Genomic DNA, 72,089 nt, shown 5'->3' on the forward strand with positions numbered 1-72,089 from the left:
GGTAGAAAGATCACGGACTTCGGTATTGCATAGAATTGATTCAAATTCTGTCTTGCTACTTACTAGCTGTGTAACCTTTGGCAAAACCTGTAATCTCAGCATGCCTACATTTCCCCATTATTAAAAGGAGGAAAGCAACACTAATTGTTGTAACTACATATCACAGATTTTGTGACAATTAAAATAAGATCTCTCCTTCTCTCTTCCTCTCTGTCTCTTTAAACGTATACACACACATATACATAAATATCATATATCGTATATCGCAAGCCTGTTACTGGAGGTTTCCATAATAGTAGTTACTATTTGTTTTACTATTATTGCTGATGGTGTCACAGTCATTATTACTTCTATTACTACTACAACTGCTATCACTGGTATTTTTCAAGTACTATTATCTCTGTTAAACCTTCTTGGGTCATTAAATTTCACAAGAAATTCCCTCTGCCTAAAGATGTTATTGCTTAAACTATTCACTTAACATCAGTTACACATTATCATTTACATTGTTAGTTCCGTATCCTGTATAGGAATGTAAGCAACTCTTGTTTTCAGCTGGGCATCATGAATGTGACAACACTCTAATCTACAAGCTGATGTTAAACAACAAATGGTAGGTAGACTCGTTCACCCATCAGTCCATGGAAGCTCTTTAGTTAATTATTGGTAAGGCAAGAATCTCAAACCAGGCTTTCTCACTTAATTTCCCATGTGCGTCTGGACTTTGAGGAAGTTGATAGTCCGTGATGAGTTTCCATATCTTCATCTCTTATCGATCTAGTAACTAATGGCCCCTCATTCATCCCTCCCTCTCATTTGGGTTCTTGATTGGATGAGCTTTGGTACCAACATCTCAGAAGACCTTAGATTTAGTGTCACATCACCCTGGTGCTATGGCTACTCCTTGTTTCCTCCTTTCTTTTTCCGACTTAATCATTGTTCACTGTGATAAGAACTTGTCAGCTGGTACTATACTTCCATTGAGCATCTATGACCTCCATTCGTACTTCCATCCACGCATCCACAAATATTGAGTGAGGCTCTTTTATAGGCCAGGTCCTGTGCTATGCAGCAGAGATGCAGAAATAAAGGAACCAATACCATTCTTGCTCTTATGGACCTTACAGGGCTTACAGTATGTGGAAGACCCTTCACAACGTGGATCATAATTTCATGGGCTTCTTTTCCTGTTGAAAGATCAATGTGTCTTCTTAATGATTGAATGTCCAATGTCCCAGGCTGGCTTTTGGGTTCCTACCACTTCTGCTTTCCTTTCTTAGCGCTCTTCCAATGTAACTGCTTAAAGTTCATTTCCCTCAGACCATGTTCCAGACGTCAGAGAACTAGTGTGACTTGCCCACCGTTCTATGCCCAGCACCTTGCACACCACTAGGGATATAGTAGGTGCACGATAAATATTTGTTCAATGATTGCATAAGTCTGCCAGCATGGCATCCCCCTTTGTCCAAAAGGAGATCCCTTGACCCTTTAACAGTGTAGAGAACTTAGTGATCAACCTGGACTCAGACCCTAGGATGGATCAGGATGAATCCCACTTTCACCACTTGTGAGATAAATGACCTTGGGGAAGTTGCTTAACCTCCTTTAGGCTCTGTTTGATCATATACAAATGGATATAGCAACAGTACCAAGCTCATGGGGTGGTTGTTAGGATCAAATATATGACTGATAAAGAAAGCCTAGTAAGCACTTCGCATCGTGCCTCACTCACAGTAAACAATACGTGTTGCCTTATTATTATTGACCTTTTTCTTTGACATTTGGGCAGGGCTGGGATGACACACTTTCGTTTTAGGAAGAGAGAGCTGCTTGGCTCATCCTCTTCCTCCTCCTCCTCCTCCTGATGGCCTGGTGATGATTGAGGGAGGTGCTCACGTCTGCCATGTGGGCCACTGAGGTCTGCTTCCTCCCCATTTTTGGAGCGTTTCTTCCTCAGAGGAGGGAAACTGTGATGCATGTATGTCTTTCTTGGTGAGCCACTCATTCCATAGAGATGAATCATCGATGACTTCAAGTACCCCAGAATATCCTTCATGTGTAACATACAGCTGCCAGGGACCTCGTGTTGGGGAAAGCATACCAGGCACGCACAGATGGAAAACACAGGCTGACGCATTGCTCAGGACTGTGGGCAGAGACCCTGATGGTTTGCCAGAACTTTCTATGATATGGACTCTTTTCAGACTCCAGAGCAGTGGGTCTCAAATTCATTTGGGGTGACGGGGATCTATTATGAACTCCTTTGAAAACCTGTTATAAAATCTGAGATATCAACCATCTTCATAACTAACCAATCAGATCTGACTAATCAGAATGGACAGGAGCTCTAAACAACTGGTACAATGATATTAGTTCATGACAACTGAATACCAGTCCTGCACTTTGCAAACGATTTTATGGGATTCATGGAACCCTGCTTCTTACCTATTAATTTCAACGATGAGCATTGTTTCTTAAGTACATACTCTCTGTCTGGGCCCAGCAATGCCCTGGGGTAACAGCAGTGGATACTCTCCACTTGTTCCCTCAAGCTTACACTGTGGTTGAGGAAACAGACGTTAAACCAATAATCACATCAATTCCTACATAATTAGAATTGTGGTAAGTGCTATCCTGAGCAGCAGAAGAGGCTGCAAGCACAAAAACCAGAGGGGTCTTACCCAGTTTGGAGATTAGGAGTGAAGCTGGAGCACATTACGAAAAACTCACTTAAGGGAGCTACACTGAATTTCATCCCCGAAGGATGAGTAGGAGTCAGGCAGGTGAACATGGGGGAAGATATGCCTGAGACTGTAGGCAAGGAGACCTTGAAGATGTGGAGGAGCAAAGATTACGCTGGTGAGTCTGGAGCACAGAGAAAAAGGCAGCCAGTGGTGAGAAATGAGGCTGGAGAAGTAGGCAGAGGGTATCTGCCATAGCTGTGCAGGCTACACTGAGGAGTGTAGAGAACTTGCCAAAGATCAAGTCCAGTTAGCAACTAGAAAAGGTCTGGACTCATAATCAATTAATTGCCACTCTTCATCCTCTGGGACACATTTAGCTGCTGGATCTCACAACCAACCTACCAAAAGTGTTCTAGGTTGCTGAGGTCAGAGACCCACTTTCCCAGTCCCAGATGATTCATCCATCCATCATATTTATCCATCCATCCATCCATCCATGCATTCATTTATTCATACACACTCCAAGTATGTACTCAATTCTTTGGGAACAGCATTATGCTGGTTGCTGAGGTAACATGGTGAATAGGACACCACTGCTGCCTTGAAAATGCTTATGGTCAAATAAGAGAGACAAGAGCCAGCCCTGTTGGCCTAGCAGTTAAAGCTCAGTGCGATCCCCTTCAGCTGCCCAGGTTCAGTTCCTGGGCTCGGAACCACACCGCTCGTCTGGTAGCCATGCTGTGGTGGCAGCTCATTTAGAAGAACTAGAAGAACTTACATCTATACATAACTATGTACTGGGCCTATGGATGGGGAAGGAAGGAAGAAAAAGAAGGAAGATTGGCAACAGATGTTGGCTTAGGGTGAATCTTCCCCCACCAAAAAAAAAAAAAATATGAGAAAAAAATGAGAGACAATTAAATAGGAAAGGAACTCTGGGCTGGGATAGGGGTAAGCACTAAGTATCAAGAGAGCACAAAGGAATGGAGCACACCTTAGAGAAGGGTTTCCAGAAGAAGTGAAGTCTAAGCTGAGACATGAAGATTGAAGAGGGTGTGGGACAAAAATGTGACAGGAAGTACAAAGGCCTGAAGGTGCAGGAGCTGGAGATGTTTGAGAAGAAGTGACTCATTTCAGGGTGGCTGGATGAAAGGACGGGATGGGGTGAAACGGTGAGAGATGGGGTTGAAGAGGTAAGTAGGGGTCAGGTTGTGGACTTTCTACAAAGACCAATGGATAGCCATTAAGGATTTTACTTTATTTTGCTCTGATATTTTTGCTTGTTATTATTTTTGTTGGGGTGGTTTGTTGGTTGGCTGGTTGGTTTTTAGCAGAAATAGTGTGTGAGCAAGGAAGAATACAGTCTGATAAATTCTGCACTTGGGAACAGGCTATCTGACAGATACATAAAAACGTGTTTTCAGGAGACATATAGGTGATGGAATAAAATAAATAAACACTAACAGAGGGTCTACTGTGTGCCACGCACTTAACCTAAGTTGGCTCCTTTCAATTTCACTCCCCCTCTGAGAAGAGAAGGGGTTGCCGAGGTTCCAACCGGAAAACCAGGGTCCAAGGGCAAGAGGCTCTGTCGAGGCCACACAGCTCGTGAGGTGCAGAGCCGGGCGTAGCCACAGTGCTGTCTGATGATGCCTCCTTTCCATTACACGGTGCTACCACTCCATCTCTCCCCAAACTGATCATTTCCAATTGCGTGGACTGGTGATTTCCAAGGCTGAGTTGAGGACACCCTAAATTATCCAATTATCCCTGGGGAGGATATAAAGTTGCCAAACTTTCTGTCAAGGCAAGTTAGCCTTAAATAGTTTGAATTGGAAGAAAACAGTCAAACACGTCAAGTATCTAAAATGTAATGAGTGTTTACTGTTTACCAGGCCACGTGCTAAATGCTTGAGCTCCTTTGCTAGGTGGGTACCAGTATGGTCTCCATTTTGTGGAGGGAGAAATGGAGCCTTAGGAAAGGTAACTTGCCCGTGGGTGCTCAGCGAGTGGTGGAGCTGGGGTTTTAACCAGGGTAGTCTGACCCTAAAAGCTCCACTTTTAACCATGTGACTGCACCACACATACACACACTGCATCAGCACATCATACAAGGCTCACTTCCAACCAAAGGAACTCCTAGGAGGAAACTGGAGGTGGCTTGTAAAATTGAGCAATATGCATAGAATCTCAAAGTTGGGAGCCAGTTAAGCACATGCATGCTCAGTGGATCCCAGAAAATAGCAGTGGCAAAGAACCTCGAACTCCAGCAGGACCAGTGGTTGACCTTCAGGCTTCAGCTGCAGCTCCCTCGCTGTCTTTACTGAGGACGGAACTTTCCTTTCTGTTAAAATGATTTTCCTTTAATCTTTTCTGCAGAGGAAAACCCAGAACAAGCTTTATGGGGTTTGCTTCAATTTGTTGCGAATTTTCTCTGGGCATGAAGAGCTCCAGGGTCATGCCAAGTGACAGCTCTGCCGTCCTCTTCTCTTCTCCTTTTCTTTCTTTCTCTCTTTTTTCCCCCGTGTGCAGTTTATGTAGAACATCTGGTTTTAAAAGTGTCGCAATTTTTAAACATATTATAACGCTCATGGGATCAGAGTATCAGCAGCTGTCTATTGCGGTCAACCACACGTCTGGAAAACATTCCTTGAAACTGAGTTCTTAAATAAACATAAAGCATCTATAACACACGATGCCGAACAACATCCATTTGTAAACTGAATATTTAGACCAGATGAGGTGCAAATGATTCCTTTCTTGGTCTGACTGTCAAAGTGGGAAGGGAATCTTAATTTTTTTCATCCCGAGTTTCTCTAAAGAGCCTGGGCCTTTGAACAAAGTCAGGCATCAGGTGGTCTTCACTAAATACCTGCCTTCATCTTCTTCCTCTCCCATTCCTGCCAGGGTCTGCTGGTTTTGACTTTAGTACCGTACCATTTTCTTATCATTGGTCTGTAGCTCATGGAAGTGTGCTTTTTTCTTCCTCCTTTCTCTCTCTTCTCTCTGACTCCTTAGGTCTCAAGGAGCGAAGGAGAGAATTTTATATCTATGCATGTGCGTGTGTGTGTGTGCATGTGTGTATTTCCAATGTTTATTGAGCATTTATTTGTGCCAGGCACCATTCTAAGGTCTTTCCATGTGTTAAATAAATTAATCCTCCAAATAACTCATGGAGCAAGTACTGTTATTATTCCCAGTTTACAGATAGATGGGCAAACTAGAGCACAGAGAGCTTAAGTAGCTTGAACAAAATCACACAGCTTGTACATGGTGGTGGATTAAGTATCATATACAATTAAAGCTAGGAACCATTTTCCGGTGGTATGATCAGGCTTCTATTTGAGGCATTAGGAGAGGGAGAGTAACATGTTTTTGGTAAACCAAAAGGATATATAATTGTACAAGTATCTTTATGGGCTCAAGGGTACAGGATATTTGAAGAGCTCTTGACGAAGTTATTTACTTTTTCCATTGAATCATTTGGTCAATGTCCAGGTCACAAGTAGAAAACAACCTTGTAAGTTATCTAAAAGTGAGTATGGATGCTTAATTTTGCTCCCTCTTTAATGGCCTATCAATAAAACAAGGCAGAAGAGAGAAGGCCAAAGTCATGATTTTTTTAACCTGTAAAATGAACTTCTTAGATATCTATCACAGTTCAGCTAAAAAAAAAAAAAGTGTCTGTGGGGTTGGGAGTCTGATTTAAAGTACATTCTGTACTATGTATGATTAAACTTTTTTTTTTAAAGTGTATAGATTTTGATTCCATTTCTTCAGAGTAGACAAGCCTCCTGAACAATGAAAAGAGATGTGAACAGTTCTTAAATATGCCCTTTTAATTCCATTTATCATTAATTACAAAGTGTTGTGGGTGGAGCCCCCACTGCATCCAGTCAGTATGTATACCTTTAGCCTTTCAGTTCCCTGACCTAAAGTTGAGTGCTGTGGCCTCAATAAGTACATGGATCTGACTTGGGCACTGTCTTCCCCCGTGGGGTACAAGGCAGCTTGTAAATAAATGGCTCAGGGATATTTGCCCTGGACTCACATAGCCCTATTTAGGGAAACATGGCATCTCTTTCAAGCTCATATTTCCACCTTGATGTTAATTCTGCAGCAGAAAAGCTCTCGCACCTCCCTCCCCAGTGTCAAAGCAAAATCTGCATTTAAATGGAGACATTGCAGGCAGTTCCCGGAAAGCCAGTAAACAGGAACCCTGCTGCGATTTAACTGGAAATAAGCTCTGATAAGTTAAAAAAAAAAAAAAAAAGAAAGAAAAAAAGAAAAGAAAAAGGGAACAAGAGAAAGAAATAGCACGTGAAGTGGTCCATGAATTTCTGGTGGGGAAGATGGAAACCTAAATTGAACAAAAACAAAAGGACACTGATTTGGAAAAATCCCAATGAACAGAATGTTTTCTGCCAGACGGGTGTTTAACTGTAATAAGGCCATATTCAAGGGACAAAATACGATGGGCTTATCTTTGTATTAAAACAACAACAGAAAGAGAACAAGGGCAGATATGAGGGGGGTTTTTATACTCATATTTCCAAACCTCATAAAATATTAGTAGCTGCATCAGCTATAAAAATTAATGGCTCCAGATTCTATTGTGTTACTCTCTTCAATTTCATTTTATCACCATTCTTTTTTTTTCTTCCTCTCTTTCAGTTTTTGTCTTTCTATCTTCCTAAGCTGTTTGGGGTTCCAGTGTTTATGAGCTTTATAAGCTTGATAAGACTTGTAGGGCAGAATTTCCAACAAAAAGAATTGAACAAAGCCCCGCCTGATTCCTTACATTAGAGTTTCTATGGTACAGTTGGACTATGATAACAGATTGTGATAACATTATCAAAAAGGGAAGAGAAAGAAATTGTGGCCCTCATTATTGAGTTTGTTGCAAGCTCACTTTTTCTTTCTTTCATTCTTTTTTTTTTTTTTTTCCTTTTTTAATAGCAAAGACTAAAACTTCCAATTTCCTCAGGCCTAACCTGGCCTTTTAAAATGTTTTCAGGCCACTGTGAACACCAAACTCAATTCTGAATTTGCATTTACATAGTATAATTTTTACCATCAATTAATCGATCACATTTAAATTCCTAAAAGTATCCAGTGAGTAATAACTACCCCCCGGGTGCTATAAAAAGTTAATTTCCAAACACAAAGGCCACTCTGACTTTCAGAAAGCTGAGCTGAGTTTCCCTTTTGAGTCAAAACCAAAAAAAAACCCAAAACTCTACATTTTTTGATGACCATCCTGAAGATTATTCCAGAGAGTTATTTCTTTCAAACAATGAAGGAAAATATCAAGGTTTTCAGGCCAGGAAGGTGAATTGAGTGGACTGTCGAGAGCTGGCTCTGGAAGGTTCTATTTGTCCTACCTGGGTTCATCAAGGATGCTACTGTGGCAGGGCATTCCCTTCTTGAGTATAGAATGGCCACTCACACACAGTCACAAAATGACTGGCCAGCGACCCAGCCCCTGGATACTGGAATTGTGCAGTCCAATCGTATAGTGAAGCCAATGCTGGATGCGCAATAAAATTAAGGTAGCAGGATGAACCCAAGGGATGGTTTTGGAAATAGAAGACCTGGGTTAGAGACCCTGATCTACCACTAACTAGCACGTCACCTGCCTTCTCCCTAGATGATAATGCCTATCTTCAGAGGTTGTTGCCACGAGGCAATTCGATCACGGAAGTGCTTTGTGCGGCTGGGGCAGATGGAGGGGTTGTCATTGGGATAAATGCAGGTGCATTAGGGGCATGCTTTATGTCCCTTGTTGGCTTTGTTTGATGTGAGTGTATCAAGTAGACCAATGCCACCATTTCTATTCATCACCCTGAATTAGCCTGAGAGGCATCCAATGCGTTGTTTCAACCTTAGTTGTAGATACATAGTAAACAATAGTTCAGTTACTGACCCTCACGCAGTGCAACCTGGTATTTGTAATGACCAAAGTGACCGAGCAATTAGAAAATGAATTAATTTGGGATCTGGAATCGGCGTTGGCTTGGGTTGCCAAGTGTCCTGGCACTGTCGTGTTTATACGTCTGGATCCTTGAGAAAATTGAGAGCTCCTCGAGGACACAGACCAGGACACGGTCCTCCTTGGATATTCTCTTCCTTTTCTTCCCTCCAAGCACCTAGGACCGGGCCTGGTCGTAGTTGGTGCTCAATAAACGTTTGGTGAATGAATGGACAAACGATGGGAGAAACATAAAACCAATGAGGTGGAATCTAATTCCACAGCCTGCAAATCAAAATCAGACTGCAAATGGAGGTCATTTTCACCGGGATATATCTCAGCGTCATGTGCAGTTAATCAGAACACAGCAATTTTTTTTTTCCTAAGCACAAGATAGATTATATATTTTTTCTCATGGCCCCTAAATAGCATCCTCTTCAACTAATTTCAAAACCAAATGGGCTGCTTGAAACACCAAATCGAATGCTGATGTGGGTCGGCGTGCGGATAATTCACAAAGGCTGAATCTTCCCAGCCATGACAAAATCAGGCATATCCAGAAGAGTTAGTGGAATTGATCGGGTGTCCTTGTGGCGAGAAAACTGCACCAAATTTTCCAGCAAATTGCTCTAGCCAGGGTGCCTTGAACTGGACAGCCCTAAACACAATTCTTCTCCACAAGGACCCAACTGGAGACTACCTCTTGGGTGGCAGAATGCACATTCAAAGTTAGTCTCTTTACCAGTTTCATAACTCAACCAATTGAGTGCATTCTAATGTAGACCTCTGCATAACTTTGTCTTTCCTATAATTCTTTGGTCCTGATCAAATGCTGTAGTAGTATTCTTCATGCAACAGTTGTTTATTGGGTGGACGTAGCCTCTAAGATGTCCCATTTGGAGGTCTTTGGAGAGGCTCAGTCCCTCGGATATAGATCTCTGGCCCCAGGCTGCCTGGATGGAAATCTGATCCCTACCATCTACTAGCTGTGTGACCTTGAGCACGTGACTTAGCATCCCTGTGCCTCAGCATTGCATCTATAAAATAGAGATGATGTTAACAGCACCTATCTCAAAGGATTGCTCTAAGAATTGTATGAGCTGATGTAGAAGCAGCAGCTAGAACATTGTCTAGCACATAGTAAACACTCTATATGAATTTGTTCTCATATACTAAGACTACTTTGATGACTACATATTAAGATTTCGTGGAAAGGCACATTTGTATAAAACTATTGAACTTACATTTGCTTTTTGAAAAGGAAACACACAAAAAACACTCAATTGCTTTTAAATCTAGTATTCAGACCTAAATGCTCTTAAATATCTGCTGCAAATCTCCTTCCCAAAATGACAAATTCAGTTGTCTCCCAGAGGAGCGTGATGGTTTTTCAAAGGGCATACAAAGCCACACACGTAACACGTGTGTTTTTTTCAAAGAAACCAATTAAAAACTTACTGTGCTTCTTCTTGGAGCTAAAATTCTGCTTGACAATTCGAAGGAAAATAAAGGAACGAAAAACAGCAAACTGATTTTTATATTAAAACAAAAGTAGATAGGTTGTGGAAGGAAGTGAAAATTCCATGAATTTTCAGGTTAAACGAGCCCTTAAAGAAATCTCATATTTGGACTTCTGCTTGGGGCTCAGCCATCCACTGCCCCACACGTCGGCCCACAGATGGCCTGGGAGACTCGTGTCCAGAGGCTCCAGGACACGAACCTGGTGAAGATCCCCAGGGTCAGTGCTTCTCAGATGCTACGTGAAATTTTTTTTTTTTAATTTTATACTTATTTCAGACTAAGAATCTTATAAAGTGAATCTTACAAAAATGAATTCTTGGAAAAAAAAGAAAAGAATAAGACGTACAAAATGCAAGTCCTGTTTTTTAAGCTATTAGGTTAAGAAGACAAAATTACTGTGTCAAATTGCTATAAAATTTCCTAAATGCAGACCTCCCGCTCCGTACTGATCTGGTTGTAAACTGTAAGGAACTCTTTGATGCCTAGGCCACACTGGAGTCGCTGCCCCAGGCGACTCGAGGGCGGAATCTTGAGCTTTGCTGACCGAGACACGGAACTCTGCAGTGTGGTGGAGTCCGGGCTTCTCCCTCGTTAATTTCCTCCTTGTGCAGAACATCGGACCAGGTTAGAGCCCAGCAGTGAGCTTCTCTGACTTCCTGTTAGTAGCTCCGACAGGCTGGGGCCTGGACCACCCTCTCTGCAGGATGCATTGGGGTCCTTAGCATCCCCAAGGTCCTGGCCTCAGTTTCAAGAATTACTGGATCTGAGTGTTACTTATTTGCTAATCTGTGCCTGTGGGAGGTGAGAAGCCATCGGAAAAGCAGCAAGGAAGTGAGATGATTAATTTCATGATTGGAGGAGTTCATGTCAGTGCAATGATCTCGACCTCTCTGAGAATCCACTGGAAGCTGCAGCTTGTCCCACTAGAAAGTCCGGCGGCCCACATACGTGTGTATAAATATAAGGGTTCAGTGATTATCTGAAAGCCATCGAGATGGCTCAACATACAAACCCAAACTTCAGGGTGAGTGTAGACTGCTAACTAACTGGGCATCTATAAACAGCCCTGCCTAGACGTACGTCCAACTTCTCTTAACACTTTTGTCTCCATAGTCACTGCAATCCTGTCTTCCTTCTCACACCCTCCGGCCAGCCTGACTCTTAGTCCTGTCCGTGCAGCCCCAACAGGCAGGGGCTTTGGTCTGTGAGGCCCGGAAGGGGCATGATATGATTAGCTCAGTCTGCCTTCTCATTGATTCTGGAAGCACACCAGGCCTGCCCAGGACAAGCTCTCCCTAGTGGTGCAGCCCCTGATTGATGGGCAGACAGGTGGGTCCTGGCCCTCCCATTATGAGGTAGCGTCTCCTGGAACGGACAGCTCCGCCCGAACTCAGAAGCAGTTTAATGATGGGCTTCGGGTAGGGGTTACGGGAGAGACGGTATTACTAAGAGGAGGGCTCGGAGCTACAATTTCCAAATGCTTGGGGAGGTACTTTGAAAGCCAAGAACCATTTCAGAAATGCAGTGGTTTTTAGACCTTATCTGCCTGGCCAGGATGTCTCAACTCAAGATGCTGAGCTGAACACAGCTAAGGAGTCAGAACACCGAGCTGGGCTGAGGAGACAGCATAACGGACGTGGCTAGTTGCCTTCCTGATATCTGTTGCCCTATTTGTCTTTTCTAACTGTACCCCGATTTTGCTCAGATGCAACCCAATATGTAAGAGCTGACACTTGTGCTTGTCTGATGCCATGTCCTGTGCCCAGTGTTTATTAATTTATTCAATGCTCATAACAACCCCATGAAGTGAGTAGATTATTATCTCTATCATACATATCAGGAAACTGAGGCACAGAGAAATCAACAACATGCCTGAAGCCATATAGCTAGTAAGCGGCCCAGGCAGGAATTGAGTGCCAATATTCTGGCTCCCAAATCCAAGCCGTTAATCATTGGAGGTACTGTATTGCCTTCATGCCATCCCCAGCTCAAGAGGTAGGTCTTGATTAGTCTAAGCTGATCAGAGCAGGGTATTGTCCTGTTAACTGTCATGGGTCCCTGCCAGACACAGGACCTGAGATGGACCAATCAGATGGAAGCAGGGGCTATAGCACGCAGCTTGGAACAAGGAGGTATGGTGCTCCGTGTTGTTGCCCCCTGAAGTCACACATGCCAATGCTGGCGATAACAGAGGAGAAAAATGGGAAAAAATCTGCGTCCTTGTTGACATTGTTGAGCACTGAATTAACTCGCCCTGGAATCTGCCCTACTTCTGGGCAATATGTGTTATACAAAATAATGCATCTTCCTGTTGCTTCAGCTAGTTGGCCTCCGTGACTTGTTTCTAAAAGCATTCAAACTGAGGTAGATGCGTCTTAGAGGTCTGTGAGAGTGGGCATTGACTGAAGACCAGGATGCACACCATGGAATACCAGATTAGGTTGAGGATGTCCGATTAGAGTCTAACTCTCAAGTCTTTAGGGAGAGGTTATCTATCTGGCAGGTCCCCAAGCCCCTGGTCTCTCCTCTTGCTTCTTATTATTACCCAGTATGTGTCGATGTGCACACATGCATGCACATGATGGTGCTACTTACAAAGGATAGGGCAAAGGAAAGATAAGGGTTGGGGAATCTTCCTTCTGGATCCATTGGGCTTCTGTTAGTAGTTCTGACTAAGGTTGGGTAATTTATCCAGAATCCTACACCTAGTAAATGTCAGAGCCTGGATAACAAATGCAGGAATGTGGCTCCAGAGCCCATAGATTAGCCACTATACACCTTCTTAGATCAAGTTCCCCAGAAGCAGAGCCTGAGACAGGGTTGAGGTGCATGATTTATTGAAGGAGTGCTCTCAGGAGGAATGGATCCGGGGGGACAGGCCAGGGGAGAGAGCCAAGCAAGGCCTCAGCTGGAGTCCAGTTCTAGCCTGATCCCAGGAGAAGCTCTGGAGTAAGACTTACAACAAAGAGTTGGCCCAGCTGGAGATGGACCCTTACCCCAAGACACTCCTGTGTCAACCAGTCAGTCAGTGGGCTTCCCCCTGGGTGGGGAGGGGGGAAGGAAGATGGTATAACCTTCTTGGCAAGGAGGTTCCAGTTAGCTGAGAAGGGAACAGCTCTGAGCCCTTCGCAGTCAGCACAGCAGCTGGGGGACAGATGTAACGGCCTGGTAAAGAGGATCTGGATGGAGCACCAACAAAATCTACTGCAGCTTCTATCAGTACATGCTATTCCCTTTGTCTAGAAACCTCTTCCCCAAAATTTCAACCCACTTACAAAGGCACAGACATCTCTTCCTTGACTCTTTGTCTCCCAGTGTCCTGTGAGCTCCTCAAAGATATGGCCTATATCTTATTTCTCTTAACATCAACATCCCAGAATTGTACACACCCACATTTCCCTCCCCTGGCCCAGCACCCAGCAGATGCCTGGCACAGAGGAGAGGCTTCAATAAATATTTGTGGGATGCATGAATGGAGAAATGAATGGATTTCATGAATCCACATGCTGCTTATTTGGAATTTGTGATACTTTGGAGAGAGGATATTTATTGAGTAAAAGTTTGGAAAAAATACTCTAACTTCAGCTTTTACTGCTTATGTAGTTCATTACTAAGGAATGCAAGCCTCTACTCCTTCTCTCTCACCCCATTACTTTCCACATTCTATAATATGTAGAATAATTATAACTCAAGAAACTGCTTTTCTTATAAAGAAACAGTCAACCTCTGCTCTAATTAGACCTCTTGGTTAGTTTGGAAGAATTTTCTTCACCCCCCGGACTTCCCTCCCATCCCCTACTCCTTAATCCAAAAAATGTTTCACAAGACTTGGTGAATGAGAATTTCAGTCTTAGTTCAACTTATGTATAATTCTTGAGGATGAATTGTAGGACACAGATGCTTCCAAAGAAAGTTGGTTCTCTCAGTAAAACGCAAGAAGAAAAATGATGGTCATTGATTTAACTTGTCTTCCATTTGATGATGCAAGTGACTTTCACTGGATACCCAGAAATTTAAGGCTGGAATGCATTGCGCACAGTGAGGGTTCTTGCCCCTGCTCCCTCATGGAAAGGGTGCCAGAAACTTGGCCAAAGAAGAAGTACACTTAGTGCAATATTTCTCAAAAGTTGTCCCTAACAGCAGCAGCGACAGCACCTACCAACTTATTGGAAATGCACATTCATTCGCCAGCCCCACCCCAGACCTCCAGAATCAGGAATTCTGGAATGATGTCCAGTAACCTGTGTTTGAACAAGCCTTACAGGTCATTCTGATGCTGCTTAAGTTTGAGAACCACTGGCCTAATGGTTAGGCGGCGGGCAGACCTTGTTTAGATTCTCATCTGTCACTTTGTAGCTTATGAAGTATCTCCTGAACACTCACTCGCCCTATTTGTAAAATGTGGGTGAAATGGTGTGGCTCTGAGAATTAACAAGTCTATACATGTCAAACTCTCAACACAGTGCCGGGCACAGATTTCTTTCTCTGTTGTTCCTATATTGTGGGTGGAAGGAAGAGAAACATGGAGAAGAGGATAAGTCCGAATGTTTTCTCTGTGTTGGCTTGGGAGGCCAGAGGAGAGCAGTAAAGAGGAGGGGTTGGGATAATAGGGAAACATTTGAATGTATGATGCAGGCTAGAGGGCGACGGGAGAGAGCCCTAAGGACCCATGTATCCAGCAAATGTGCATTGAGGCTTCTTCTGGGCCCTTCAGAGGGTTAGGGGCTGAAGACCAGAGATGAGCAAGATGGGCATAGGTCCTGCCCTCGGAGGGACTTACAGCTCAGCAGATGGGGTGGGAATTGTGTTCCCTGAAGCCAGAATCCCACAGAGGGTTATCGTGGGCAGGGGGCACCCAAGCCATTTTCTTTGCAGGGAATAGATCTATAGGTTCTGATGAGCTAACACTCAAGCCAGAAGAGTTCCATGGGTGGATAGGAGAGGATGTGGCGTGGTCTGAAGACATCCATTGCCTTTCCCTGCTAGGGTCTTCAGGGTGACTTGTTAGGAGAATGTTTCTCCTCTCTTCCTAGCGGCACTCCGTACTCCTCTCCTGAATAGTCCCCAGTTCTTCATTCCCAGCCTCTTCGACCAAGCCCTTGACTCAGAGTTCATCCTGAAATATGGACATGTCAAAAGTCAGGACATCAGAGGAGAAAGGACACTGAGAATTATGGCGATGATGACACACAGTAGTTCCCACCCACTGAGCGCCACTTCCTGTATGCCAGACGTGGGCTATGCTTCTACATGCCGCCCATTATTTCATTCTCATAGCAACACCAGGAGGTCAACCATACTGGTTTTTTTCCATTTTACAGATGAGAAAACAGAGGTTTCCAGAGATTAAACAACTTGTCTGTGGTACCCATGGACATGCAAACCCAAGTTTACACCTGGGGAAACTGAGCCCAGAGCAACCCAGGGCAAGGGTTTTCTCCAGGATTCACAACTACCAAGGACCAGAGTGGGGACTGAAGCCCCTCACATATGAACTTTCGTTTACAGCAAACCACAATGCAATAACAGTTTCGGGCAGATGGTTAAAGTCCCTTCAAAAAAAGAAAAAGAGATTTCGAAAGCTACTGGTAACAACGGCTGGGAAGTCCTGGAATTTAAAATTTGTCTTAGCTGATTTGCACCATCCCCGCAGCCGGGTTTATATAGAGAACGTATGGTCCACACTTTGATTGCCACGACTCATGAATCCACACAGCACTCCCTCTGCCCTACAACAAAAATCCTTTTCTTCCCTGGCTATTTAATATGCGAGGCAGATTGGAACATTAGCAGTGCAAAAGGGTAAATAATCTGGTAATTGATCTGGGATTTGTGGATTTTTACCTCAAATTTCTGTTTATGGTTGAAGGTCGTAAGCTATACAAACCTCTATTGATCAGAGTCCTTTGTTTAAACAGAACCTACTGTATTTATTTGTGCTGCTCCTTCAAAGTCAAACAAAAGGGCATGGATGGAGCTAAACCTCGGCATGGCAGTGTGGCCATGTGGCCCATTCACTGGGTGTACAGCTGTTTTCAATCTGCCCTGTTCGTCTTTCACATCCATATGAGATGAAGCAGGCTTCGCTTAGCCTGGGAGACAGGCCAGCAAGAGAAGATGCGCGCTTAACCCTTCACAGGCAACGCTCCGCTCCCTCTGACACTGAGAAGTGAATCTTGGGAAGCGGCACTTTTCCCTAGGGATGCAGACTGGCACTCAGTGTCCCTTGTCTGTAATCAGTCATCACATCTGGAGAAAAGGAACCCGGTTCCCTCCACTCCCATCTCCACTCCCCCACACCTGACAGGTCCTCAAAGCCCTATGCCCCTTGAGAGAGATCTGAGAAGGAGCATGGAGTTTTCTGCTGTCTCTGGGTGTTTTGAACTATCCGGCCTAGAGGATACTTTACTAAAAGTCAGGCAGGCTGGGGCCTGGGCCCACAGAATGCACGCAGGTTGCTCTTAATAGGGTCCCCTTTCCAATAGGGGACTCAACTCTCTCCCATTTCTCTCCTTAATGCCAGACTTAGCCCATGTTTTCTCAGCCTTGGCCCCGTCAACATTTGGGGCTGAACAATTCTTTGCTGGGGGAAGGCGCTGTCCTATGCATTGTGGGATGCTTAGCAGCACCCCGGCCTCTACTCACCAGATGCCAGCAACAGCCCCCACCCCCCATTTCTGTGACAGACAAAAATGTCTGGAGCACTCCTTACTATCCCCAGGGCCAGGAGGGGTGCAGGCTACCTTGGGTGAGATGCCCCACCTTGGAGAGATTGCCTGCTGGGTTGTAAATGGTAACAGCTTTGGAGCAGACAGGCTAACTCTCCTGGCCTCCTGAGAGCTGTTCCACCTTGGCCAAATGTCTTCCCCTCTCTAGTCCGGGTTTCCTCTTTAGCAAGGTGCCCAGGGAGGCCCTAACTTTCAGAGCTGGGCTGTGGACCCCATGCAAAGCCCCATGGTCAGCGCCTCATCCCAGGGCTGGACTGAGGGGTGCTGGATGCGCAGCCTTTACCCTCTCGCTGGGAACAAAGCCAGACGGCAGCCCAGAGAACTCGGGAGGGAAGGCAGCTGATGCGAAATCCACTCCACTCAAGCACCGTTGGGTTTTTAATGCCCTTTGCCAATAGTAACAACTCTTGATTTTTGGAGGGAACGTCTGGCTTGGCAAGCAGAATCAGAATAGATCTGCTTTTTCCTTCCATCCATGGTTTTGCTGAAATACAGACATTTGCCCTCCCACTTCAGAGCTGGAGCCGAAGGCAGGCAGCTAGCAAATGCTTAGGAATGAGTAGGTGAATGTGTTAAATAAATTGAAGCCCTTCGTAAAATAGGGTTATTCTCAGCTTGGCTGTTACATTCTCCTGGCTGTTAAATCTTTGGAAAATAATATATCAGGACTTGGATATAATGTGAGTGTCTTCGTTGCCAGACAGACCACGGTTCAAATCCCAGCACAGCTTCAAATGTGGAATGTTCTAGGGCAAAGTTGCTTTACATTTCAGTGCCCACCCCCCAACCCCATCAGTAGATGGACAATGGTACTGACCTGAAAATACTGCTCTGAAGATAATTAGGGTGCCATATGTGAGTCCATCAGTGTGTGTGCGGCACATTCTTGGCATTACCCAACAATAGATGCCATTATTATTATTAGCATCATTAGTATTCTTCTTGAGATGCATTTTAACTGGATATCTAATTCATATACAACTTCAAAACAACATTAAGTCCAAATCCAAACATAAACGTTTTAAGATACTCAATAACAGATCTTTGTGATATCCGGATGATTTTCTTTTTACTTCGTATTAGGATATTTTGTGTTGTGGGTTCAGTCTTAATGTTTGGGGGGAATTTTACTTCTGCCTCTTTCAAACTCTAACTTCCCAAAATTTGGAGAAGTACAACTGGTATGAAATGGAAAATAGGTGAGCAAAAGGAGGCCTGGATCTTCACGGGCAGAGCGTGCAAGCTGGGATCCCGGGTCACCTCAAGGTTCCGACCACCTGGATAGAAGCTGGGCATTTCACGGTCTACAACATGACCTCACATCTGTCTTATTCACATGGCCCCCACTACTGGGAGGCATGAAGACCTCGACCAGGCCACACTTTCAGAGTAGGAAGAGGGCCCTGGGAATTTGACCCTGAGCTCGGTTCCCTCTCCAGCCTATGTAATCGCCAGCAGGAAAGTGGGTAAGTCTCACATCGTGGGAGGGGACTTCCTGTTTTTCCCTTGTCCACGAGTCCTTAAAAAAACATCTTAGAGGATGTGAGGAGAAAGCATCTTATGGAGAAAGGAGAAATAAAATCAACACCCACAGACGATTATTCTCCCAGCTTTCCTACTTTAATCTTTTTCTTCACTTTCCTTTTCTTCCCAAGCTCCTCCTGGGCGGCCCCTCTCCCCCAGTACACCACATTCCTTGTATTTTTCTTGAAGTTCATGTTTATCTACTTTCATTGAATCTAACAGTTTGCCTTTGGGCCGTTTGTGCTAGGAGGCTTCTCTCTTGAAATATGTATTTTTGAGACATACAAAATTATATATGCAATCTATACATTAGTCATGAAACTGAATATAAAATGCCTGTAAAACAATGTCTTCAGACCCATAAACCAAGATTGGTAAACATTCCTTCCCAAGGCCCCTCTCTTTCCCTTATTGAGTAACCACTATCATGAATTTTAGGTTTATCAGTCTCTTGTTTTTCTTCAGATTTGTGCTTCTTATGTAGCTACACCTCAGCTAGGCACGGGGGTTGGTTGGGGGGGCTTGTTTTTCAGGTTTGTAAAAATGTCAGTATATTCCATATTATCTTACATGATTTTTTTTTTCTTCTCATCATTATGTTCCTAAGACTCATCCATGTTGGTGCCTGTACCTGTACGTAGCTCACTTATTTTCTCCACTATGTAGTGTCCTATTCCATTTATTTATTCTTCTGTTGATGGTAATGGGGTAATTGTCAGTTATCTGGTTTCCGGGTAGTTATTTTGCTTTTAGAAATATGACTCTATGGCATTTTTGTCCAGGTTTTCTGTGCACATGAATAAGAGTTTTTCCAGAGTACATACCTAGGAATTGAATTGAAGAGGGGTTAGGCATCTATGGATCGACTCCCACGATGAACCTTCTGATTATTAAAAGATTCTCATTATTCTGCTCCAAGGATCCACCTCGTTTCTTTCTGCAGAATTTATTTTCCAAAGGTGAGTTTCCACTTCACGACTTCCTGAGAAATGGCTGCTCAGCCAAGCTTCATCTCTGTCCTGCTCCCACACAGAGGGGTAATTTTAGAAGAAGAAAGCCCTTGGTTTGAATCCTGGCTCTTCCATTTACTAATAATGCCTTTGGACAAATCTTGTTTACCTCACAGGGCTACACTGAGAATCCAAGTAGCTACATTGAGTGGTCATGGTGACAGAAATTTTTAGAATTATCACATCTGAAGAATAGAACTAGAAGAATATTCCAGGTTCGTTAGAATGCTATGAAAGGGCAAGACAATAGAGGAATCCAAAGGGATCTCTAAGCCTAACCAAAGGTGTTCTCTATGCAGCTTATGATGGCAGAGGCTGTCATCATTTCTGTATCTCAGACTGTCTTGGACTCAAACATATAGTCACTGGAGTCAACACAAAGGGAAGAAGAGAAGAGATGCTCACGCAGGGAGATCCTATGAACTCCTCCAAGAGAAGGTAAGGAAGTTCATGTTTCTCTCCACTCTCTTCCCAAACCTCAATCTACCTTTCCCAACCCAGCACACGCACGCGCGCGCACACACACACACACACACACACACACACACAGTGTTTTATGGAAGCTAGTTGTTGTATTGTATGTATATTTTTTATTTTCTGTATATTATAATGTGTTGACATCTTAAAAAACCTTTTGGGCTGGAAAGAGACTGTTCCTCTCTGGATTAACCAATTTTTTGAGGAAGCAAAGGGTGTAGCAAGTGTTTGATATGCAAACTAACCAATTCATAGCCAGACCTCCTCTCTCTGGTCCATGCACCCCAGGAGGCATATTCCTCTGCCTTAATCATCCCAGGGCCAGGTACCAGGCAAATAGAGACCACTCCTAGAGCCCAAACCCCACTGAAATTATTCAAACTCATCCATCCTAAACTGTTTCCTCTGCCCTGCCTTGCTTTTCCCATAGAAACCCCAAAAAGGCTGTGATCTAAGCGTTCACCCTGCTTCTGTCTGGTGCCTCCTGGCCACCCTGGTGTCTTTCCATGTGGCCCTGCGTGACATGCTGTGCCTCCTGTTCCCAGCACCTGTGGGTATAATAACTTCATTCTCCTGAGCCTCTCCTTGTCTCCTCTTATGGCTGCACCTGACTGACCGTCCCATAAAAGGATACAAAATCATTGTGATTTAGAATTTCTCATGACTCCTGCCCTTGTGTTATCAATGAGCAAAGTGAGGTTGATGGGGGCTGCAGTAGCATCCTGAACCTTGATCCCTTTTTCCCTTTATAATTTAATGGACCATTTACACCTAAGTGTTTTAAAATGCCTGGAAACAACCACTTTCCTCCATCCAGAAAGAAATGTGAACTCCTCCTAAAGGCAGGAGGAGATAGAGTTTTAGGGTTCACGGCAGTTCTTTGTTTATGACACAATAAGGCTTCCTGTGAGGCTACAAGGCCTTTGCAGTGAGTCCTGCTCCCAAAGCTGGGAAGGTCTGGCTAGTTTCTATCTTGGGTCTCCACATTTAGGGTATCTCTCTCTGACCCAAAGCCTCGGCACCTTCACCTGTCAAAGGGACATCGTAGCAGCTGACTATTAAAAAACACAACAATCATTACAATTAATTATAGCTTTTACACCTGCTTTGGGGATTCAAGATGAAAGACACCTCATGAAGGCAGATATTGTGACAGGTGAGCTATGCAATTCATGAAACAATCTTGTGCATAATCACACACATGGAGTGTTCTTCCGTTGCCTCGAGGCTGGGTCACAGCAGCTCCCAGGCCCCTCCCAGATGCTGAGGTCCAAGGGCATCTTTCATCTCTCTTTATCCAACTCATCACACTGCAGGCTCCCGAGCTGCCCCTCCTCTGTGAGATGAGGACAACCCCAGCACCAGCTCGTAGGTCTTCTGTCCACATATAAGCGTTGTGAGTTAATTCGCAGGCCTAGTGGGAACTGTTTTAAAGGCCTTCCTTTGAATCTTGGCTCTTACTTCTTAGCTCTTAGTTCTGAGCAAATTGCTTAATCTCTCCTGGCCTCATTTTCCTCATCTATAAAATGGGATAATAATAGTATCTAACCCTTGGAGACAACATTGTTGATTAAACAAGATATTAGCACAATGCCTGGCACATAGTCAGTTTTTGCTATATGAAAGCACCAAACTTGGAGGGCATGTTTAGATCTGGCTTAAAATGAAGGTTAAGTGTTTTATAGGAGTTCCATGTGGGCTGTACTTAAAAAAAATAGGCAAGCATCTTCCAGAGTAGCTCAATTGGAGGTAATAGTATGTGGTCCGTGAGGCTCATTGATTAGGAAAGTAGTTCACGACATATGAAGAGGAGAGAGAGAATGAGAGAAACTAAAACTCAAGGGAGATGTGTTCAGGGGCAGGCACGGTCTGAGAAGATGCTGTTTCTTATGGGGGCAACTCCATATGGCCCGCGAAGCAGCCATGGCATTTCTCTCTTTCATAATGATTAGTGATTATTCTTAGCAGCTAGTTTAAAATAAACCCATAGGGAGGATCTCTAAGCAGCCTGATTCCTCAATTTGGGTGCTGGGTGACTTATGCTAAAAACTCAGGGAGAACAGTTTCCTGTGGAAGTGACCCAGTGACAATCCCACCCCTCTTCCGTGGCCGGTGGAATAAAATCAGGACAGATGGAAAAATGGCCAGAAGAATGAGGTCAGTGAGTAATGTCCCTCCTCTTAGACGGAGAACATTCACAGTGTTCTAGCACACGGCGAACACTCCACAACTCCCATTCGAAGGCACACCCAGTTCACAAAGCCCTTTTGGCTTTAATATGTCACATGGTTCTTATACAACAACGTAAGCAGGCAGGGCTAACACTGATTTATTCTCCCCACTTGATAAACACGGAAATGGAGGCTCAAGGAGGCCAAGAGTCTTTCCCAAGGTAACACAAAGTGGCCTGACCTATGCCTGTGACCTCAGAGGTTGTGTCATTTCAAGAGTTGGGCTGATGGACTAGATGGGAACATTTGAGACTGGAACAGCATGGGGACCTGGAAATAGGGATTTGGTGGTGGTGAGGCAGGGAGGGACCAGAGCCTGAAGTCATCTGTCCTTTGCAAGAGATAGGTGGACAAAATCACCTTTGGCCTTCCTGGATCTTTCTAGCAGCCACAGCTCTCAGGTCCCAGTCATTCCACCTTTCTCGTGGTCACTAACCATGCTATACGGCAGAAGAGAATGCTCTTGAGTTTGCAGGTTTGGGAGGGGTCTCTAAGGCCAGGCCCCCGGAGCAGAGAAATAGGTCAGGCTCTGGTATCTGGGCTCCTGTGTGCACCTTACAGGCCCTGGAGACCCCCCATCTTACGAAGGGTGATGTGTGGTGAGGTGGGTGGCCCCGGACAGGAAGCAGGTGACAAGCTCATGGACAGCAGGCCCTATATCTGCCTCGCCTTGTGTCAACACTGAGGGCCTATGCTGCTCATCAGTTCGTACATGAATTTTGTTTTTTCCACAGCTCTCAAATCAAATTGATTTTCAGTCATTTTAACCTGGGTTGGATCAGCAAGCCAGGTCTCCCAGGTGAAAAGCTAGTTTATCAAAGTCGTTTATCCAACCCGTCTGCAAAAGGAACAGAATTTTGAGTGGCTTTTGGTAAGCGAGTAACCAGTTCCAAAGGATGCTAGTAACGATGATCATAATTACCTTTTATGAAGCATCTACTGCATTTCTTTACTTTATATCCCTTTTATATTTCTCCGACAATCCTTTGAGGTAGATAATAGCTCAATTGATGAGTACTTACTTCTCATGCATTCTCTCATTAAATCCTAACTACCCCTATGGTGTGTGTATTATTATCCCAATTATTTAGCAAATGAAACTGAAGCTCAAGCAATTGCATGTTACTTGCCCCAAGTCCCACAGACAGGACTGAGCTGGGATTCTGACTCAGTGCTGGGTGTCGCCAACCCAAACTCTTTTCACCTGGGCTTCTTGGACTAAGTCCTTTCTCCCTTATCACCAACCACGTTCGCCTTTGGATTCTGACTCACCTGGGACAGCAGGCACAATGGAGTGCTCATTTTTGAAGCAGGAACGTTGTAAAGTATCCAGAGATCGAAGAGCAGAATTAAAAACCTCCAGTGAGTGAGTGGTGAAGTCTGTGTCAGCCATTGTTGAGTCCAGCTCTGTGTCTTGTGGCCAGAGGCCCTGGGCTGGATCCCTGGCCGGCTCAGCTTCTGCATCGCTGCAGAGAGAATCCGCACAAAGAGAAACAGAAATGGAAGTCTTACTCCTCAGATAGTCAACAACATGAAATCCAGTAACCCGTGCGAATGGTTAGCACTGACCCAGGCCTCAGTGAAGGTGTGTCCAGCATCAAGTCAACCAAGAGATGGATTTTTCTCTGTTTGCCTCTTTCTGGCCAAGGATATAATCACCCTGCCATTTGGCAGGATGGTCAAACCAGCCCGCCCAAGCTGGCGACCTTCCTGGCAGAGGTGTGATTAGGGAATGAGTTTGAAATATCAGTTCTCTTCCCATTTCTGCTACTGAAGTCAGGTCTGAGTTGCCAGATTTAGCCAATAAAAATACAGAAAGCCCAGTTAAATTTGCATTTCAGATAAACCTGTACTTTTTCGGTTTAAGCTTGTCCTAATGTCTGTCCTCTCCTCCGTGCTCTGGGTGTGCATCCCTGTGCTTAGCTGTTCTTGCAGAGGAGAAGCCCCTCAAGAGGCTCAAACCCTGGATGCATCCAGCACCATCCACCTTGGATACTTGGACTTGGCCAAGGAAACATACATAGCCCCAGAGGACACAGTGGTGGTCACCATCCCTCAGCAGGGACATTTGGGGGAACTGAGGACTGCAAGCATTGGCACAGATCCTGACAAAAGAGTACCTCCTGGGGAAAGGCCTAATGTGATGGAGAGTGCCGCCATATTGGGCGTTTCTGGAAGAAGCTGCTCCCAAGTGTGTCTTTCCCACAGCCTGCCCTTTGGGGCCAGATCAGAGGGAGGCCCCTGGCTTGCACTGGCTATCCTTTCTTTTTTCTCTCTCCCCCCCTCTCCTCTCTTCCCCACTTCTCCTCTGGGCTTCCCTCCCTTTTCTCTTCAGCTTCTTTCTTCTTTTCTCCCCACCTCTGTGCTTTGTAATGTAAGGCAGGGAGCGGTTCTCAATCATGCCGAGTACCCCCAGGAGACACCTGGCAATGTCTACAGACATTTTTGGTCATCACAACCAGGGGAGGAAGTGCTTTTGGCATCAAGTGGGTGGAGGCCAGGGGTGCTGCTCAAAATCCTACAATGCACAGGACACCCCCTGCCCACAAAGAATGAGTAGGCCCCCAAGACCCGCAATGCCAAGGTTGAGGGACCCTGTGATGAGGTGACTGAAAGGTCTACCTTCCCTCGGCATGGACTTTCCAGTGACTTCAGGAACATTTTCTTGCCTCTCTTGGCTTTAGCTTTCTCACCTTTGCAAGGTGAGGTCTGACCTACGTGGGCATAAGGACCTGTGCAGGGGCACCATTATCAGCTTCTGGGAAGCTGCTCCTCTCACTTCTGGTGCCAGCTCCTGTGGCCACCAAGGAGGGTCTGAGCACCTGAGCAGGAGCCCCTCTGTGATATGTCTTGTGCCTTCCTGGGCATGAGGGCTCAGGCGGCCCAGCCCATCCCCACCCTTCTGGGACATTCCCCCTGGCCCTGCGCCAGCACGGCTGGCTGTCAGGCTCGGCAGGCCCTCACCCGAGGGCCTCGCCTGAATCCCGGCACACCTCGCCTCCGTTGCCCAAGGACTGGCAGTGGATCAAAGAGCTCTGTTTGGCAGCAGGAGGAGGGTTAGCAGAATGGTCCTGGACGGGGGACAGTGGCAGCTCAGCCTCCTAGCGTGTGGTGTATGCAGCCTCTGCAGCTTCTCTCCCTGCAAGAGCCTGGTCTTCTCCGTCCCTTCTCCCAGGACATTAGCACCTCCTTTCCCACCCTCCACCTCCCCCACCCATATCCTGAGATCCTGGTTCTGCAGGACCCTCCGTGGATCCTGGGGTGCTGGGAGTGTGCAGCCTAGCCTGGGTGCGGTCCAGCTGTCCCCGCCTCCTGCTCTGACATGAAATACCAGCAACAACAGCTCCCACTTTATGCAGCACCTGGGGGCCGGGCTCTGAGCTTGGGCTTTAGGTGCATCTTCTCGTCTCATCCTACCACAACCCTCTAAGGAGGATTCTACCATCATCATTTTCCTAACTATGTCTAGGGAAGTCATTTAAGTTCTTTGTATTACGTGACTTTCTATTAGCTCATTTAATCCTCACAGCCTCATTATGAGGTAGGGACTAGTCTTATTCCCGTTTTACAGCTGGGAAAACTGAGGCACAAAGAGATGAGTGAGTAGTGGACCTAGGATTCACACCCAAATAATCTGGTTCCAGAGCAGAACTGCTTAACCACTCTGAATACTGTCTCCCCAGATAAGCAAAAGCAGGTTCAGAGAGGTTAATTAACTTGCTTGAGGTCACAAGGCTCAGATGTTTTAGAAGTAGTGGGACCCAGATCTGTCTACTCAGAGCCCCATCCTTATTCATTATGTCGTAGTGCTATTTTATATATATATGTATGTATAGCATATACATACTATGTAGCATGAGTAAACAAGTAAATGAAAAACAAAGAATAAATGAAAGATATATATGTCTCTTTAAACAAATACATGTGTATACATCTATGAGGATTTAAAAACACACATTTGGGGGCCGGCCCAGTGGGATAGCAGTTAAGTTTGCGTGCTCTGCTTCAGTGGCCCAGGGTTTGCCAGTTTGGATCCTGAGTGCGGACCTATGCACCACTTATCAAGCCATGCTTTGGCAGGTGTCCCACATATAAAATAGAGGAAGATGGGCACAGATGTTAGTTCAGGGCCAGTCTTCCTCAGCAAAAAGAGGAGGATTGGCAGTGGATATTAGCTCAGGGATAATTTTTCTCAAAAAAACCCCAACAACACACATATGTACATATCTTTGACAATTTCATTAATAGTAAATATATTTAAAATAAACTGGTGCTAACAATCCATGATTGACTTTATAATGTGCAGAATCTTATGAGAACAGGAAAATAGCTTAAGTCATTGTCCCCAACATACTTAATGAGAAAAGCTAGCCACATGAACATACTCTTTTAGTGAAACTGGCAAACAGCCATTGATGATTGGGTAGCTAGTAACTAAAGTTTTTTTTCCCTTTTGCAGTTACTGATTATAGCTTTCAGTCGTTCCCCTGCCCATTGTTAACTGTGCTGTTTAGGCAACATGCTATCTGACTCCCACTAGGCTCCTACAGATAACTTCTCCCTGGAGCCTGGGTCACCATGGTAATGGGTGTGTGAGCTGTTTTTCAGGAATTAGAACCCCTTGTCTACTTCAGGCCAGTTGAGACCACCAACCCTTCAACTGGACCTGCACAGATGTCCAATAAGCAACGGTTTGACATCAAGAGGCTAAAACTCCACCCTCAGATCATGCTAACACCACCATTTTGTGAACAAGCGTCCTGTGAAGACGCGTGGAGTCTGATCACGCTTTCGCAGTTCGTCAATGACCTCACCTCTCCTCACCTCCAATCATCTATCTCCACACTGCAGACCACCTTGCCCCCCATCCCATAAATATCCCTGAGTCCCTATTTTTGGGGAATCGGATTTGAATCTCATGCTCTTGCTTCCTCACTTGGCTGCCTTGTCGTTAAACCCTTTCTGCTACAATCTCCTTGTCTCCGTGTTTGGCTTTCCAGGTGGAGAGAAAAACGAACCTGGGCTCGATAACACTAGGGCTAATTTTAGAAATTCTTCCAGGCAGGTGAGGTTTCCATTCTGATCAATAGACTGAAGCTCAGAAAGCTTAACCACCGAGGACCTAAGGCTAAGATGGCACTAACCCGGTTCCATCTGACCCCAGGGACAGTTGTTAACCATTAGCCTATCATGCCTCTTCCACAAGGCAGGCTTTGGGTGTGGGTGCACAGGGATCTAGGAGCAGGTGGCCAAAGCAGCAGGAAGGAATTGTGACAGGTGCCTTCCCCTCTCAGCTGGCCCTGGAGCCCTGCCCCCACTGTGTGGAAGCTTTCACAATGGTGCATTCCTCTGTGAGGCTCATGGGGCTTAATTCAATTGCAAAATACCTTAAAAAGCAGTATTTTATCATTCTCCTCTGGAGCTTTTTTGGCTTGGAAATAAGTGTGTTGCCTCCTGCAAGCTTAGCTCAGGAGCTCAACGTCTGCATTGTGCAAAGCAGTAAGAGGCCTGCTGTTGGCCTGGAGGCAGGTGCAGGTTGACCACAATCCCAGATCTGGAAATCTCCTTTTGTGCCCCAGGAGGGGCCATGGCAGAGCCAGAGCTAGACTGCGACTTACAGTTTGTTTCTTCTTAAGAACCTGCTGGCCCCTAATTACTGATGAGCTGGCAGAAAAGAAGCCATGAATGGGCTGCGGAGGGGGCTCCAGGGGCAGGGGCGATAGATCCCTTGGGCAGAGCAGCTACAGGCTGAGGATAGAGTGAAGACCTCCCTCCTGCTGTGACTTTTGCCTCCCCTCTTCCCTGCCCTCCCCTGGATGAATCCCACTCCCCTTCTCCCGGGGATTTGGCAGGTGTGTGCCATTCACATGATGAAGCCGCCCCAGACCTGCCTGTGTAGGCCCCACCTTACCACTCCCATCTGTCTGCTTCCAGGACAGCAATTGTGCAAGAAGGCCCACATGCGAGCTGGCGTCGGGGAGACAGCCAGAGAGGCTCCCTGCCATGGACGCTGGGGTGGGGAGGCTAACAGGCAGCTCTGCCACTGGAGCATGATGACATGGGTGTGAAGTTTGGGTGCTGGACCAATCAGATGACAGAAGGCGCCCGGGGAGAAGAGGCTTCCATGGCGGCAGTGCTGGCTACAAGCACTAACTGCCGTGGTAAATGCCTCTGGGTGCCAAGAAGAGATGCCTTTTACGTGTAACCTGGGTGTATCTTCACCCACCGGGGCAGTACGTCGCGGACACCACGTCCCTCTGAGACCAGTCTTGCCTCTCCTCCAAGTGCCCGAAGGAAGAAGTAATCTGACCACTGAAGAGGTGGAGGATGTGAATTTTACGAAAGCTGTCCCAGGGAAATGGAAGGGGCATTACATCAAACACCAGAGGATTTTCTGAAATCCACCTGATTTTCGGAAATGCTCCACGTTCCCTGCGGCGGCTGCCCTCTCCCTTCGGTCAGCCCTCCAGCAATCTCTCCTGTCCCCTGGCTTTGTGTCCCTCTCAACTGCCCCCCCAAAACCGTTTGGCTTACATATCATGCTCTGCCAATCAGAAGGGGTAACTTTTAGCAACACAGAAGTCTGGTTAGCAAATTGCACATCATCAGAGTACCGGAACCCTTACTCCATCTAACAACGTACCCACTGTTTTTTCTTTATTAATTAAAAACTTATTTTATGTTTTACTGAAGCAGAAAATGACGGATACCCATGTATGCCCCACCCTAATATGACTGATGTTAATATTTTCTCCTATCTTTTCTTCGGATTTCCCGTTCTCAATCTCTCTCTCTTTCACACATTATACAGAAGGTAAAACCCTACGGCCCATTTCTATTTTCTCCCTTTCTAGAAACATTCCCGTACATGTCTAGTGAGTATCATTTGGTCTCAGGCCAGGATAGCACCGTGGTATGAATGCAGATTTGGAGGCCAGACAGCCTGGTTGTAAGCTTCAATTCTGCATCAGATAGCTGAGTAACCTGGGGCAAGTTGCTTAACTTCTCTATGCTTCAGTCAACTAAGGAAGAGGATAGCAAATTAATCCTGCATGCAAGAGTCAAATGTTAATACATTTAAAGTGCCTGGAATGGAGCCTGGAAAAAATTAAATGCTTAGTAAATATTAGCTATTACTAAGATCCGAAAACAATAAATAGAACAGTTTTTTGTGTGTGTATTTAAGATTTGCCTAACTTGTGTCATAGCATCACCTACACACACACACACACACACACACATGCACACACACACACGTACTCCTTCTGCAACTCTTTTCATGGCTCTCATTATGTTCAGACTTATCCATTGTGTTACGTACACGACATTCGTTTTAGTTGCTATAGAGTGGTATATCATTGTTGTTTTAATTTGCATTTTCCTAATTACTTATCTGAAAATTTATTTGGAACAGTAAAGCAAAGCAATTTGAAAGATGATGAAGAACGAAAGGAGACTTGCTCTATTGTAATGATACTGAGACTTATTTATAAATTTAAGCAGTGCTGTCTAGTAAGACTTTATCAAGGAACTATTCTGTACCTATGCTGTTCAATATGGTAGCCACTAGCCACATATGGCTACTGAGCACTTGAAATGTGGCTAATGTGACTGAAGAATTAAATTTTTACTTTAATTTAAAGTTAAATAACCATATATGAGAGTGACTACCCTATTGAACAGCACAGATTCAGTGCATCAAGATATCGTGATAAAGTGGCAGGACCACTTTTTTGGGGGGCCCAGGAGACCAAGGAAACAGAAGAGAGAGTCTAGAGACAGACACGCGTGTCTGGTACACAGCCGAGGAGATATTTTAAGTCCATGAGGGAAATGATGGATATATTTTTGTGAAATGCTTGGGTGTCTTCTTCTTTGAATTTCCTTTATTTTATCCTTTAGCCATTCCCTCCACCCTGTATTGGGCTGTGTATCTATTATTTATTACTATGTCAGAATTATTTGCATATCTGTATGTAATATAAAAATAATACTTCTCAGTGTGGGGATTTCTAAATTAACATTTTGTTGAAAAGCATTATATTTTTAAAATTTCATCAAAGGATTTTGCTTTGTACATCTTCTTAAAGAAATCTTTTCCCATTCCAAGGTCATAAATTTAGTCTGTTGCTTTTTAAAAGATGTGTTAAACTTTGCATTCCAAATTAAGATAGTTAATCCAACTGAAGTTCGTTATCGTATATTGTGTGAAACAGATCTAAATTAGTCTTCCTCTCATTTGGATGCCAATATTCCAGGGCCTTTTACTGAATCATCCATCCTTTCCACTTGATTTAAAATGCCTCCTCAGTACTTTAGTTTTCCCAATAAATTTTAGAATAATTTTGTCAACGTTGGTGATGTTTCCTTAGACATTTTTGTTCAAATTTTGTTAAATTTATGGAACAATTTGGGGGACTTACTATGGTTCCGTATGAATTTTATAACTATTTTTTCAAAATCCTAAAGACTCCACAAAAAACCATTCGAACTAATAAACAACTTCAGCAAAGCTGTAGGATATAAAATCAACATATGAAAATCAGTTACTTTTCTATTCACTAATTACGAACTGTCCGATAGTGGAGTTAAGAAAGCAATCCCACTTACAAGAGGATCAGAAAGAATAAAATACTTAGGAATAAACTAAAGATGTGAAAGACTTGTACACTGACAACTACAAAACATTGATGAAAGAAATTAAAGAACATGCAAATGGCAAGACATCCCTTGTTCAAGGATTGCAAGACTTAATATTGTCAAAATGTCCATAGTCCCCAAATTGACCCACAACTTCACTGCAATCCTATCACAATCCCAATGGCATTTCTTACAGAAACAGACTAAATGACATTTTGAAAGGAGGAACGTGGGGCTCAGCACGTAAGATTACCTGCCTGCAGAAAGGTGGCAGAAACGTGGCAGAGCTTCAATACTCTGCCCATAAGCACCACCCTATACTATGTCCCAAGTCGAATAGACAGAGCCCTCTACAATTTCCCAACTAGCAGGAGAGGTGACATATGTATAGGAAACAGAGACACCATGGAGAAAACCCACCCATGAACATCAAAGGAGGAAAAGGTGACTCCTGGATGGCTGAAGTCTTCTTGGAGTAGATGACTTTGGACTAAGAGTTGGAGGAAGGGAATCCTACCACCTGTGTCATCCCATTTCTTGGTGCTGTGCGCTGGACAGATGTCCTCCAGCCCTCAGGAGCACCATAACCTAAAAAATACAGCAATCATGCCAATAACACCGACATCAACCACATGCATGCGACTCCAACCCCTAAGACACCCAATGTCCAGACAGGAGTTTTGGCAGGAATTCCAGTGGCCCTCTAGTGAGGCCATATAAGATGAGTGTAGAAGCAGAATGCACAGTTGCATTAGGCTATGTGAAATAAGTTAGACAGACAAAGACAAATATGTGCTAGGTCAACAAAAGAATATCACCTGCACAGCAGAGGGTTTTACATTCTGTGACAGTGGTAGGTTGTATTAATGATCAACAAATATTCTTTCTCCCTTGACCCATCGTCCCCCTTCGGGCTTGGTCATGTGTCTTGGCCAATGGGATGTGATCAGATGTGATCATGTCCCAGTTCAATTCAAGGCTGTAAGAGGCTCTGCCTGGTTCTGCTCACCTTTCTTGAGCTCCTGCCCTCCATGATAGGAAGAACATTCTCTGGGTGTTGCCTCTACAGCCTGGGTTCTAAAATGAGAGGCATGTGGAGCCTCCGACCAAGGCCAGCTAAGTCACAGCCAACATGCAGACCTGGGAGCGAGAGAAAAAACGCTTTTGGTTGCAAGCCACTTAGATTTGGGGGGTTGTTTGTAGCATCGTTGCAGGAAAATGTAAGGCAGTAACCCACATTTAAAATCATCAGTCTCAGACAGGTGTGCTTTGAATGGCGCAATGCTCATTTAGATGGGCGGGTTATGGGGCTTTGTGCAAAGTAGTCAGTCAGATGGCTTAACACACGTATCTCTCATGCGGTTGTAACACAGTCTTTCCTTTGGCCCACAGCTGTGGATAAATCTTGTCACCTCTCTGGAAATCAGTGGTTTATCATCTAAGGAGGAAGAACACATGTTGAGCTCAAACTAGTGAGTATCTTGAATGTTTTTTTTAGGGAGAAATGTGAGGACTTACCTCTGAATGTGAAGTTTGGGTCAGGCTTCCTCATATCAGAGGGAAACATTCAGAATGAGTTAAAAGTTCTACTCTCTAAAAGGCAATTAGCAAAAGAAAAAAAAAGAAAGTCCAAAGAAACCCTTTTAATGCCTATAATTTTCCTAGTACTTACATGTCCCATTAAAAAGAAAAATGACATTAAAATAATTTTAAAGGTTTTGGCTTAAGCCCATTGAAATAAGGAAATTCCCTTGCTTAGAATCAAGTTCTCATTATCTTGGCCCAGCCTGCATTAAGGATGGACTCCTGTGGAGATGCGATCCGGTGACTGGGTTCCAGCTGAGAACAGCGGTGCCAAAATTAATATGGCGCCAACCTTCTCGTAATGGGTCCTACGCAGCTCCTTGCCTGTGTGTCTCTTAAAGGCCCTTCAGATGGAAATCTGCCAAATTGCTTCCTGCAGCCATTCTATTTTGGGTTTGTTCCTGTGTGTTTTCTTGATGCCAATTCTGGCCTTTTAAAATTTGTGGTCTTTTTTTAATGTAAACATGTAGATGTTCTAGCTGAGTGACATGAGGTTTTGCAGTAAATTTTTCATCCTTCATTTCTCATTGTATCCCATTCCCCCCCCCCACCCCCCAGTTTTAATCAGAATTCACCCCTATTAAGAGGTAGGCATTGGGATGCAAAGAGCCTAAGTATCCATCAGTGGAAGAATGGATAAAGAAAATGGGGTACATTTGTACAATAGAATATGATTCAGCCATAAAAAAGAATGAAATCTTACCATTTGTCACAACATGGATGGACCTTGAGGGTGTTATGCTAAGTGAAATAAGTCAGGCAGAGAAAGACAAATACCATACAATCTCACATATATGTAGACTCTCACAAAAAGCAAAACTCAAGCTCATAGATACAGAGAACAGTTGGTGGTTGCCAGAGGCAGGGTTGGAGGAGGGGTGAAATGAGTGAAGGGGGTCAAAAGGTACAAACTTCCAGTTATAAAATAAATAAGCCATGGGGACCTAAAGTGCAGGATGGTGACTATAATTGAAAATATTGTATTGCTTATTTGAAGATTACTAAGATAGTAGATCTTAAAAGTTCTCATTTCAATAAAAAAAAATTTGTATGATGAGTAGACTTCTTGTGGTGATCATTTTGCAACATACATAAATATTGAATCATTATGTTGTACACCTGAAACTAATAGAATTTTATATGTCAATTATGCCTCAATTAAAAAGAAATTCATGGGCCAGCCCCGGTGGCCTAGTGGCTAATTTCAGCATGCTCTGCTTTGGTGGCCCGGGTTGGTTCCCAGGCACAGACCTGCATCACTCTGTTAGCAGCCATGCTGAGCCAGACCGACATACTGAAAAATAGAGGAACATTGGCAGGGTATTAGCTCATGGCGCAACTTCCTCAGCAACAGAAAAAAAAAAAAATTCACGATTCAGGTACAAATAAATAACTGACGTGTGCATACCAAGACAGCAAAAGAAAAAAAAAGAGAGGTAGGCATTGGAACCTTCTGGTGAGCTATTATCTGTTAAACTGATAAAAATATTCAACCTGTTAAGTTTAACAAGCAGTTGAGAAAGAAAGCTGGTCATTTAGCTCCTGTGTTGTCATTTAATCCGTGGTGTCCCTCCCGTCATGGTTGTTTTGTCTAGAAAGGGTGGCTAGGATAGGGTACCAACATGTTACTGGCCACCTGTCAGCAGCTGTCAAGTGGTAATGATTTTCAATCACTGCCAAGCAGGTTCTAGATTTGAACCAGTGACCTAGGAAGAAAGTCTCCATAGCCCATTACCAAATTATCCCCTGAGCCCTTTGCGTCCCCGACTAACACCCTTTCCAATAAAACTCCATTTTGTCATTGAATCTGTCAACATGCCTACGAATCCCTGAAGGGTGAAATTAATTTGAACTACAGAGTCGGACAAACAGGCTCCAAACCGCGTTCTTCAGAAAGAGAAGCCAATATTTCAGACATTGATCCATTTGAAAAAAGGGCTTTGGTTTCCCTCTTGGAACTTGGGCAGGGGTGGGGGTGGGGATCTAAACAAAGAAGTTGCTATATTTACCGCATGGCAAATCTTAACTATTCCAAATTCTAATGGTTGACGACTTCAAGTAGATGAACCCTGTGTTCTGCTGGCTGAAACTCTTAGAGATTAAAAGCTGAATCCCTCTGGAGAATCCTTCTTCCTCTGACAAGGTTACCTGAGCATCTCAGTGTGATTGCATTGGGAAACGCAGTTTCGTAGCGTTTCCAACCCTCTTTATTTATTTATTTTGCTTTTCTTTCTGTCAACCATGAACCCACTGAGTAGCAGAAGCTTCCTGTGGTAGGAAATAGGTTATCTTGTACTTCCTATCCCACTAACATCTGTATAGTTCAAACCTTGTCGGAAGCCCAACATATTTTTTTAAACTTTGATAACATTTGTTGTGAACCAGCCCAGAAAATAACTAGATATTACGTGAAGCTAAGTTGAGCACATTCTCTTCACTCGAAGGCAGGAAGGTGTGGTAGAGGGAAACTGTTTTCCTGTCGTGAGTCAATGATAGCGTGTCTGAGCCCCTTTGACCTGCCCCAAATTTCCAGTGTGAATTTTCTGAGGCTTTATGTACACACAAAAGGTACAAACATGCTCATCTGGGACAAAAAAGTATCCTTATTTTATTATAGAACACACTTCAGCTTCACACGGAAGCGAGAGAGGCAGGTGACGGGCGCCGTTTCAGACAATGTGCAAAACAGACACAAGTCAACGAAAATACCACCTAAAGTGTCAGAGTTGAAAGAACTCTTTATGTATATTCGATTCATCCATTAAACAAATCGATTACTTCCTGTTCTGTGGAGAGAGTATGTCCTACAGTCAAAGACCTGGGTTCGGATTCTGGCTTTCCTTTGCCAACTGTGTGACCTCAGGCCAGTTACGCAAGTTTTCTGACTCTCCCATTCCTCATGTGTGAAATATGGATCATAATACCTTCAACATGGGGTTCTTGTGTGGGTTAAAGGAGATGCATAACAGACCTTCTATGGCAACAGATGCGTGATAGGCACCTAGTACATGAGTATTGCCGCGTTACCAGTGAATCGTCATTATTATCACATTCAATCTTACTCTTGACACAGCCTTCTGGGTTGTAGGAATCTCCGCAAGTGATCAGTCAAGCCAAGGGTTTTTAGCTGTAAGTATCCGTGATTCCCTGCCCGAGGGCCTTCTCCAGACTCTTCCAGGTGGGTCAGAAGGGCCAGGATCTTAACACCCTTGGAATAGCCATGACAGACAGGAGTTGGAGGCTAAATACCTTCCAGTTTCCTTGCCCCTGGGTGGGATTACTCTGAAGTGTGTTTTACGCAGTGTCACAGAGATCTGCAGTTGGACTGAGCCCCAACTGCCCACATCAGTCACCTACACACTCAGGCAGCCTTAGGCCTCCTTGTCTCTCCTGTCAAACTTGCCCTTTTTCCTACCGGTGCATCTGACACCACTTCCCAAACAAGCTGCTTGCACTCCAATCCTTGTATCCAGGTCTGTTCTTGGGGAACCCAACCTACAACACCTTTGTTAAGGACCGACCTTGTTCTCAGGCTCTCCACCTGGAGCTGCTCTATGAGAATCAACCGGATCCCAAATCAGCATTGACAGTTCGGAGGGTCTGACCTTCTGACTTCGGGTTGGGGCTCATATTTGAGAGCACTTTGTTTTCTCTGCCTAATGAATCTAGTAAATAGGGCTTATCTTTCCTGGCCCCAGAATGTTCTTCTTGTTCAGCTACTCTGGAAGATGTGTGACCTTCTTTAGGAGGGGCTCCCACCTTTGGCACCCAAAGATCGATTTACTATGCCCAACACACCCTATATGTTAAGTCCTACCATCTTAGACGTGCCCTCCAAACTCAGCGAAAACCCATCCAGCCTTTCAGGGTATAATAGCAGACAATTTTATTAACAGAAACCTAAACTATCCAATTGACTCCCTTTCTTTATTCATGGAATATGTAAGGAATGCAAATACTTTTCTAAATATTCTTCTCTTGCATAAGCCTAAGCAGAGGAAACAAAATAATGACCCAGAAAAAAATAAGTGAATGAAGTTAATCAGGTTCATAAATTAAGATGAGTGAATTTAATGAGTTAGAAATATTTGACACACCAAAACTGACACTTTCTCTAATGTCACTGCTAAGGAAATGCATTTTCAATGACCTCACAGTTTTCGTTTTAAAGTAATTGTTGCTCTTTGCATGTATAATTGTTATCTGGGCAATCAGAATATAGGCAGTTTCTCCCTTGTCTCTTCTAGTCTCTGTAACATAACCCAGCCAGCAGTCTTAGCTAAAGTGATGCCAAGAAATAGCACATTGACATAGCGCCTTGATTTTAGTTCAGTTCTGGGTTTGTGGTCCAGACCTTTGTTTACGCACTAGCTCTGCTGTGATGCAACCTTCTCAAGCCATGTAACTCTGCTACCTCAGCTCCTGTCTCCATCATCAGCGGGGAAGACTGACTTCATAGGACCATCACGAGTTTCAGTGAGATAAAGTGGATATAATCACTTTGTAAACTGTGTACACACTAGATAGAAGTCAGTTAATGTTTTTCTTATCTCAGCCAATCTTTACAATAGCTCTATAAGCTAGAGAAGGCAGATTAGCATTTCCTTTTCACAGATGAGAACTTGGGAATTACGAAGGTTAACGCACTTCAGGTAGTAAATGTCAGACGTCAGACCCGCAGTGACTCTAGAGTTTTCCTGAACACTAGGATCAAGCTGGGGGAGGTTGTTAAAAAAATGTAGCTTCCCATTCTTTCCTCTCTACGCTACTCCCATCCCAAAGATACTGACTTAGTGGGTCTGAAACTGGTTTTAGAGATCTTCATGTTTAATAAACATTTCAGATCATTCTGATGCAGGAAGTCTATGAACTATATTTATAACACTCAGCTGTTACAACATGTTGTCTACCAGAATTAAGTATAATGAGGGCAATCCTTTGGAATTAAAGGAATATCCTGTTGGCTGGTGTGAGGAAATTTGAGTACTTATTATTTAAGATAATGATAATAGTTACTATTACTTGAATCCTTAATAGATACCAGCCACTGTGCTACATGTTGTGCATACATCATCTAAATGGATCCTGATAATACCCTGGTGGCCCCTGGATTGTGCAGCTCCATGAAGTAAATACTATTACCCTCCCTGTTTTATGGTGAAATATCTGACCTCAGAGAGATTAAATACATTTCCAACAGTTCCCTATATAACAAATAGGAAAGAAAGGACCAGAATCTAGATTTGTTTAACTCTAAGCCCATACAATTAGCTGTTCTATTCCATGGGGAACAAATTATGAGGAAGGGGAAAGAATTCTGAATAAATTGAATCTCTTGAAATGAGTCTGACAAAATCACACCATGGTTGAACAAATTCAAAGAGAGATATGGCTGACCTTAGGTGCATTCTCTGTCTGGGTTACTCCACTAATGACCACTTTGTTGTCAGGGCCCTAGCTCTGTGGTATCAGATCTCAGGAGTGGGATGGTGTATTAGTTATCTCTTGTTGAGTAATAGATTACCCCAAAGGTAGAAGTGTAAAACAACAAATACATTATCTCACAGAGTTTCTGAGGATGAGGAATTCAAGAGTAGCTTAGCTGGGTGGTTCTGGCTCAAGATCTCTCAAGAGGATGCAGTCCAGCTGTGGGCTGAGGCTGCCTTCATCTGGAGGCTTGACAAGGATTGGGCTGGACAATCTGCTTCCCAGGCAGCTCACTCACATGGCGGTTGACAGGAGGCCCCAGTTCCTCACCATAAGGGCCTCTAAACTTCACAGGGCTGCTTAAGTGTCCTCCTGACCTGGTTGCTGGCTTGCTCTAGAGCAAGTGATTGAAGAGAGGGATCAAGACAGAAGCCACAGTGCCTTTTTACAAGCCAATCTCAGAAGATGCCCACCATCGCTTCGACTTCTCTCAAAAGTAAATCATTAACTTCAGTCTACACACAAGGGAGGAAAACTAGGCTCTGCTGCTTGAAAGGAGGAGTATCAAAGCATTTATGAACATATTTTCAAAACTACCAAAGGTGGAACCGCCTGAGGTATCTCTATGATCTTATTCTATCCTGTTGTGCCAAGTTAGTTGTTCTCTGCCCTTTGGCTCTAAAAGTGGAAACTTGTATCCATCCACTTATCCATCCATTCACACATCCACCCATCCATCCATCCATCCATCCATCCATCCATCCATTCATCCACCCACCCATCTATCCATCCATCCACCTATCCATCTATCCATTCACTCACCCATCCATTTCTATCCAAAGTGCATTGAACTCTTTCTAAATTCCAGACTCTTGGAGGAATACCAAAAGAGTCATCCTCTGCCATTAGGAACTTATCCTTAATGAGAGGGAGGGTGGTTAGTACAAGCACACAGTTAAAAAATCATATAAGACAATCTGAATTAGATATTTTACACAAGGCATAGATTAAATGCTCAGGGTTTGGGAACAATGAGATTTCATTAACATGAAGAGTGGGAAGATTTTACATAATTTTGCCCTGTGTAAACCCAAAATACACTCCCTTGCAAATACAGAAGAGTTAAGCTCATTTTATATGTAAAAGTCTCAATAGCTGAATAAAAACATGATCTTGCTTACTCTTCTTTCCACTGTCTGTTACTAACTGATTAAAAATCCTCTCTACCTTTGCAAGCTAGAGACGTTCTCATGGGAGGGTGTCTTGACTGAACCATGGAACAGTTTGGATCCCGAGAATTCACCAGTAACTGCAAGTTGTTGTTGGATATTACCCTTTTGAGAGAGAAGAACATGACCTTCATGCCTTGGGGGCTTCGAGGGGATTCTTACTGGTGGAAGAGAATTGGTGCATCAAAATATGGAACTCTGGATGCCGCATAACCAGAGCGTTTCTGTGTGCTGTGTTGTCACGCACTCCTTTTGTGACAAAAGTCTTGAGTCTTCCCAGCCATTATTTGAAGAGCAATCCTCAAGTGTTTCTCCAAGATCTGGAGCAAAGATGACATGAAATTGGATTTGGAATGGAGACAGACCTCAGATCCTGCACTCTTGGATGGAAATGAACCTCCACTTCCAGGTACGGGGCTAATTCCTCCCTCCTCTGAGTGACTCATTTCTTTCTGGAACCATAGCACTGCTTAGTGCCCCTGGCTCTCTTTGGCATTATTTCAATTAGTTATAGGCTTGTCTGTCTCTTCCAGGCCGTAAGCTGCTTGAGGACAGGGTCTGAGTATGAGGTCTCTCTGTCCTACTCATTTGTCTGCAGAACTGAACTGGATTAGCCTGGAGCAAGTAGCATAGACAGACGGTGCCAAGAAAATAAGCTGAAGAGCCCAGATAGAAGAACCAGTTAAAATAAAGAAAGAAAGGAAGAAAGGAAGAAAGAAAGAAAGAAAGAAAGAGGAGAGTGGCGGGAGAAGGAAAGGAGAGAGGGAGGAGAAGAAACAGTTCTTTACACGGTTGTTACTTCTTACTATGAATCTTATTAATATGGCTGTCTCATCTTCCTGGTTATTTCTTCATCACATAGTACATCCATAAGTGTATGTAGTTGCTCATTTTTTGGTTGCCTGCTCCCTCCAGAAAGTGAGCTTCGTATGGGTGGGATTTTTGTCCTAACCCAACAAATTCTCAAAGGATGTTTGTTGAATGACTGACTGACTCAGTGACAAATGAAAGCATGAATGAAGGAGCTGTAAAATTTTCCTTTTTGGCAGAATTGGACCCTTTTTGCAAGGTCTCTCTAAGAGTCTGGCCTAGAAGTAGGGGGTGACCCAGGTTGGCCTGGTTCCAATGGCCGGATCCGCTGGAACTCCCACTACCTGGGCACTCTCATACCCCTGGACCTTCTGTGTTCTAAACCCTGATCCTGATAAGGAAAAGGAATGAGATAATGTGATGATATAGGAAGGACACAGGTCATATATCCCAATTCTGCCACATATTAATCCATCTATTCATTGAAAAAGGTCTTATTCAGCCTGACGAGGTGTTGGCCTGACCCCATGCTGGGGAATCTTTTGTTCATCCTTAGACCAGACATTGTGATAGGTTCTGGTGATGCAAGCTTCATGATCAAATGAATCTTAGAGTCCAGAGGGGACACAACATGTATCCAATAATTACCCCAGTAAGTTTATAATTATAGACAAAGGCACCAAGGAAAGAAACTCCGGTTCCTTGTCATGAGTGTATAGAATCCCGAGGTTAACTAGGTATGTTGTGTGGGAGGCAGGAGGTGGGAGGTTTGAGTAGGGGAAGTTTGAGCAGAACAGCATTCCAGGCAGAGAGAAACACATGTGCAAAGGCCCAGAGCATGAGGAGTATGGCATGTCTGTGGAACCAAAGAAGGCCAATGGAGCTGGGACACCCAGAATTGGGCGAAAGGGCATCAAGCCATGCTAGAGATGTAGGCACCCTTGTAGGGTGTCTTAGGTCAAAGGCCAGGACTTGGTCTTCCTCCTAAAAGGTAATTAGAGATGGTGGAGTGCTTCCCTTACAGTGTAGCCCAGAAGACAGAAACTCAAACTGTGAATCAGACAGAAGTATGGTGTCGTGGAAGAGTTGCCCAGTGGTCTGAGAGGACCCAGCAGGGGTCCCAGCTAGTGAATCCGTGTGACATCATTGTGGGCAATGTCACCAAACTCTTGCAGTTTCCTGAAGGTCTTGGGGTGGTATGTCTAGCATCTCATTTAGCATGCCTCTCTGCTACCTTTGTCACAACCGTTTGGAAGAAAACATTCATGTCTTCTGGAACGACTTTGCCCTTACCTGGAGCTTCCAACATTGTCGGTTCTCACCTCTCATCTCTAGACATAACTACGCCTCTGAGGTTCTGGTTGTACACATTCCAGCTGTGTTCAAATAACAAAGGGCCCAGGGCTGAAACATCTGACTTTCAGAGCACAGACACTCAAACTGATGTCTACGTATTTAGAAGTTCTCAGTTTGAGTGGCGTCTCAGCTAGAAACCCTATTAACCTCTGGAAATCTGACCAGAAAACCTATTTATTTATACACTGGCTGATTTTTTTTTTTTTTTTTTTTTTTTGGTATGTGACTATACGTGCCTGTGCTGTGCTGTAACCCTCAGCAGAGGCTGTAAGCCAGTATGATCCGGAGCTTATACAGTTGAATTCTTTAAAAGTGAAATAATAATAACAGCAATAATAACAAAGAACGAGCTACCCCTCCCCCGCAGCAGGGTTGTCTACACGATTATGAGTGGTTACATTTTGATTTTCCAAGCTTACTGCAAATGGGCCTGAATCCGACTCGATTTCCCTTCATAATTGCTTTCTGCGTGAAGAGGTCTCTTCCAGAACCGTCTGCCACTGCTATTTTAATGGGAAGCCTGTCTATTTGTATGTTAATAGTTTCCTCTGGGTTATTGGGCTTGCGATGGAAAAGCCCAAATCAGATGCTTCACTATTTTCAAGGTTTACTATTAATCTCTGATTTTTTGTGCCAACATGAAGCCATTTCAGCCTCCTCTGCTTGAAATCCTCTCCATGAAAATATGAGCAACGACACGCTTCCTTTCACGAAGCACAGTCGTGCCGATAGACCCTCCACTCGCTGGCTCGGAGGAGCCGTGGTGCCCAGGCAGCTCCAGGTGAATTCACTAGCGAGAATGCAGACCCAGGTAACCGCCAGCTCCTGGGTGGCCGTGGCTCATGTCTGCCAGGTTGCTGAATCAGGTCACCTGTACCAGGTGAATGAGCATTGCAGCAATGCCAAGGCCATGATGAATCTAGGGGAGACAACCAAGAACTCAAGGCTAGCAACGGAACAGGCCAGCTTTTGAATCTAGACTCTGCAGGGGACTAGTCTTGTAATATGCAACCAGTCACAACCTCTCCGATTATCAGTTTTCCCATTGTTAAAAAAAAAGAAAAACAGGGGGCTGGCCTGGTGTCATAGTGGTTAAGCGGTTTGTGGGCTTGGATCCCGGGAGTGGACCTATGTACTGCTCATCAAGCCATGTTGTGACAGCATCCCACATACAAAATAGAGGAAGATTGGCACAGATGTTAGCTTAGAGACAATGTTCCTCAAGCAAAAAAGAGGAAAATTAGAAACAGATCTCAGCTCAGGGCCAATCTTCCTCACCAAAAAAAAAGAAAAGAAAAGAAACAGGAGCAGCCATTTTCTCATATTATTTCTTTCCTATTTACCCTGAAGTCTAATAATATAGTGTCCATGAAGATACCTAATGACCAGCAGACAGTAGAGCTCCAATTCACCATTGTTAAAACTCAGAGACTTGGAATTGAGTCTTCGTAATTCACTCATCCATTGCTTTATCCATAAGGGCAGGGATTTTTATCTCTTTTGCTTTCTGTGGTTTCTTCCCAGTGCTTAGAACAACATCATGAACATGGCAGATGCTTAATGCGTCATTATAGACAAAATGACTAGATGGATTCAGTCACAACATAGTTATTGGGCTTCTGTTGCATCCCAGTACTTAGGCCAAACACCAGGACCTTAGGAATGAAAATGTGTTGTCTTTGTTCCTGAGAGCTCTTGACCTTTGAGGGGTGGGTAGGTGGAGGTTGCTAGAGAACAGAGATATAAATAAACAGTTACGATAATGCGCAGTTTCTTAAAAGTATGGACCAGGGAGCATTTGAATCAGAATCACCTGGAACCTGTGTTAAAAATACAGATCCCTCAGCCCCAGTCTGGATTTACGGAATCAAAATGTCTATGGGATGGGCCCTGGGAATCTTTTTTTTTTTTTAACCAGAATCCCAGATAACTTGAATTTACCTCATTACTTGGAAAGCCCAGCGGACCTGGATGTGAGAGCCATGTTCAAGTTACTGCAAAGTGCTGCGACAACTATAGTTAGGGTCAAGGGCACTCGGGGAAGACTTCTTAGGGAGGTTACTTGGAACTAAGGGATGAGGGATGAGGATGAGATTGCAGGTGAACAAGGGCCTGAGGACACCCTGTCAGAGGGAAAGGCACAGACGCCAGACAGTTCTGGCCAGTCCCAGAAACCATGAGCCAGGGAGAATTGAACGAGAAGTGGAGACAAGAGTCACATAAGGAATTCAGACTTTAGAAAGAACATTTTGTAGGCAGATAAGCAACACAACCAGATTTGCTTTTCATGAAGAACAATCGTGTGGATTAATTCAAATGTATTTAAAACACCGAATTGACAGAATTGCTAATGGGTGTAGGATTGAGTGTGATTTGGCAAATGCATCCAAGAAGCACCTTACATCCCTCCAAAGAACCTAAAAGATACAGAAAAAGAAGTGGAGAGCGAAAGTGAAGATGGTCTCTCACTCAACAAGAGAAGAAAATGAGACAGAAACATGGGGAAAAGACCATGAGTTCAGGAACAATTTTTTTAGAGTAATATTTGCACTTTTAGATTTTTTTCTTTCCATACTGCCTCTGAATGCAATTTCTTACCCAGCTCTCCATACTTTTTCCACACAGAAACCAGGACACAAGAATCACCAAGGGTATATTTAGGGTGGGGAGGGCTTGATAAAGGCAAGATTTGAGAAGGTGTGGAAGGGACTGAGTCCAAGAGCCCTGTGACTTTGCCCATGTTCTGGAACCTTCCAAAGTCTTGGATTCATCAGATACTAATAATATAAATATTCAGTGTGGATAATAAATATCTCCCAAGGCCATTTCAAGGGTTGGCTGATGTACAGTATATAAAGAGCTTGGCAGACAGGAGGTGCTTGGTGAAGGATGAGTAAATAGCAGCAATGGTAGCAGAAATAAAAATCGTTATAAAGATATGATTTCTTTATTCCCCAGGGAGCTGAGTCTGGAAGCTTCCCAATTACGTTTGGCTTAGAAGAATTTTGGCCTGGAAATAACCAAAACCAGGAGGTCCCTCTCACCTCTAAAAGCTGGGCACGTAGGGCGGCTCACTTTGCTCAGGACTCAGTTGAAAGGCAAAGGCACGTCGCTCTAGTGACTCAGCTCATGCATCTCCGCAGGGTGACAGTGGGAAGCAGGTGCCACGTGCAGCCTCTCCCAGGGCTTGGGCTGGCTGTCCCTGCTGCTGCCCTTCAGCCTGGGGAAGGCGCCCTTCTCCTAAGGGGAAGGTGTCGGGCTGTGGAAGGGAGGCTGGGCCTGGCCCTGGAAAGCCCTTCCCTGAGTGGCAGCCCAGAGCACCTTACCCGGCCTGACTCGCAGCGTGAGGCAGGGCGCATTGTTGGGGCACAGGTGTTCCAGGGAAAGGTGGCCTGTCGTGACAGAGCCCCCAGACTCAGTGCTGAGTCACCGCCTGCATGTTGCCAGCACCCCCACCTCTCCTTGCTTGCCAGCCTCGCCTCTCCACCTAACCGTGCCCATTTCTGGGAAGGCATTAGGCAACAGATCACCCAGACACACAGGGGCAGTGACAGGCGAGGAAGAGTTAATTAATTATCCCAGGAGTCAGGCAATTTCTTGGCTCAGAGAACCAATAACACTCAAGTGTTTGCTGTACACAGACCTCGAGTGGAGTTGGCATGGGGATGGAGGGTGACTGGTAGGGTGACCAGCTTGCTCCTGTGTGCCTGGGACTGTCCCCGTTTTAAACTGGAAAGTCTGGGGTCCCAGGAAGCTCCTCAGTTCTCAGCAAACAGGGGAATTTGTCCCTGAAGGATTAGGGTGCTAGAGAAGACAGGTGTCTGCACCCAGAGTTGCTGACTGGTGAGGACATGTGGATGCCTGACTTTTTATGGTTGAGTGCTTGCTGGGCTCCTGACACTGCGTTTTCCTTCACTGAACCCTCATGGCAATCCCACAAGGCAGGGACTGTGATGATCCCCACTTTGCCAATGAATAAACTGAGTCACAGAGGAGTGAGCAACTCTGTGAGGTCACAGGGATGGGACTGCCAGCGTCAGCGTGTGGATCTCAGCAGTCTGGGTCCAGATGAGCCCAATCTGAACGTACCGCCCCGATCAAAACACACGCAAACAGATACAGACACAAAAACATACACATAGACACGTACCACACACACACACAAACACAAACACTCAGAGACACAAGTAGGCACAGACACACACGCAAAGACAGACACAGACACACTTAGACACACATACACATATAGGCGTGCACACACACACTCACATTCACACACACACACAGGGGTCCCATGTGGCACAGTGTTGCAGGAAATCTCATTTCAAAGAAGACCATGCCAGCAGTCAAGAATAACTAAAAAGAAAGAAAATAGGGTCTTTTCTTTTGTCTTCTGAAGACCAAAGAGAACCCAACTGATAAGCAACCCTTTTTAAAATGCCCTTTCTCTGCATTCCTTGCACCCTGATCCACATTTACCCCCGACCCGTTGCTTCCTAAACTTGCAAAATTCTCTGTGCCTCTCCTCTTCCTCTCTTTTTCTCCCTTTTCCTTTAAAAATACCCGTCACCTGGGGCTGGCCCCGTGGCCAAGTGGTTAAGTTCGCACGCTCCACTGTAGGCGGCCCAGTGTTTCGTTAGTTCGAATCCTGGGCGTGGACATGGCACTGCTCATCAAACCACGCTGAGGCAGCGTCCCACATGCCACAACTAGAAGGACCCACAACGAAGAATACACAACTATGTACCGGGGGGCTTTGGGGAGAAAAAGGAAAAAATAAAATCTTTAAAAAAAAAAAAAATACCCGTCACCTTCCCCTTTTGCCCAGCATCCCCGCCCCTAGAACCAGCCCTGCCTGGGGGCTGCCCCACCTGCCAGCAGGCCAGCCCCCCCTCCCTCCCAGAGCAGAGCATCTCCAGGCCCCTTCTCCCCCAGAGCCTTGCCCCTCCCAGGACCCATGCAGCCGGAGGCGGAACTTTCCTTAGTGGTCAGAGCAGGGGAAGCTAAGCAGTCGAACAGATTCCCCTGCATACAGGGTGAGGAGTCGGGTGACTGGGACCCTCCCACATTAAAGCATCTGTTCTCTTAACCTTTGATTCACCTCCCTTCCCGCAATGGCTGAGGCCACAGACTCTGCAACCAGCCCCTGCCAGGACCCCTGGAGCCTAGGAAATCCCTTTAGACCCTATATCTGTGCCTCCATTCCAAACCCACTTGCTCATCCTGGTGTCTGCACTATTATTTCTGGTGTCTGACTTTCTGCAGAATCTTTCAAAGGAACATTCAACTCATTTTGTTTACTTAATGCTAAATTCCAGCTGCTTCCTGGGCCAGTGTTCTCAACCCTGACTGTGCATTAGAACCAACCATTTTGGGATCTTTTGCAATACCCTGTTGTCCAGGTCATGTGTCACACCAGTTGACTCAGAGTTTCTGGTCTGGATACCTTGGAGGGTCTGCTGCACAGAGAAAACTATGGAATCTTCTTCACTCAAGCCATGGAACTCACACTCAAGTCCAGGATCCCTGAGACCACTCACAGGGAAATAAATTCAATAATATCCACATCTTGTTGATAAGTATGACCATAACTACTGGAGAAAACACCCAAAACAAGGGTTTGTTTTCTTGGCATACATTTATTGAATGCTTCCTTGATGCCAGACAGCATTCCAGGTATTGGGATAACAAAGATTTATAGAACATGGTCTCAGCCCTTGTATAGATAAAAGCCTAGGTGGGGAGGAAGGCATGTGAGCAACAGCAAGAAGAGAACATTAGAATTCAGTGTGATGATGGTCACCGTGGTGCATGGATCATAGAACCATGGAAGAGGGGTGCTGGGAGAAGGCGGGGAAGATTTATGGGTGCAGAAGTCCAGCAAGATGGATCTGGAATGATAGAGCCGTGCATCCCACCCACAGACAAGGGATGACGCGAAAGCTTTAACCAACACGTCTACTGAACATCTTTCTGGCCCTGCACTGTGCTAGATACAGGGCCTACAAGCAGTGTATGAGACAGAAAAGACTCCTGGCCTGCTTCAGGTGACAGACGTGGAAGATGAAATTGCACACGCAATCATTGTCATCACCAAGAAGTCCGAGGTGTTACGGAATCATAAAACAGGAGGGTTGAGGTCTATGGGAGATCTCAGAGGGCCTCTCTGAGGAATTGCCTTTTAAGTTGGAAGCTCAAGGGTGAGCCAGGGTTATTCAGGTGGAGAACAGGTATGGAGTAAGAACTGCCATGCAGAGGGAGCTCAGTTACAAAAAAACAAAGACACGAACAAGTATGCCAGACTGGGTGCAGGGGGCACATGGCATCAGTGTGTCAGGGGCGGAGGCAGATGGAAAGGTGGGCTGGGGCCAATGTTTGAAGAGGCTGTGTGATGTTGTATGCTGGAGTTTGACATCATTTCCTGTAGATGCTGGAGAATCAGACAGTAGATGTTCCTTTCACTATTGTTGGAAAATCCACAAAATTGCAAATTTTTAATTTTGAATGTTATCGGGTAGCTTTCCCAACATTTTTATAAAAGCATGAATTCCCTAAGTAAAAAATGAGCGATTTCATTACCTCTTGATTAAATATACATTACACGCTGAGCATTGGGCCAAACCCAGGTGATGGGAAAGGGAGCGGTGGAGATGTGGCCTTGCGCTAGGAGCATCCATCCTCACTGGGACACAGACAGGGGCACATCAACCTGCATTTAATTATCTCATTTAAATCATGGGGGGTGTCCTGAAGTGGGCTGTGACCAGGGAGGACTCTGAGGCTGTTGAACAGGGAAGGTCAAGAGGACTGCAGGACCCAGAAGAATGGCTTTGAGGAAGCAACGGTCTAGTTCAAATCTGAAGGTTGGGAAGATGTGGAATGCGAGTGTTGTGGGCAAATGTGTGTGACGGCCAGAAGCAGAGCACAGAGGGTCCAAGGATGTGTTGGGTGGACTGAGAGCTCTCATCTTTCTTCCTGCCCCACTCTCCTCTTGCCTCTCCTTCTTTCCCTCGCCCTCCATCTTTTTAAAACTTTTTTATCTTGAGAAAACTGTAAATCCACATGCAGTTGTAAAAAATAATACAGACAGATTGCATATGCCAGTTTCACCCAGCTCTTCCCATTGTATCATCTTGCATAATTCTAGTATAATATCTCAACCAGGAAATTGACACTGATACAATTCCTCCACTTTCTTTTAAGGAAAATAAAACTGCACACATGAGTAAGAAAACAACCGATTTATTATCAAGTAGGCCTGCATCAAAGGTAACTCACTAAGCTCTATCAGGCAAATCTTTCTGTCTCTCTGGGCAAAGGTGGATATGTGCACACACACATATGTATGCATGAATGTACATAAGTGTACGCACACACGTAAGTGTATTATTTAAAAACATATTAAATTATCTAACTCAAATTTGGAATTGTTAAATTATCAACGAAAGATGACCCCCTTCTCTCTTCAAGGAAAAGAAAATGAAGTCTAGCATTAAACAGAGTCTTTGAAATAGGATATTTAAGTTATAAGTATTTGGAATAAGGATCTTGTAAAAATTATATTGAAGAGCTTCCTTGGTTTTGAGAAGAAAACAGGTTAGAATATTTTTTCCTTTGATTAAGTTAATTTGGCCCTGAAACAGTTATCATTTTATAGCGATCCCATGTCATCCTTCCACCAATGTTCTATTAGAGTCTCGCTTCCCTCAGGATCTTTGAAATAGATTTCAAGGAAGTGGAAGTCAATGCGGTGCCTTTTCTCCAGGCCGATATATTTTGCTTCTTGCTGCAGGTTCACATTCCAAGTAAAGATTCTGTCCTTTGATACAGTTAGTTCCATTTTCTGTCAGGGAGAAGGATCGAATAAAGGGAAACAAAATGGAAATGTGAACCGATACACAGGAAAGTTACAGGGGTATTTATAAGAATCAAAGTAAGAGTGACTTTTAATAATTCACAAACCATGTGCACAGACATCTCACAATAGCGATGGTTATTTAGTCCCTATGAGGTACCACTTACCAGGCTGAGTCCTTTAAAAATAACTTGACAAACAACAAAAATACAAATAATGCATCATTTGCCCATTTTCCAGATGAGAAAGCCATTACTGCTCAGAGGAATAATGTCATTGGCCTAAAAGTCAAATAAAGAGTAAGAGAAAGAACTAGGAAGTCAAACTCAGGTCAGTACAGTCTTTTCACAAAGATGGCGCCAAAAATGAAGAAAGAAGAGCCTGCCTCTCCCAAAGTCATAGCCAGAGCAAAGGCTTTGAAGGCCAAGAAAGCAGGGATAAAAGATGTGCACGGCCATAAATAAACAAGATCCACACATCGCCCACCTTCTGACGACCTGACACTGCGTCTCCGAAGGCTCCCAAATACCCTGGGAAGACACCAACACCCCCCAGGAGAAACAAGCTTGACCACGATGCCGTCATCAACTTCCTGCCAACAGCCAAATCAGCCATACAGAAGAAAGAGACAATAACACACTTGTGTTCGTGGTGGATGCCAAGGCCAACAAGCACCGGATCAAATAGGCTATAAAGAAGCTCTATGACATTGATGCGGCCAAGGTCAACACTCTGATCAGGCCTGACAGAGGGAAGAAGGCGTATGTTCGACTGGCTCCTGACTACGATGCTTTGGATGTTGCCAACAAAATTAGATCACCTAACCTGAGCCCAGGTGGCTAAATCTAAATATAAATTTTTTTTACCATAAAAAAAAATACCCATCAGGTCAATACAACTCAAAAGCCAATGATCTTTCCCCTGCATCACAATACTGGTTTTTCAGATACAGTTGATTTTTTAGATAACACATTGCTGAGGGCAAAGAAAATATATCACTTGGTAGTCTGAGATGAAATCTAACACCTCCAAGTTTATGTCGAAGCCAACTGATAATGAGACTGGCTTTGAACCACAATGGGGACTTTTTGGTAACTTTTGATGCTTTTATGATAACTATGGATTCTTGTCCTTTCTTGGGTGGTTGAAAGTACCATGGATTTTGGAATAAAAATCTTAATTATAGATCCTCTTGGTCTGTCTTGAATGGTAAAATGTGGGGACTTTCCTGACTGGCACACATTCAGCCATCAGGAGGACTGCACTGCCAACCACTCCTTCTTACTCTGAAGAAAGTTAACCCTAAAGATTGTCCCCTCCCTTGTCATGGTTTATTGAATCTGACCCGGGACCCGTCACATGCTTTAGGTACATTTACTCAATCATTTCTCTCAACAACCCTTTGGAGTAAGTTCTAAGATGAACCCATTTACATATGAGAAAAACAAGGCTCCAAGAGGTGGAGAAATAACTCAGGGTCCCTCAAATAAGAAATGGCACACCTGGGACTAGAATCCAGCTCAGACCGTGCTACAAGGAGCTGGCTAATAAGGATTCTGAAACTAATCATGGTGGAAGGTCTTCTCTAACAGCTACTTTTCTAGATAAAATGCCCCTGACCAGACCTTCTTCACTTTTGTCTAGTTGGACGGCTATCCAACAGCTTCCTTTCCAGCCCTCTCAAAGAATTCAAGTGTTAGACTTCGTTCCATGTTTATTCCAAAGACATATGTGACATCCCCAAAGATGTACAGTGGATCCTGATCATTCACAGATTCTGTATTTGTGAATGGGTTTATTTGCTAAAATTTATCTGTAACTCCAAAATCAATACTTTTGGTGCTTTTGTGGTCATCCATGGACAAGTGGAGAGCAACAGAAATTTTGAATTGCCTGATGCCCATGGTCCTGGCTGAGGTCAAACAAGGGGATGCTCTGCCTTCTTGTTTCAGCTCTCAGACTGTAAACAGTGCCCTTGTCTCAGTCTATTTAATATAATGCCATGTTTTTCACATTTTTGTGCTTTTTGTTAGTGATTTTGTTTAAAATGGCCTCCTCGCTCAGTGCCGAGGTGTTGTCTAGTGTTTCTAAGAGCCAAAAGGCTGTGGTGTGTCCTATGGAGAAAATAGACATGTTAGATAAGGTTCCTATAGGCATAAGTTATACAGCTGTTGACTGAGTTCAATGTTAACGAATTGACAATATATATTGAATAAGATGTCTTTAACGAGAAACACATAAAATGAGGTCGTGTGTTGATTGGTTAATGAAACTGTGACCAGAGGCTCACAGGAACCTAACCCTAGATTTCCCCTAGGAGCAGTGGTCCAGTGTTCACTATTTCAGTATTCACGGTGACTTTAGAGAACATAACTACTGAGAACAGTGAGAATCGACTGCTCATTGCTGTATGTGCAAAAACCACTCATTGCTACAATATGTATTACAGGAAAGGACTGAAAATAATCTTTGGATAACTGGACACTGCTGAATTACAGCTCATCCATAAGATAATGTTATATCCAGCCATGAAAACTAAGTGGTCAGAAGACTTGAAAATTGCCATTATGTAACACAGATGGGGAGAGGAGAACAGAGTATTAAACTATGCAAATCTTATGTTTCAGAATTACAAAATTGGACCTATCTCTAAATGCACACACACAAAACCAAGCTTGGAAGGAAAGCTTCATGGTGGTCATCTTTGTGTAATGTGCTTATGAATGTTGTGAAGTATCTTCTTTATAATTTTTAATAATTTTAAGTGAGCTATTCTATATATATGTATTTTATAATCATAAATAGTTCAAAATGGTTTTGTCATTTGATATTCACGTGCTGTTTATAAATGGGTCCAACCTTTTGGAATACCCTATGGTCAGATGCAGTAAGCACCATAAAGTGTTCACAAACATTGATCTGGCGATTTCTATTTTAAGGAAACAAATTAAATTTTTTAAAAAATTAAGTGCGTAAAGATGTTTATTACACTATGTTTTATTCAAGAAACTCCTCTGAAGCAAATGAGTATTCACCATAGTGGTATGTTGTCGGGAATATTGCAACATCAACGTGATGAGAAATTATGTAGCTGTTATGCACCGTGTATTTAAGAAATGGTTAATGAGCAGTTACCATGGGTTAGGGATATAACAGTGAGTGAAAATGATACATTACGAACTTCTGGTTCCCCAGAAGCAAACAGATATTAATCAAAGAATCACACACAAAAAAGTAATAATGCTCCAATCAGTGTTAAGGAAAGTGGTCCTTTTGTGATTACAAAAGGACTGCTGACCAAGTGAGGGAGTGAGGGTCCTTAGATATTTCCCTGAGGAGCCGGTGAGTAAGCTGAGATGTGATATTTATTAAGACTCTGAAGACAGATGGATGAAAGATACATGTATATAAAAGAACAGAATAAGACTTGGACTATAATTACAAGATGTAAATATACACGTGTAGATAGAGATGGAAAGGAATTTGCAAAAGACAAAAATGGAAATAGGTCTATTAGGATGGTGGGATAGTGGGTAGTAATTTTTTTCTTAAAACGATTTTTAATATTCTTATAGTATTTTTACAGTTAATTTTTTTAAATGCAGTCATTTCTTACAGTTTTACTTGACCCAATTATATTTTTTACATATTCAAAACCACAAATTTATACTCCAAATAACATTTTCGTAGTGCATTATGCTTTATTACATTATTATTTTCCCATATAAATATTGCTCTTTATGGATTCAAATTAATATATATTCACTATTGGAGCAATTGTTCAGGGTTAAAATATTCTTATTCCTTACCCTACTCTCAATCAAATGTGCATAATTTTTTTGTGTATTTCTTTCCAACTTCCCTTCTATTCATGTCGAAGTTAAAGATTGAAAATGTGTCATCGCTATAATAGGATTAAACCTGTTTGCATTTAATTCCTCTCTATTAAAAGAATCAATTGATTTTATTAAAAGGAGAATAAGAAGAAATATACACCACACTGCTGGTCAGATGATAACAGGCTGATATCGTCAGCCCCTTGCCTAGAGTTTGCATTTTGTGGTTCTGGTCCCCTTCCCAGGTGAGAGGAAACAGCAGTGGATAAGATAGAGGGCTGGAAAGGTCACACAAAACCAGCCAGGGTGAGTCACAGTTCCAGAGTTCAGGAAAGAGCTCAGTTCACTCGGACCAAACACTGCTTCCACGTGGGAATGTGGGGCAAGGGGAGTGTGGAGGGGTACCCCTCCCCGACCCCCTCCAATGTGTACTGGTAAATTAGTACATTTCAAGTCTAGACAACTACTCTTCTTTGTGGAAATAAGGTTACCTGGCAAAGTTTCCATCTGGTTATTTCCCCCATGCCTAGGTCCTTGAGAAAATAGAAAGCAATTTTTTCCACAGTGCTGAGCCCATGCCTCCTCTGGGACAGTGGACTGTCTACACAGAGTGTAACCCAAAACCACCTACCGCCTTTTCATCATACACAGCAGCTGTAACTTCTAGGGCATTTTGAGACTCTGAGACGGGATCAGATAATTCAAGAATAAATCAGCTTTCGAGGAAATGAACTAAAGAAGCTTGGTTTACAGGAAACCCTAAGATGGCCCATCTCATCATCTCCCTCTTGTCTTCTCTCATTTCTTCTCCTTCTCCCCTCGCCTCCTCCACCTCCTCCTTTTTCTTCCTTCCTCCATCATGGTCTTTCCCAATTTTTTCTCAATTCTTGATTTTGTTTCACAAGAAAGGACCTTTTTTTTGTTCCTCTGTTGATTTTTCTACAGTCATTCTCTTCCCTCCTTTCAACCTCAATATTAATCCTTTTCTCATTAAATGGGAAATATGATAACACAACAATTAAAATGTCTGCTGTTGACAGGTCTACTGTGTGAGAAATACTGCCTCCTCAGTACAGCCAGGTGTCCAGCCTCGTGATACACACACACACACACACATTAGAAGTGAGCGAACTGGGGGTTCCAGAATTAAACTTGCTTTTTCCACGTTGGGCTGGGCAGGGGGTCAAGGGAGGGCAGGGAGAGGACATTGAGCAGTGACTCAAGACCCTCCCCCAGAGAGTTCAGGGCTCAGCACAAGTGCCATCTCCTTAGAGAGGTCTTCCCTGGTCACCTTACCTTAAAGTAGGGTCTCCATGGCGCCCTCTCAATTCATTATCCTACTTGTTTCTTTTCTGGCATTTATTACAAATCAAACTTAACTTTTGTATTCAACTTAAATTTGTACTGAATTTGTTTGCTTGTTTACCTTCTGTGCTCCACCCTCTAAGAATTCAAGCTCCAAGAGGGGAGAAGAGAAATATTATCTGTTGTTCACCATTCAATCCCCAGTCCCTAGGACGGTGTATACTGCCTGGGATGTGCCCAGTGAACATTTGTTAAACAAACAAATGATTAAATAAATAAAACTATTTTTTTGAGTATAATGTAGGTCATGCTTGAATGAAGTGTTCCATCATTAAAAGACAAACAACTTTTTTAAAAAAGCAAACAGGCTTCGTGATCTAAGCCAGTGCTGGCCATATACAAAATAGTTAAAAGATACGAAAGAAAAACATTAATAATAAAAATGACATAAAAAAGATTTAAAAAGTGTGAAATAAAAAAAGTAAACAGAAATTGGTGGAATTAATTTTAGCAATATTTAACCCAATATATTCAAATTATTATCATTTCAACATGTCATCAATATTAAAACATTATTTATGAGTTCTTTTACCTTCTTTTTTTGGACTCAGTATTCAAAATCCAGTGTGTATTTGACACTTAAGCAATTTCCCTTCCTACTAGCCACATTTCAAGTGCTCAGTTGCCACATATGGCTGTGAAATCTGCGTTGGATGGCACAGCTCTGGACAAATCTTTCCATATTAGCTTCAGGACCCAGAGCCAAAGATGGTGGCGGATTGACCCATGGACCCACCACAAGAGTTTATTCTCAGTAGAGACCACAGCGCTGAGTTCTCATTCCTGGAGTTGGGTACTTTTCACATATCCATGGGCCCTAGTGAGTAGGGATGACCAGCACAGGCTCTTTCCCTGCGCTCATGTCTCACAAAAACCTCTTTTGTAGCTCTGCAGCCTTGGGCAGGTGGTTTACTCTGTCTGGGACCCAGTTTCTTATATGTTCAAGAGGGTTCTTCATAGTGAACTAGAATCAAGTTACCCAAAAAATTATAATTAAATAACATAAACCTACGTCACAGGATAAATTGTATCCCCTCAAAAGGTATGTTGAAATTCTAACCCCCAGTAGCTCAGAACGTGACCTTAAAAAACAGGGTCACTGCAGATGTAACCAGTGACAATGAGGTCATACCGGAGTAGGGTGCACCCTTCATCTAAAATGATGTGTCTTTATAAGAAGACAGAGACAGAAACACACAGGGGAGACTCCATGAGACCACAGAGTAGAGGTAGAGACTGGAGTGAGGCACCTACAAACCAAGGATTGCTGGCCACCACCGGAAGCTAGCAAGAGGTAAGAAGGAATCCACCCCAAGTTTCAGTGGGGGCGTGGCCAACACCTTGATTTCAGACATCTAGCCTCTAAAACTGTGAGAGAAGAAATTTCTGTTGTTTGAAGCCACCGAGTTTGTGGTTATTTGTTATAGCAGCCACAGGCAACTAATATACCCGTAAATAATTTTGCCAGATAAAATGTAGGATGCCAGTTACATTCTAATTTCAGATAAAAAAAAGAAAAATTATTTAGCATAACTAGGATCCATGCAGGATTGGAGACATACTTAGTTGGTGTCCAGTATTTATATTTGCTAAATCTGGCAACTCTACCCATAAGTTCTTTTGCCCCATGTCAGCCACAGCTTTCAAAAACATTAGCTATTGTTAGAATATCATTAGGGCTCGATTCAGAGAGGAAATGCATAGATATACATGCACAGCGTGTGAATAAAAATATGCATTCTACAGACATTCTAATTTTTTAGGCATTCACGAATGGATGTGCTAATAGTCATCGTGGCACTGTGTGAAACCCCCACAAGCTGAACAAGGAACGTGAAATCAAACAGCCACATGACAACTGGCCCAGAGAGCACCTCTCTGATTCCTCAAGGCTCTCAAGGTCCAATTTCATCACAAGCAGGCTGTTCCACATGCCTGAAGGTGGTGTGGGGAGCTGCGTGTCTGGGCAGGCCCCACTGCCTTGGAAAACCACTCTGTCCCAACAGCCTGTTCCCTCCAGAAGTGCCTGTGCATGCCCTTCCCAATGTTCCAATCCACACCTCCTGCTGGAGCCCAGACTGACTGCCACAAACTCTGTCAATTGTATTAGCCAAGCAGATGTTATCAATACCTGGAGTTGCACCCATCATTCTTTCAGTGGCATGAACGGAGGACTGTTTCCTTTTCCGCTCCCTCCTTCCCACCCCCCAGCTGTGGGCTTCCTGACATTCATCCAGGAGATAGCTGAGCTTCCCGCAACACTGTGTGGGGGCCTTCAGGCCAACATGGTCTCAGCAGGCAGAGATAAACTGGGCTGAATATTTATGATCCTGCCTTTTGGGAAGAGCAGTTTCTGGATGTACTAAGTTCAGGAAGTTGATGAAAAGGAGGGAAAACCCAAGAAACAGATGTTTCTGGGATGTGTGGTTTGTGTGTGTGTGTTTGTGTGTTGCAAGTAACTATTTAATTTTGTATATTGAAGATTCTTACCAGGATTTCATAAATCCTAGGATTAATTGGTAATTAATCAACCCCACCAATATTTATTGAGAACATATTAGGTACCTGTGATTTAAATGCTGGTGATCCAGGAGTAAACAAGAAAGACTAACTCTGCCCCTCAGGGAGTTTACCTACCAATGAGAGGAGACAGACCATAAAACAAGGAAACAGTTAAATGCTTCAAGTGTTGTTTGTAATAGTCACTGGGAAGGAAGTAACTAGGATGCAGAGATTGATGGGGGCACGGACATCTACTTCAGGAAGGGATCTCTGAAAAGGTGGTGGTAAGAAGACACTCAAAGAATGACAAGGAAATAGCCAAAGGAAGTCAGTGGTGAGCCACAGAAGGTTCTTCAGAAGGAGGTGGGCTTTTATGAAGCAGTACTTTAGGAAGTTCACTCCAGAAAGCTCTGGAAGAGCCGGGGTTTTGCAAGAGAATTATGCTCCAAGCCATCCATTTCATGTGACAGAAAGACTTCTCTTTTCTGCATCCAGAATGATTCTAGTTATGTACCATCCTGGGAAGAGTTGGGAAAATAGTCACTCAAATCCTTTCCTGTGTTCTGAGGTTCAGATGAGGGCTCCAGTTGAGAAAGGCTCTGAACTTTAGAGGTTACGATGTGAAACCAGGTGATGAGGACCTAGACCATGACGAGGAGAGAAAGGAAGCTGAAATAGAAACGTACCGAATGTGACTTACCCACCTTAGCCTCAGTTTCTTCCACTATTAATGGGCATCCTGACACCTCCCCGGGAAGCTTTCCAGGAGGTTGAGAAGAGACAACACATGTAAAATCACTCAGTTTAGTGCCTGAGAGCAGGCGGTGTGGAGTAAGTCTGAGTTTCTCTTCCCTTCTTTTCTCTTTTCTTCTCTTTCCACATGGTCTGCTTAACCCAAACAAGAATGAGGCATACCAACCTAGCAAAAAAGGACTGTAAAAAACTCATATTCCCGAGTTTTTCAGAGGGTTTAGAGCTAGCTTGAGACCTAGAAAGTCATTCAAGAACCGGACAAGGAGACACATACATGCACAACACTTGATCCCTTTACGAACCGCAGTCCGTCTCCCAATAACAAATATGCTGTTCCTTCTGTTTGGGACGTGAAGTCCAGTCCATGCTGATTTAGCTGCTGGAAGGGATGGGCTGGAGTTACAGTGACCGGATATTTTTATTTCAGGGTTCCGTGCAGGCCTCCACCTTCCAATACCTGTGCACATCTCCGAGGGTCCATTGATGACTCTAACTTCACCATAAAGTGTTCCAATGGCCAAAATTTGCTGAAGCCACTTGGCTAACTTCTGTTACTTTCCAAACACACCATAATGCACAGTTACACACTCTTACATGCACTCAGATGGACAGAGGCGTTCCCACTAGTCAATCACTTGCAGCCAACTGCTTTACACTTTTGCTACACTGAATCCTAATTGGCTGATTCCTTTCCTCGCCTATTAGTTGACTGTAGGCTTCAGAGACCCAAGTCTTGTTTATTTTGCTCTGCTTCGTGCTGCTGTCTGGCAACAGCTATTTGTTGAATAAATAAGTGAAACAAAAAGAACAAACAAGCAAACTCAAAACCACACATGCCCAGCTAATATATGAACTTACAAATAAATCCCCAACTCACGGCCCTCCTGATCACACTCAGAGGCACATTCACACACAAGCCACCCGTGTAAGTTACGCACATGCATAGTTCGTGTTTATATTTCGTATCTGTTGGATTCAGCCTTCAGCATCCCTACATCCCTCTGAATGTAGACAATAGTGGAGAATTTCAGGCACCCGGCTGGCTTCATATGGTGGCTTCTTGGCCTGGAACAGATACAAGAGGCTGCACCAGGGCTGCTCTGCAAAGCTCATTGCTTGCACCCAAAACCAGATGATCAGCAGGGTCGACTGCAGTTCACATGCCTAATTCTGAGGGCTCTCTTTTATGAGTCGGAACTCGACATCGGCCATCGGGGGAGACTTAATCTATTTAATATACTCTCTGCTCTGGGGTCCCAGGTGGTGAAGAAGCCGAAACAAAGATGTCAAACCATGTGTGGTCTTTAAAGAGCCCTTGATGTTTGTCACAAGAGTTGAGCCTGGGGCCTGGACCCGTTCCAGTTAGTAATTGATAATTCCAACTGGTAATTACGTGCTCTGGGTAGTTTCGGTTGGCATTCCACACATCCTGTCCTCAAATGGTGAGAGGTGTTCCCGGGTTTCATGCCAGAGGTGGCTCCATTTCAAGCCCCATAAAGCTTCTAAATACCTTTGGAATGCTGCAGGATGAAAGACGCTATCCTCGTTAAACACGTGGGCTTCTCAAAAGAAAACCCATTACTCTCTGATAATGACAATTTTTTCTGGTTCTTATGTTCCTTGTTAAAGGAAAATATCAATTAATAAAGAACACACACATAACCCTTCTCAGGAATTAACTAATTATGTCAACCAATATCCTAAGGGGCTAAACAAATAAACTGCTTGAAAGTTATTGTCTTCTTCAGAACACACGGAGACATTCTGGATTGTCTTGATACTTTTCTTCTTCTTTTTCTTTTTCATTTTTTGATATATAATTACCAAACAGTCTTGGACTGAGATTTGTTACTTGTCTCCCTAGAGAATATACCTCCATTTAAGAAGACATAAGCCTTTTTAAGATGGACACTGGCCAGAGTTTTACGATAGTAACCTCATAACTATCCAGTAACTCCAGTAAAACTGGAGCCTTCCTTTTCCTATTCTGTCCAAGGAATTCCAAAACCAAGTTTAGTTAAAAATGTAAGATGTTGATCATGGCGATGAGCCCTTCACGACCCAGGAGATGTGCAAGAGCCTTACATTGGGGTGGCCTTTCCCTGCAAGTTTCCTTACATCCTGAGAACGTACCCGGGTCTGGAATGGACATATATTCAAGCCATTACCTATGTGCTTAATTCTGTATTGCTGTGTCACAACCTACCCCACAATATAGTGCCTGAAAAGAACAGTATTTTTTATTATTTCTCAATTTGAGGGTTGACAGGGCTCAGCTGGGTGGTCCTTATGCTGGTCTCACTGAGGGTCTCTCCAGCAGTTGCATTTAAAAGGTGGCTGGGGATGGACCCATCTGAAGACAGGGACACGAGATGGCCCTCCCCTTCTCCATGTGGTCTCAGGGCTATTCCTTTCCATGTGGCCTCTCCAAGTGGTCTCTCCAGCTGAGCAGCTGGACTGCTTACATGGTGGCTCTGGGGTCCCAAGAGTGAACATTTCAAAGTGGAAGAGGCAGAGGCTGCCAGTCTTCTTAAAGCAGGGCCTGGAACAACATTGCATTACTTCCTTCGCATTCTACAGGTTAATATGAGTGCGGGCCAGCTCAGCTTCCATGTGGAATGGACTACGGGAGTATGTGAGAGCCAGGAGGCACGGTTCACTGGGGGCCACCTTTGGAGAACAGCTGCCACACCATTATTGTCCTTTTTGTCAACTTCCACCAAAGGCTCATACATGACCATAGATTCTTCATCTCGTGTTCACCCCACTCAGCCCTGGTACAGCCTCTTCTCTGGCCTGTTTCCTCTCTGTTTTGCTTTATAGTTTGGGTTTTGGTTTCTTGCTTTTTCTTTACAGCATCAACACTGACCATTTTCAACTTCACTGGAAGTGTGTAGTGACTTATCCTCTCTTCTTTTGAAATTTGATAGGCATTCCATCCAACTTCAATTCGAATATTAAGAGAATAAAACAAATTGAGAAATGGTATATGTAGTAAGATTCTCTTTACTTAAAAAATACAAAAATGAGCAGTCACATATGCTGATGCAAGTTTGTGTATATAAAGAAAATATACAGATAGATATACACTAAAGGGATTTCCAGCAGAGATTTTCTCTAGGGGACATTTGGGCACCGAGTAAGACGAAATGGGGAACTTTTTATTTTATACTTCTCTGGATGTTAAAAAAATTTGCAATTGGTTTGCATTTCATTTATAATAAAAATTAATTTAAAAGCCCAACCCAATTTTAGGAAACATTTGCTGAACTTTTAACAAGAACAAGGCCCCATTCTTGGGACTAGTGATTTTAAAAGTGATAAGACATAGTCTTTTTTTCAAAGAAATATTCAGCTAATTTGGACACACACACACACACCCTGCACATACCCTACAGCATTAAACAGCAGTAAGTGGCAATGTTCAACATACATCAAACAATGGCCAAAGTCTACACAATGTTTACAAAAGCCAAACTAATGCTGAGAAGTTAACATTCTCAATCTTAAAATCAAAAGAACGTGACCAAGCTCTGCTGGGTACTGAGAATCTTCCTCTGGCATACTGATGCCAGAGTCTGGCTCGCTTAGCCAGATATGCGCTGATGGAGAGCATCCCAGGTAGGAACCACCCTCGGCACTCAGGTGTGTCTCTTGCCCATCGATTTCCAATCTCCCAGAATGCCTCTCTCTCCGAGTGGGCAGGATGCAGCCCAGGGGTCACTCTGGATCACATATATTTCTGAGAAGATGCTCTTTCTTGAAATGGTGGTGCAATGCAGAGGAGCGTTTCAGGGCTGATCAATGGCAGCGAGGACTCTGTCAGGATGTACAGTAATTTGACTCAGCTCGATAAATTGAGCTCCTGGGGCAGGAAAAAGACCCCCAGGTTCTAAAAATGCTTGTACAAAGAACTTGTGAATTTCCGTCTCCTCTGGCCCAGTCCACTCCCCTGAAGCACCCCTTCTTGCTATTACTCATATACCCACAAGTGGCATAGATCTTGGGTGGGAACGTTTTGGGCATATTGAAAAGCCCATTGATCTACAGCCTTCACTGAGCCTAAACATTCTGTCTGACAAGAGCTCTGAGTACTTCTGACCATGCGCTTTCCATCTGCCTGCTAGGGACCTCATTATCAATCATGACCCTTGTACCAAGCAAGGCAGAAGGGGGTACGAGGGAGCATCTATCCCATGGTTCAGACTCGGCTCCAAGGACTCATTGCCTTGGAGGAGAATCTGGGGCCACGGCAGTGACTGACAGCTAGGGCTACCCAAACAGGAGAGATTGGGGTGGGGCAGGATACAAACAAGGCAGATGTGTGCACTTTGTATGAACTAAAACACTTTGCATGCACCATTCCATTTCTCCACTGGCACAACCCGATGAGGTCAGTTGTACGAATACTCATTTTTCAGAAGAGGAAACTAAGGCTCTGAGACATTAAGTAAAACAGGAGACTTTGAATAAAATCCAAGAGTTGATGCAAAACAACCAGAAAATCTCCACATTTATCCAATTCCTATATATCATTTTGTTTGAACACAAGACTCTTCAGCCCACATCAGAAATGTTTTGAAACCTCTGAACTAGTCTATCCACCCATTCTTTCTGTTTTACAGATGAAGGGCCTGAAACTGAGAGAAACAAATTGAACCGTCCAAGCCAACGTGGCCGCTAAGTGGTAGGGAGAGAAATGGGAGTTTGAACGACTACAAGTAATAATTTGTATTATCAGCGATTATTTATTAAAGGTGTATTATGTGTTGGGTACCATGCTTCTCATATACGATCTGATCTAGTCCTCACAGCACAAATGAGATAATGTGGCATCTCTCTTGTGGGATCACAGTGTTAGATAAGATGAGGCACTTCTTAATTCTCAGGTGTGTCTCTAAACGTGAGCACCTCTTGCCAAAAGATCAGCGAGGACCACAGAACTTTCTATACACACAACCTCACACATGTTGAATTGTATTTTCCTGTGGCATCTAGAAATAAATCATCATCCAGTATACACATTTAACTCTGCACTTGTGTGTGTGTGTCAGCACACAATTAGTAAGGGCAATAACCAAGTGGTGACTATTTTTCCTTTAAGAAACTTAAATTGTCTGTGACACTTTGAATACATATTAAATAGGTGATGATCAGCTGTTACCATGTTATTGACCTTTTTGACATCCGTCTTAGCGATCTTCTGTATCCGGAATGGTTTGTGCAGACTGCAGGATCCATTTCTTTGGCTGGTCATGGGACAATTCTACTCATGCTTCAGCACTGTCCAGGGCAAAGCGGCTGGGGCAGACGCGGGCTAACATCAGCCCCCACCTCATCCCTCTCTGCATTTCCCACTCAAGTCCCTGCAAAAAGTCAAGTTAAATGGTGGCGGGTGGTCTAGCATCTTCATATGTGCCACTCCACCCTTCCGTACCTCATGGCTGGCCTGAGAAACACAGCTGGTGGGAAGTTGCGTGGTCCAGTTCGAACCTGGGTAATTCCAGCTTCGACATCTGCTTGTTTTGGATCTGGGGTAAATGACCCGGTCCCACTGATTGTCTTCCTCATCTATGAAACTGGAATAATAGTAGACTCCTTCACGGGGCACAGGTTTGTGTTAAATGTCATGTGAGCCCCATATGTGTTGACAACCCTCTCTTCCCTCAGATCAGTGGTTCTCAAAGCGTGCTCCCCAGACCAGCAGCTTCAGCAGCGCCGGGGGACCTTGTTGCAAAGGCAGGTCCCCAGGTCCCACCTCCGGTCCGCTGAATCGGACACTCTGGGGTGGGTCCAGCCACCTGAGTTTTAACTTGCCCTGCAGGGGACTCTGATGCGGCTCAAATCTGAGAACGACTTCTTCAGAGCATTACTACTTTGTACCTCACACACCACGTCCTGGCTGTAAGAAAATTCCTCTCAGTGCCTCTGAGTCTTGCACCTGCTTTCCTCGTGAGACAGTATTCCATGTCCTTTCATACTCCATTTTGTTCCCTTGGGCAGCTCCCACTTGGCTTCCAGATCTTCACTTAGAAGTCACTTCCTCCAGGAAGCATTGCCTGGATTCAAAGCCCCCAGCCCTTTGTGTTTCTCTTCTGCATTTATCACATTGTATCAGGCTTGCAGTTTAAATGACCCATTTCTCTAGCCACACTAAGAGTCCTATGGGCAGGACGCATGTCGATGTCCCCAGTGATGAGTAGATGGTCGATAAATGAAGCCATAGTTTCCAACATCCAACCCCAAGGGCCATCCTTCTTCTTGCTCTCAAGACTGCCTTCCTCCATCCATCAAGCCTCCGCAGACATCTCCATGTACCCGTCACTGCCCTTCCCTGACTCCTGCAGGACCTGGGGTCTGACCCTGGGAAGCCGTCTCTGGACCAGACTGACAAACCACCTGCAAGTGGGGCAGGATTGTTTCGATTATTTGAAGGCTGCATCCCAGCCCAGTTACGAACCTCAGAAGAGCGGAACCAATTTCTAAAATTTGCTTTTATGTTTTCTCCAGCATGGCTCCATTAGCACAGAGCAGACACTTGGCAAATAGATGCTGATCTAGGGAAAAATAATGATGAGACAACACAGTGTCTAAAAGTCCAGCAAACCCACTTATTAATCATTGACTTTCTCACATGGGAAAGGGAACCAAATTTTAAGAGGAGAGACATTTATGCCTTTTTAAGTTGAGGGAAAGAGAAAAAATTAAAATTCTCCTCTAAATATAACCAAAAATAAGAGAGGGAATAAAAATAATGGGGATGGGGGAAGAAAATGTGACATTGGGTAAGTTTTTCAAATTAATGCAAAAAAATATTTACTGAATTCCTATTAGAAGAACATCATGGAAGACATACTATGCACAAGCCAACATGTGCTAACATCTGGGGCCTGCCTCTGTGGATAGCGTAGTTTAGGGAAAGACTGACATATAACAAGTAATTTTAATAAGAGCTCACAGGCTATTTTGAGCTGTCGGAGCAGAGAAATCAGTCTGGGAAGGCTTCTGGGAAGAGGAAGGACATTCTGTAAAGAGTTAACAGCAAGGACAAAAGTAGGGAGATATCAAAGATGCAGATGAGGAAGCTGTTCTCTACAGGGAGGTCCCCAAGTGTGAGCAGCTCTGGCAGATGGTGAGAGATTGAATGGGGACCACAGAGAGGCCTCTGCCCCAGAACTACAGATCTTTAAGGGCCCCTCACCACTCCTGCCTCATGATATGACGACAGCTCCCATCTTAGGCCTTGGCCAGTGCTTCTCAAACATGAGTGTCTATCAGATCCTCTGGAAGGGTTATTAAAAATGCAGATTTCTGGGCCCTACTCCTAAAGTTTCTGATGCAGTGGGTCTGGAGTGAGGCTTGAGAATTTCGTTTCTAGCAAGTCCCAGTTCCCAGCTGGTCCCGGGACCCACACTTTCAGAGCCACTGGTCCAGCGAGTCCCCAGATACACATCAAGTCCTAGCTGAGGACATAGGAGCAAGGATGGGACTCAAATCGTGGCCCACTGATGGCCCAATCCTTGACACAGCCCTCGCGACACTGAAAGGCAAATGGCTCTGCTGTCTAACTCTCTGCTGCCAATGTCAGTGTCCTAGGGCGAGGCTACGGGGGCCCCAGCCAGTGCCCTGCAGAGTCCTCCAACCCCCAAAACTCACATCTGGCAGAAAAGATTGTTGGGCCTCGCTCCATCTAGATGCCAGAGACTTGGCTCCCGTTGGAGTGAACTGTGCATGCATTAGTTACTCCAACCAGCGAGGGACTCAGGAATCCGGGTGGCTAATTACGAGGCCTCCTGGCCCACAACTGGATTCCAGACTGTGCAGCTCTGGGTTCTAATTGTGGCGCTCACTCTGATTAGACCTGTGTGGCCCTTTATTATTGCTGCTGTTAACATCGGGATCTGAGTTTCTTCATCTTTGAAGTGGGGATGAGGTCGCTTTATTGTTTCATTTTAGGTGCTCGGTAGCTGCTGATTAAATGCTAATTAGTACACGATAAGCGCAATTAGAGGGTCAGAGCTGACAGCTAACACCCACCCGGCGGCTAAGCTGACCGCTCCAGACGGGCAGAACCAGTTCCCCAGCTCAAGGGAGGATAATTGGGAAGCAAAATGAGTCCCGAAGAGCTTGTTTGTTACCAAGGCCAAGTCCTAGTTGTTGTTTAGATATTATACCTCTTTACATTTTACGTTTATTTTATATGTTGTTTCTTCCCGCCTGGATGGGAATGCCTGGGGCTCTCTCAGGTACACCCTGTGCCTGCTGTAGGAAACAGAAGCCTGACTGGTGAAGAGGTTGGGCTGCTGCTTCTGCCTTTGCTGGGTTCTCTTGTGCACTAACGGGAGTGCTGAGGAGGCTGGTTGCAGGTGGCACCTCAGCCGCTCAATGATCCTGGTTCTGAGGTCTCTGAGATTCTCTCCATCTTTCCCTCTCGAGCATAAGAAGGCTTCTCACTTTTTTTTCAGATGCCACATATAAGTGAGATCATACAGTATTTGTCTTTCTGTGACTGGCTTATTTCACTTAGCGTAGTGTCCCCCAGGTTCATCCATGCTGTCACAAATGGCAGGATATCCTGCTTCTTGTGTGTGTGTGTGTGTGTGTGTGAGCAAGATTGGCCCTGAGCTGACATCTGTTGCCAGTCTTCCTCTCTTTTTTTTTTTTTTGGTTGAGGAAGATTGTCACTGAGCTAACATCTGTGCCAATCTTCCTCTAGTTTGTATGGGATGCCACCACAGCATGGCTTGATGAGTGGCATGTAGGTCTGTGCCCAGGATCTGAACCTGCAGACCCTGGATCGCTAAAGTGGAGCATGCAAACTTAACCACTATGCCATTGGGCTAGCCCCTAGGATTTCCTACTTTTTTATGGCTGAATAATATTCCATTGTGTGTGGATGTGTGTGTATACATATACATATCACATTTTCTTTATCCACTCATCTGTCGCACAAATTTTCAGTTGTAAGATAAATAAGTTCTAGGATCTAATATAGAGCATGGTCATTATAGTTAATAATACAGTATGGTATACTTGAAATTTGCTAAGAGTGTAGATTTTGTGTTCTCACCTCACATGCACACAAATGGCAACTATGTGGGGTGACAGGTGTGTTAATTAGCCTGATCATGGTAATCACTTCACAATATATACGTATATCAAATCCTCATGTTGTACATCATAAGAAAATATAATTTTTATTTGTCGATTATACCTTAATAAAACTGGGAAAAAAGGGAAATAAAATAAAAGAAGCCTTCTGCCACTGCAGGCTGACGAACTCATTTGAGGCAGGAGAAGAAGGGATAGAGGAGGCTGTCCCCTTTTGTTCCAGGAGAGTGAAGCATGCCTACAAGGGCACCCGTCTCCCCGTGGGCTTTCCCTTTCACCCCACCCATCGCCCGCCCTGTCCTGTGGTTACTCCAGTTGCGAGGCATTCTGGGAGAATGAGCATTTCCTGGGTGGTGAGCGTGTTGCTGTTCTAGATGCAATCAGGGTCTCCTGAGCAAAGAGAAAGGCAAGAATGGGTTCGGGGTGCACACCTACCCAGATTCATCCGATGACTGAGTTTGGAGGCATGGTGCACGGGGTTGGAGATCCCTGCTCTGCCTCTTACTGGATCTCAGCTTGGGCAATCTCAAATTTCTCAGCTTTGTTATTTGTATAATTGTGATATTAATCCCTCTACCTCCACCACAAGGTGTGTGTGAGGGTTAAGTGATGTCACATACGAAATCCCCCAGCACAGTCTCCGGCGCCTAGGATGTGTTCCAGGAAGAGTAACTATTATAATTAGTAACGGGAGTGGCAATATTGCTCCTTAATTCCGCTGGCCCCGGCTCAGCCCCCTAACTGTGGTGCTTTGCCCTCTTCCAGAGCCCTCCTGGAAAACCAGGAATAGCAGCCGAACCCCTGCTGTTTGAGCACACGGCCTCCCGAGTCCATCACGCAAGCTGGACTTCGCTCATCCCTGCGGACAGCATATCTGGAAAGTGTATGGACACTGTAACCACAACTGGGTTGACCTTTGAGCTCTAGGAGCATAAAAACTCCCAGCATCTTGTTTTTCATGGTTAGAGTCCACACTGCCAGCTCCCCCGTCACATGGGCTGGCTCAGGGCCAGTCTGCTCTCCCGGAACTAGGAAGGACAGAGACTAATGACCCCAAATTGATATGTAACTTGCCCTAATATTGACCCTGGCCCTGTGGTTAGTGATTCCCATCGGAGGGTAAATCATTGCACTATTTTGGCTTGGACCCCGTTTGACTCTTCCCCCATCCCCACCACCGTTTTGAACAACAAAAAAGAGTAATCTCCATTAATTGTATGATACAATCAAGACTCCTGCTATTGCCCTGTGGTGGACACAGCAGCTGACTTCACAGTATTTCTTCTGAATCAACTACGAGATTGTGACTGTCCTTCGTTAACTATGGTAAAAGTTGACGTCCTCCACTGGAGGTGTATCTATGTTAACATCCAAGTAAATAATAATAATAGCTATTGTTAATATTAATTGAAGGCTCAAGAAGTGCCTGGTGTGCTAAGCATGTGAGACTAAACGCAATCATTCATTCCTCAGTTACTAAATTCCAAACCTCTGCTAAGCTCCATAGTGGGCACAACCTTATGAGGCTATAGCAACATGGCTCCCACTCTCTGTGGGGATTCAAGCCATGATGAGGTCTAGCAACATTAAGGCTGTGAGGGAGGGCACATTATTAGTAATAGGAATAACATTATAGGTCTCAGCTCTTCACTGAGTGCTTACTCCACAGTAGCTGTTTAGGACATATTATATTTTTTAACCATCATGACCATTATTACCTCTCAGTGGATGTGCTCTTTGTAATCCTATTTTTAATTTTTATTTTATTTTACTTTTTTTGTTGGGAAAGATTTTCCCTGAGCTAACAACTGTTGCCAATCTTTCTTTTTTTTCTTTTGCCTCCCCAAAGCCCCAGTCCATAATTGTATATTCTGGTTGTAGGTCATTCTAGTTCTTCTATGTGGGATGCCACCACAGCAGGGCTACTGACAGACAAGTGGTGTGGTTCCACGCCTGGGAACTGAACAGGAGCCACCAAAGCAGAGTGGGCTGAATTTTAACCCCTAGGCAATCAGGGCTGGCTCGTAATCCTGTTTTTTAGACAAGGTAACTGAAGTTCAGGGAAGGTTAAGTAACGCGTCCAAGGTCACGCAGCTGGGGAAACCAGGAGTAGGATTGGAATCCCGCTCTGGCTGAGTACAGAGCCCACGCTCTTAACACCCAGGCTGGGTTGCTTAGGGTCAAATCCTAGCTCAGCCTCTTGCCAGCTTTGCAACCTTGGGTCAGTTCCTCAAGCTCCCTGGACTCAGTTTCCTAATCTGTACCATGAGTTTTACGATATTACTCACTTCACAGGGTGGTGGTAAAGAGTAAATGAGTTAGCATGTGCAAAATGCTGGGGACAGTTAACAAATACAAATACCAGGACCTTCTATGCTCTACCTAACAATCAAGAAAGGCAGACCTCCAACCAAGCTGGAGAAGTGACGGCGGTGTTGAGGTTTGAAAGGTGAACAAGAATTGTCCAGATGGGGAAGGGAAGATAGTCTCAAAGGCAGAGGAAACGGTTTTGACAAAGGCACCAAAACCTGGAAGGCCTGAAGAGTTTAGGGGGGCTTACTAACATGTTGGGTATCTGAGAGGGGATTGTTGTGTAGAAGGAGGTGGGTGGGGCAGAGAAGCAGGTGGAAGCAGGATTCCAGAGGGCTCTGCAGAGGAGTCTGAGCTGTTTCTAAAGGCAGTAGGGAAAGACAGAGAATTCAGCAAGGAAACGACTCATTCTCCCCAAAAGAAGAAATAATTCTAGACTCCAACTCCAGGACCTTGAGTCCTGCTGTAGCGCCCACTGGAGAGAAGGAAGATTACTTCTTTTTGCCCAAAGGAACACCATTTCCGCCCGATCTATCTCCGGGGCTGGCCTCAGCAGGCACACCGGGCCCAGGGCTTGCTATTTTCCAACTCTCTCCTGGCTTACCTTCTGCAGGGGTTCCCAGCCCCATGCAGAGGCCAAGGTGGGGCTGCTTTCCCGTGACCTTGCAATCTGTGGGCGAGGGCGGCAATCTTCATGGGCGTAGTTCACCATCAGGGCACCCTGGCCATCGAATGATCCCTTGCTTTTAAATACCCTGGGCTCTGCGATCTGAGGGGGCTCAGGCCGAAATGTGGGGCTGCTATTTATAAAACAGGGAGCCAGGTGTTTAAAAATCTCCCGGGGTTACAGGTAGCTCGCACCCAGCGGGACCCAGATCCTCAAAGGACCAGTTTGCGTTTGAAGAGCTTGGTCAGCTACTTGGCGTGGGGACCTCGCCTTCAGTTCTGTTCTCAGCAAAGTGCCCTAGAGGTGGAGAATGGAAAATGGATCTCTTGGTGGGCCCTGGGCTGCCCAAGGGAAAAGGGCTGGCCTCCACATTTTCCCAGATCCAAGTGGGTAGTTACAAAGACGCTTTTGAGGATAAACAAATACAGAATTGAGAAAATAAGGAAGGAGCTGGCATGTGAAGAATGCGAATATTTAGAAAATGCTGGGGAGTGAAGACAGAGCAGGCTGTTCTATTAGAGGTTAGCTGTCTGATGGCTGGGACAGGGCAACTGCAAAAGAGAAAAAAAAGGGAGGAAAAAAACCATCTCGGTACAGACAAGGTTCCTTTGGCGGGGAGTGTCTCCCACAGGCCAAAATGAAGGCTTTAAAAGCAATTGACCCTGAGGAGATAGCACGGAGACCGGCTTCTCCGTCACTTAACAGTTGGATCAATGCACTCATAAAATACCACCATCCATTGCTCTGGAGGCATTATCGTTTATTATAATTATTATTATTATTTTACTTATTTACTTATTTTACTTATTATTATTTTACTTATGTATTACTTATACACACTTAGTTTGGCTGAGAGAGTCTAAAGGGTTTGAATCCAGTTTCCGGAGAGAATCAGCATGGTAGCACAGAGAATGATGGCTAAACATGCCAGAACTGGGTAAATAAGGAAATTCAAGGATGAAATCAAGGAACACCCTGCTAACCATATTCTTTCAGCTACTGCAGAGAATGGCAAATAGCAAGGAATTAATTGTTTATGCACTCAGCCTTAAGTTTGCAAATATTTTGATCCTTCATGGAACATGTCCCTTTTTTGCTTCTTGCCACAAACACTCCTCTGCTCATTCATTCATTCAACAAACATTTTTGCCCATCTATTAAGCACTAAAACTTACTATGTTGGCCAGGCTCTCTCCCACGAACTTTGCATCTATTAACTTATTTTACTCTTTGCAGCAATACTGTAAAGCATATGCTCTTGTTGCCCCATTTTAAGGATAGTAAAATCGAGACTTAGTATTTTAGTTTCCTCATCCCGCTAGAGTAAGTTCATGAACTTCGTGGTTTAAAACAACACAAATTTTTTATCTTACGGTTCTGGAGGTGAGAAGTCCAATATGGGTCTCACTGGGCAAAAATCAAGGTGTCGGCAGGCAGGGCTGCATCCCTTCTGGAAGCTTCAGGGGAGAATCTGTTTTCTGGATTTTTCCGGCTCCTGGAAGTCACCTGCATTTCTTGACTTGTAGTCCCTTCCATCTTCAAAGCCTGCAACAGTGGGTCGATTCTTTTTTATATGGCATCCCTTTGACACTGGCTCCTTTGCTGCTCTTGCTACCTATTTGAAGAACCCTTGTGATTATACTGGGCCCACCTGGATAACCCAGGATAAACTCTCTAAGTTCAGCTAATTAGCAACGTCAATCTGTAACGTGAATCCCCTCTTGCCAGTTAAGGCAACATATTCATAGGTTCAGGGGATTGGGATGTGGCCATCTTTGGGGGACCATTATTCTACCTGCTACAGTTTAAGTGGCTTGTTCACAGTCACAGAGTCAGCCAGTGGCAGGCCTTGCATTTCAGCTTGGGGATCCGGCTTAGTCTCCACTTTTTACCTCCCTCACCTCTTATGTGCCAAGGACTCAGCTGGGAGCCGGGGACCCATCAGTACTAAACCCTCGCAGTCTCTGACCTCACGGCTTTTCTAGGCCACTGATGCTCCTGGGGCAGGGTCTCCTGGGCTCCGGACAATGAGAGTTTGAGGCCCTAAAGGATGGAGAGAAGCTTGGAGCTGCAGACAGTGCAGGAAGAAGCAAGGCTTAGATGAGCAAACTGAGTGAAGATTTGGGGATGTACGAAGAGGAGGTGAGGAGGTGGGCACTGAAGGTAGATTGGGACGGTAATTAAAGTCATAATTAGAACCTCCTTGGGACTCCGCCTGGGCCAGTTCCTCTGCCCCCACTCTATGTGTTGATGTGCGCAAAGTCTGAGTGTTGGCTTTCTTGTGTTATGCCCTTTGTGCATGCCCACATACACACACGTGTACTTGCACTGCCCTGGGCCATGTGGCATTGAGGACAGACTCATACATTCACATATCCCTGGGTACATGAAGGCCTGAGTGGCTGCCTAACCAACCAGTTGATTGTTTCCAGCTGGAGCATTTCTCCTGGCCTCCTGGAGGCCCAGCTACAATTCCGGTCACAGGACAAGGAGCACAG

At 44.3% G+C, this 72,089-nt stretch overlaps 1 pseudogene; it reads left to right on the forward strand.

The window, feature by feature from the left end:
- Window positions 1-19,708: 19,708 nt before the first annotated feature.
- LOC100069465 (large ribosomal subunit protein uL23-like) lies at window positions 19,709-50,024 on the forward strand (annotated as a pseudogene).
- The last annotated feature ends 22,065 nt before the right edge of the window (window positions 50,025-72,089 follow it).

The sequence above is a fragment of the Equus caballus genome, chromosome 3 (genome assembly GCF_041296265.1).
Source record: "Equus caballus isolate H_3958 breed thoroughbred chromosome 3, TB-T2T, whole genome shotgun sequence".
Classification (NCBI taxonomy): Eukaryota; Metazoa; Chordata; class Mammalia; order Perissodactyla; family Equidae; genus Equus; species Equus caballus.